Here is a 69,826-nt window from a genome sequence, read left to right on the forward strand (position 1 = left end):
ATGTACAGTAGATAAATTTCTAAGTGTTTAATCTTCGCGGGTTCGGGACAGTTATGGCTCAGTTTTTTAAATCTTTAGTCCGAGTTTCCATTGTTTCCATTTTCCTGAGTGCAGGAGTTCAAAGTGAATGTGTCGGGGTGGATGGATCTAGAATATTTTTTGGCCCTTCCGGGACAGTGGGAATTCCGGTCTTCCGGGGGGAGGGGGCAAATAAACTTTTGGGCCATTTTACCACCTCTGGGTGCCTTCCTCTCTGCACTTGTGCAGCACTAAAACCAACACACAGATGCGGGATCGAGAATGCTTTCTGGGAACAGCGGGAGAAAGGACAAACGGTTTTTTTGTGTAAGTTGATTTTTCCTAAGAGTTCTCAAAGTACAGTCTCTGGGGGGTGCTTCTTGATGGTACCCGGGGGTGTTGGTGCTCCAGTTTGGTCATTCAAGGGAACGCCCAGAATCTGAAGTTGGGAAATCCACTCACACAGTCCCCATTGATAAACAATGACTGAATGTCCATTTTCTTCCTCCTACAGTCATAATCGGGTTTCCCTTTGGGCTTGGTAATGTTCAGGGGGGCCGGTTGTTTTTTTCACCACTGGCCTGTTTACCTCGTCCTGGTATGTGGACTCATCTCCCCCCAGAGGTCAATCCCACCATGGTGGTATCATCAACAAACTCGATGATGGTGTTGCTGGAGCTGGTGGGGGTGTGGGCATGGGTGTATAGGGGTGGGGACTCAGCAAACAGCCCCGGGGGCAGCTGGTGCTGAGGCTTAGGCATAAAGGGGGGGGGGGCCACCCTCACCTTCTGTGGGCAAACAGAAAAAAGTCTCAAAACCCAAGAGACGTAAAAATATTTCCAGATCGCAGTTTTTGGGCACCAATCCCGTCGAGGAAAAAATGATGTTAAATGCCGAGCTAAAATCACAGGCCGTGGCTTAGCTCCCCTGCTCCAGGTGACATAGAACCGAGTGGAGAGCCCCCGGCAATGGCGTCCTCCCTGGACCTGTTGGCTCTATAGGCAAACTGTAAAAACGAAGCGGGTCGGAGGCTATGTGGTGTGCCGGACCATGCTTCTCAGAGCACTTCGTAATGATGAGGTGTGAGTGCAACAGATCGGCGGTAGTCATTCAGACAGCTGAGGTGTTCTTCTTTGGGTTGGGGAGATTTGATTTGTGGAGGTCCTTTCAGGCAGGATGGAAAAAAGCCTGAGAGAGGACTGGTTAAAGATCTTGTGAAGACCCTGCCAGTTGTACCCGCACGTCCCTCAGCACCTGGCCCGAAACACCATTAGGACCCATAGCTTGCCTTCCTCGTGTTTACGGCCCTCAATGTGCCCTCAACCTCATGCTCCTCCACCACCATGAGGATTTGCCTGTGTCGGCGGTGGATTTGTGTTTTGTTGCGATCCCTGTTGGCTCCAACTCGAAGCAGGCGAAGAAGTGTTCGCTCCTCCGCCAGTAGGTGTCACCGTCGCTGGCCAAGAGGCTTGCTTGGGTCCTGCCTGGGTTGTTACTCTGGAAGTAGTCCTCAATCCTCATCCTCTGGGCCAGCCTTGCCTCTCTGAACCCCTCTCTTCAGATCAGCTCTGGCAACCACTGATAGCACACATGAGCAGGCGCAGCCACATTTTTTGTCATCCCCAGGGCTTTGTTGTCAAGTTCAAGTCAAGTCAATGTAATCTTTATTTATATAGCGCTTTAAACAAAAAAGATTGCGTCAAAGCATCCTGAACAACAATTAATTAGGAAACAGTGTCAATAATGCAAAAATGACAGTTAAAGGCAGTTCATCATTGAATTCAGTGATGTCATCATGCAGTCAGTTCAGTTTTAAATAGTAATCTGTCGCAATATATTTGCAATCAAGTCAACGATATCGCTGTAAATGAAGTGTCCCCAACTAAGCAAGCCAGGAGGCGACAGCGGCAAGGAACCCAAAACTCCATTAGTGAGCAGAATGGAGAAAAAAAACCTTGGGAGAAAACCAGGCTCAGTTGGGGGGCCAGTTCTCCTATGACCAGACGAAACAGCAGTTCAATTCCAGGCTGCAGAAAACGTCAGATTGTGCAGAAGAATCATCATGTTTCTGTGGTCTTGTCCTGGTGGTCGTCTAAGGACAAGCGTCTTTACAGGGGATCTGTATTCTGGGCACTCTGGTCCTGGTCTCCGCTGTCTTTCAGGGCTGTAGAGGTAATGTTTGGTGCTGATCCACCATCTGGGCTGGATAGGCATACTGGATCCGGGTGGACTGCAGTACGTACCCTCTGACTTGGATACAGAACTGGAATCGGTGGCTACGCTGACCTTGGACATAAGAGAGAAAACAGACTAATGCTGAGTGGTAGATTGCCATTCTTCGAACGATTTGTGTAGGCAAGTACATTGGGTGTTATGGGAAGTTTGTTCCCGGTTCGTTTACCTAATTAATGCAGCCTAAAAATCCTTTAACGGATTTGGATAGTAGAAGTGTATTAGTATGGTATTGTGTAAGACAGGTTTAACGAGAAGATGGGATCTTTAATCTAGATTTAAACTGCAAGAGGTTGTGTCATGCCTCCGAAAACAAGGTTAGGCTAGGTTATGTCCAGAGTTTGGGGCGTAAATAGGAGAAAGGATCTGCCACCCGCAGTTTGACTTTGATATTTAGGTATTATCAAATTGCCAGAGTTTTGAGAACAGAGCGGACATGGAGGACTATAATGTAACAAGAGCTCGTGTTGCAAATACTGAGGTGCTAAACCATTCAGGGCTTTATAAGTAATAAGCAAGATTTTAAAACTATACGTTGTTTGATCGGGAGCCAGTGCTTCAAGTGTTGACAGGACCGGGCTAATATGATTCATACTTCCTGGTTCTAGTACGAACTCTAGGCTGCTGATTTTGGATAACTGGAGTTTGTTTGCTAAGTGTGCCAGAAACAACCACACATAGAGCATTACAATTTAGTCTAACCTGAGGTTCATAAACACGCTATGGATTAACATTTCTGCATTTGACATTGAGAGACATAGGCCGTAATTTAGATATATTTTTTGAGATGGAAAAATGCAGTTTACAAATGCTTAGAAAACATGGCTTTCTAAGAAAGGTTGCTAATCAATAGCCCACACCTAGGTTCCTAACTGATGACAAAAGAATTGGACAGAGCAGCCATCAAGGCTTAGTACAGCGTTCTAGGTCAAAACAGCGTTCTAGGTCAGTGTTGGGATATACCAGGATGGATATGTCGACAGTGACAGTATCTGTCTCCCAGGAATGCTTATGTGTACCGCTCCAGGTTCTGGTGTTCAAAAACCTCCCAGTCTGTTGACTCAAAGCAGTCCTGCAGCTGTTGGGAAGCACCTTCAGGCCAGGTTTTTACAGTTTTGGTTATGTAGGAGCTCTTTTTACTCAGGGAGTATATGCTGGAATTCTAAGTTCAGGACATATGGTCTGTCAGGCCCAGATGATTGTAATGGTTTGCCCCTAAAGCCCATCCTGATGTTAGAATAAACCTGTGTCCAGTATATTTGCTCCCCTGGTGGCACACTTATCATGCATGGTGGAGTTTCAGGGAGCACTGCCTTTAGATTAGCTGGTTAAAGTCCTCTGTGATTATGTGAACAGCCTCAGGATACATGCGCTGTGGGTGCTAATAGTGTCATGTAAATACCAAGGGCCGAGCTAGCATTAGCATCTGGTGCGTAGATATACAGCTGTTAACATGACGACAGTATGTTCTCTGGCTAGATATATGGGCCTGGCATTTAACAGTCACCATACTCCAGATCTGGGAGCAGTGATGCTTACTATCTTGGTATTAGTAACCCATTTGTTGTTTAGGTAAATGCATAAGCCCCACTCCTCTGTTCTTACTTTAGTCTGGGTTTTCTGTCATGCAGTCTGTGGTTCATGTCATACAGTGCGGCCGGCTAGTTCTCGATAGCACCCCGTGTCTGGAATGGCTGAATTGAGCCAGGTTTCGTGACGAGCAGAGACAGCTGTTCTTCACATGGTGTTTGTAGCCACTAGTAGTCTCAGTTCATCCATTTTATTAGCGAGGGATCTTGCATTCGTAAGAAAATGCTCGGGAAGCGGCGGCTTGTGTGACTGCTTCCTTAGCCTGGCTTGCACACCAGACCCTGCAGCCTCGCTTCTGCTTTCCTCTGCCGGTGTGCTCCTACGACTCCTTTCTGCGTGGATGATTGTCCACGGAGAGTCTGGGCTTCTGGCTATATCTGCCGGGATGTCATGGGAGTGAAGAAACTCAGCTGTAATAGTCGCTGAGCAGTACTATTCGTAGCAGATGTTGTGCCGGCTGTAAATGTTTATTCTCCCAGCAAGATGTTAAGATGTTATACAGGGTTTGGAACGACATGAGGCGTGAGTAAATTATGTCAGAATTTCAATTTTTGGGTGAACTATCCCTTAAACAGCCTCACTGAAGCATTCTGCACTGATTGTAATCAAACTAGAGAAGCAGCAGAAATGCTAAAATAAAGATAATTACAATAAATAATAACTATTTTAGAGCCTGCGTTTGATATAAAGGGTTTGGTTTTTTGCTAGAAGGCACAAATGACAAAAACTATATTTTATTAAAAAAACAAATATAAAAAGCCTGTTATGATCAATCAGGTCAAAGGCTACACTCAGATGCAAGCAGCACCAAAATAATATTATGGTCCTTTACCTACAGCCAAAAAAATCTAAAGCCCAGCGAAAACTTTTTTTTCTTAGAGAATTTTTAATTAAAAATGAGAGTAATAGTAAAACAAACATTAACTGAGAGATTGGTCTATAGCAGTCAGTTCAACCTTTTCTAGCTTGTGGCCACAAATCCAACTCAATATGTTTCCACACGGCCCATGTATAATATGTTGGTTGCTGTTGTGTTGCTGTTTATAGAGACACTGATCACCAGCCAGGTACGTAAAACTGACTTTATTGGGAATTTCCCCCCCCCCCCCATACCTAGCAGCATGGCTCACTCAGTAGCGATTCTTTGCCAATCAGATATCACAACATCCTCCCCCTTTCCCAAACAATGACAGAATTGAAACCCCCCTAGTAGTGTAAAAACTATTCTGGCATACAAAAAACCACATATGGTAACCATATTCCTATTTTTTTTCAGACCTTAAAAGGGGTCATAGGATTGCCCCCCAGTTTTCCACAAGTTGATATGATTCGTGTTTTTCTTAATGAAAAAGTCTGTAACATAGTTTTGGTAAAAAATTTCTCCAATGGTAGTGTATAACAAAAACTTTTTTTTTACCTGTTCAAAAAACAGCCCTCTTTTCAGATCATGCCTGTTTTCTAGCATTTTCCTTTTAATTTGTTTTAATGAGCTCTGCTGATTCCCCTGCCCCCCCCTTTCTTCTGAGCTGCTTTCTGAAGGACTGTTTACTTTAGCCGCCATTCATCGTGAAATTGGCTAATTAGCCCATCGGCACATTAGTAGGAATGGCGATTTGCAAAGATTCATTACACAACTATTTATACTCACTTCTTCTGTAGATGAGACTGGATCATGAATGATTGGCGCGAACACAGACACATTTATTGTAGCTCGGGGGCGCATTCCTCCCTTCAGAAACAAATGTATCCACTTTGTGAGTTCAGCGGGCTCATTATGTTGGGGAGAAAAGAGTGGGGATAGAGTTTCATTTTTTTATTTTAATTCATTTATTTTACTTTACATGAAAATTCATGTTTCATGATCCCTGTGACTTTTTCTGTTTAACTCCCCATTGTAAAGAGACGCAGGGAATTGTTTTCATTTTGAGTTGGTTTGCTAATTAAAAAACAATGTTTATGCTTCATTTACATAGCCCCCCCCCTTACTTATATTGGTACCAGCCCATATATGGTAGGTTTCATTTTGAAATTGGAGTGTCTTTCTTTTCAAAAAATACCATAAACTTTTGGTTGTTGTTAATGATTCATCATAAAAACAGTTAAAATTAAGCTAAAATCTAAGCCTTTTCATCCCACACACCACAATTTTCCACCTAACAATTGCAAAATAGTTTTCTGAAGAATGTGTATTTTTTATATATTTTTCACAAAACAGTCCAAGTCATATATTACAGGACAGCTCTCATTCTCAGGAATTTGGACTATGTAGATTAATTTTTCATCATGTGACAATCACAGATCGAATGATCTTCAAATACCGAAAATCCACGATGTGAAATTTGTACTCCCTGAGAGCAAATTTTTCGTTATGGGTCTCATTCCTACTCGTACCACTGCTTAAGTCAGCTGCAAACAGCCACAAAAATATCCTATATACTCTATATTATGTTTTAGATTAGGATCTCTTCTTTCAAGCAAGACCCATTTTCAGTTTCCCCCACTGCATCCTTGCACAATCAGTGAGATTTATATATAGCGTGTTTGATTCGCAACAGGAAAAACAAAACACTTTTTTTGCCAAAACAATGGCGCTCTCCAAAATTCCATAAGCGCTCCTGGCCAGCAGCTCTTATGTTGTTACAAATCTGTTGCCTGCACTGTGGACTGCAATAGGTCAGATTACATGTAAAGAAGATGTTTTTATTTGTCCAAAATGTGAACTAATCGAGTATAATCAATGTAAATCTAGCCATGTTATGAATCCCAAGTTATTCCTACTATTTATTTTAATCATGTATTTGCCTGTGTGTGTAAAATGCCTGCATGAGAATGTGAATGTGCAGACAGTGCAGGGGTACAGTATATGGTGGATGGTGCGTAGCACACTCTAGTTGGACATTAGAAAAAATACTATGATGAGACCTCCTTGATGCAGACATTACAAAATATGCTATATGGGTAAAGTTTCATATTCTGTTTTGACATTATAAGGAATATTATGATTAGGCTATCTCGTTTCTCTTAAAATAAAATTCTACCATTCTAAAAGCAGGCTGAAGAACCGGAGCGGCAACCTCCCGCTCTTCTCTCGTGAAGACCAATAAGGAAGTGACTAAAAACTGCCAATTCATCCGACTGGCCGCTTGAGGCTGGCTGCAGAAGGGAGTCCCAGTCCCATAGAAAACTCCCCATGTTAAAATGCCCCACACTTTACAGCAGCAAAAAACATGTTAATGTTAACAGCCTGGTTCAAAAATGATTTTTTCGGTCATATATAGCTAATTTTGTGCCCTTCATGACAACTGTGAGGGGGGTGAATTTTTTTTTATAAACTTATCCCGTTTTAAATTTATATTAAGCCTTAAAGCTTTCTCGCATAATATAATTTTCTTCTTTTCCGTGGGTCTCCACTTGCAGTGACAGGTGGAGTTGCCCGCTGGCTGACAATGCCCGTCCCGTGCTAGGGGTGCGTGGGGTTTTCAGCAACCAGCTCCCGCCTTTTTGCCCATTCTCGATTTTCCCGGGAGAGTCGCGCGGTGGGGAACGCCGCTGCCAAGATGGCGACCGCCCGACACTCTGCAACCACTTTGAGCCTTCAAAAAACCGCTATTGAGGAGTCCTATGGGTGACGTCACGGACACTAACAGTCCCATAATTTTTTTTACAGTCTATGCTGAAGACACAGCCAAAAAAGGTACAATATGTAGGTGATAAACAGAACCATAATTTCTTATTATGATGAAATGTAGGTAAAAATAGTTGATAAACGAAACCATAATTTATGAAATGTATTTTTGAACATGGGCACGCTCTCCCCTTTGTGGAAGCCACTGTATAAAAATAGAGAACCGACACAGAACCCCTCGACAGACCTGGTTTTCTCGGCAGAACTTTCTCGGTTTTATTGTCTCTTCTGAAAATAAAATCTAAATTCTGGCATCAAAAACCCCAAGGACTTCGAGAAGTGATTCTTCATAGACATGGCAGAAGCCACCACAGGGGGAAGGCTTTTTTTTTTTTTTTTTTGTTTCTTAAAGTAATTTTTCAGTATGACGGAAAAAAAAATGGCACTAATAATGAGCAAAACTCCCCCAAAGAAGACCGCTGCTCATGCCGAAAAGGCACGGTGAATGGCTGCGGTGTTTCAAATGGGTTATTTCCAATGATTTCATATGTGGCAACTTTGAGGCACCACTCATGCGCGATCAAACAGTTGAAAACAGAAAATTACTAAATTTTTGGTCCGCAACAGTAAAGGTATATTCCAAAAATGCAAAGTTTTAACAGTTTTGAAAAATCAAGATTTTAATAAGAAATTATTTCTAAATGCTGGACCGTGTGCTCTCCTTTCACTCTGCTCCTAAAGGATTATTTATTTTTTTAAACCAAGAATGAACCAAAATGAAAACATTTAGCTTTTATGTTTATATATATATATATATATATATATATATATAAAACTACTGTTTCAATAACACACAATGCAGTAAGAGCCTTTGTGTAAAAGGTCTTTCTTTTAATTTTTTTTGTTGCCATAGACTGTAGCCTAAGTCTATTCCACATTTTTTTGAAATTAACTCACTGGTAAATTTTCTAATGGTTTTTAAGGATGTTACAATGTGTATACTAAGCAATGTTATTGTTGTGTTTACTTCATTTTATCTTCAGTTTACAAAAACCAACATTTTACAATTTCAGTCAGTTTGCAAAATCCGTCCCTTGTGCCACCTGGCGGTAGTTTTCGCGCGAATTGATTTTGCAGTGAATGCTGTGGCCCTGCGGCAGCAGTATGGGGACTTCTTTGTTCTCTCTGGCTTTGACTGAATTTTGCCTTGTAATTTAGGCAATTTACATTTAATCTAATGTTTATTTTTGTTAGGTCACAAAAAGTCAGAGTCAAAAAGGACGTTGGTCGAAGAAGAGGTTGGGGCAGTTTTGAAAAGCATATGATGCAATTTCATACGCAGCTGTCGAGTTCCTAGGAAGACAAACTGTTTCTCACATCCGCCTGTTGGCTGAACCTGAGGAACTGAAAAACAGAGACTGGTCTATGGAGTCAATATAATGGCACATATATATGCAAGTTTTGCAAAAAAAAAAAAAAAAAAGTTTTTGTTTTAGTAAAAAAATAATAAAAAAAAGAGTTTTGCAACCAAAATAAAATATTGCAAGATAAAAAATAAGGTCTTGAGCAAAAAAAAAAAAGTTTTGCAAATAGAAATAAAGTAATTGCAAAAATTAAGATATATTCACTGCGAAAATAAAAAATGACAGTTGTAAAAGAAGATTTTTATGAACTTTTTTTGATTCTATTTTTATCTCTGCAACACTATTTTCCATGCTAACTCCTGGCTAATTCATTTGCAACGCTCACCATTTTTTTTGCGTTTTCAGTCAAGCATGAGCTGCGCGATACCGTTTTCCCCTTTTGCGCTTCACTTTTCTTTGTTAGGTGATGTGTGTGTTATTTTCACTTCATGGCCTTAAGAACTCAAAGAAACCTGGGGCGTGTGTTCAGTGGGCCTCGGGGCACGCCGCCCCCTCCCCGTGAAGCCACGTCATTAGCTGGAGACGTAGATTCGCAAAACAGGTTCGAAAGTCAACATGGCAGAGCGCAGGCCCTTCGGGTGGATTCCAGGTATGTAAAGTTGATTGTTTCCTTTTATTTCACTAACATTAAAAATGTGTGTTGTTTTTGTTAACTACATGCGATTACTATTAGTTGAGTGTTTGTAAAATAACTTCATTTTGTGAGCTGATGTGCGGGTTTTTTGTCCCATAACGAGGCAGGTAATATATTCTATACGGTAATAAAGACTATTTTCCATTAGCACTGGATTATAAATATACTTTATTATTTAGAAAATACACAAAGATGGCTTGAAGAACACAACTTAACTGTACATTGTCATGTCGTATGTTTATTGTATATTGTTGGATATTTAAATAAATAGCCAGATCGCCAACAGATTCAATCACCCACGCCACGCAATCTCGTTCATAAATGACAGGATTTGTCACTGGTGGGAGAGGGGGGTGTCTATGGGTATAAATTTTGGGGTCTAGAGCCGAGTGTGATTTTAATCTTTTTGTCCCTTAAGTCTCAGGCATTTTGCCAAGGAGTTCAGATGAAATGTGATAGTAAATGTTGATCGTTTTAGTTGGCCACTGTCGCCATTTACAGTACGCGATTTTGACTGGCATCTCTCTCCGCACACGCATACACTCACGCACTCACGCACCACGTGACTTAATCCTAAACTATTTTAAAGCCCTTGAGCGTGACAGCTATTTTAAAAAAATTTAAACGGTCAGAAAACAACGGTCAGTGTAGCACAGTGTGGACGACAGATCAAGACAATGGCGACACAAAAAAAGAATCAAACTACTATTCTTTCTTTTTGGCAGAACACGAAGAGAAAGGTACCTTTAGCTTTTTTTTATACTATTAAAAAACAAAACAAAAAAAACAAACACGCATATTCAAATAATAATATATTCTACAAACCATCTGAAGACTTTATGACTTTGATCTCAATATAATCAAAGTAAAACTTGCGACTTGACTTAGACTTTGACAACAATGACTTGATTTGGACTTGCAGCCCTGTGACTTGGCAAGTCTTTTTATTATTATTATTATTATTATTATTTTTTAAGAGTTCTGATCAGTTTTTGGCACAGAGCCAGAGAGGGACTAGCTAAAGGAGCTCTTGTTAGTGTTTTCATCCACATGATGTTTAGGATATTTAAAGTTTTAGACATTTTAAAATAGACAATCACTATAAACAACTTATAATAATAATAACAATAATAAGAAAAAGAAACACCTATGTAGGCTATATGTGAAACAGCAGTAGCTAGCTGAGAAACGTCTAAGAGTGATGCCGTTTTTCTCCAAATATTACCATGATTAAAAATGTGATATTGATTTTTTACAACAGTTCAATAAACAATAAGTTAAATAACAGACATATAATAAACACATTTTAAACACCATATTTCCTATTTTTGCATCAAAAATAATTCCAAATACAGCAACAGCACAGTTTTGCGTCTCTGAGCAACATGGAGGTGTTTAGTTCCTGAATGAATCAACCGTTTAAATGATTCAGTCCAGCGGCAATGACTCACTTATTAACAGGAACTTGGTGCCACCTACTGGCGATTTTAATTTCACATTTAAAGTATATTTTATAATTTAAATAATTTCAAATATCAGTATTCAACGTTTTATGTTTAATATATCAAAAACATTATTTTATGCATTTGTATTTATAGGTTAAATGCATTCATGTCTTGCATTAAACAGTGTGTAAATACATCTAAATGCCATTTCAGATGCAGCTTCTGTGTTGATTTCATTTACTTGGTAACAGCCCAAATGTCTTATTATTCTAATTCACTGGTTAAATCTAAGAATTTGACTCAAAATATAACAATGGACTTTTAGAAAAAAAAATGGCTTTATAAAGGTAAAATTTCCCATAAAATGTAATCAATTTAAACTTATTGGAAAAGATTCATTTCTATCAGTGTGAACTGACCACCACACAGAATATAAAGAATATTAAAAACTTTAGGAGTCAGCTGTCCACGGCAGTCCTTAAGCCCATTCACTGATGGTTTATTATTTTTATTTAACTTTGTATATATTATAACTATTGTTGTATATTTACTGTTCCTCTTCATTTATATATCTCTTTGCCCTGTAATTAACGTTCTGTATCAAAGATTATGCCATAGTACAAAGATTATTTTAATGTCAAATTGCTATGTTCTGTTCTTTTAATATGGAACCAGCACTGTTTTGTTCCATTATTCTCAATAATTTCAAAAAGTTGAATCTTAAATGTTATTATTCAGATAATAACTTTAGAATTTAACACAGTTGATAAAAGTAGGCTAACAAATTTTGAGTCTGAAGTGAGGTCCAGTGTCTTTGATTATGAAAACCTCTGACATATATTATCCTTTTGAATATTGTTCGTAATAAAATTCTATACCCAAGACACACAGACACCTTAAATTAAATAGGCCTAAAGATAGATCTAAATAAAATATAAACTGTTAAAGCACTAAGGAATTACAGACTGAACATGACTTTCTATTATTCAACTAATGCAGTATATAAGTTAAAAAATAGAGCAAATGTATTTAAAAATCTCAAAAAAAAAATTGTTAGATTAGTCATATTTAGTGCAAATAAATTAAGAAAATCAAGTGTAATGTCAAAGTTTAACCACTAGATGTCTGTAGTACTCTGTGTACTTATGTCTCTATGCTGAAAACCTTTCAAACATAGTTACTTTTATTTGGTTTTGCATTTGGATATATATTTTAGATATGATCAAAGACTACATAAATACATACACATAAATAAACAAATATATACATACATACAGAGTATATTTTTAATGATTATTTCTTTATTAACTTTATTTCATACTTTCCAGATAGCAGTGGCAGCAGTGGCATAGATGGCATTAGAGATGAGCTGCAACAAGATCAGTTAGAATTGGACACTGGTACAGTGTGTGTGTGTGTGTGTGTGTGTGTGTGTGTGTGTGTGTGTGTGTGTGTGTGAGTGGTGTGTGTGTGTGTGTGTGCGCGTGTGTGTATGTGTAAAGTTTTGTTTATTTTAATGTATTAAAGTAGGACTATCTTAAACTATGCATAATATAGCATTTTTGTTGTCAGAAATTAGCTGTTTACATATGAATGCATTATTCTGTGTATTTTACTTTTGTATTGCAGATGAGTTAGAGAGAGCAAGCAAGCAGCTAGGCATAGAAGGCAGTGAGAAAGACGATGATTTAGGGACTTTGCAATCAGGACCAAAGCAAGTTAATCTCAAAAATTATCCAGTCACCAGATTTGGTCTCCAAAAAAGATCCTTTCAGCAGAGATGGTTTGATTCTTTTGAATGGCTGGAGTACTCTGTTAACAGAGATGAAACATTTTGCTATGCTTGCAGAATACATGGAAAGCATCCAGCACGAAATAATAAAGATTCTCTGATCAGCACTGGAGGCTTTTCAAACTGGAAATGAGCTCTGGATAGTTTCAGAGAGCATGAAGCAAGTTTAGGGCACAAGGCTTCAGTGCTTGCTTGGAAGAATTATAAAGCCAGTTTAATAGAAGGCAGTGTTGTTGAGAAAATGAACGTGGCACAAATTGGTGACATTGTTGAGAGACGCGAATATTTGCGCAGAATTGTTTGCTGGTGACCAGCTTTCTAGGGAAGCAAGGTATTTCTTTTCGTGGACATGAAGAAGCAGAGTCTAGTGGAAATCAGGGAAACTTTTTCGAGTTAATGAAACTCCTGGAGCAATTTGATCCTTTCCTTCAAAGCTACAAACCACCTTCAAATGCTACTTATCTCTGCCCATCTTCGCAAAATGATATGATTGAGTGCTGTGCAGAAGAAATAACTGCCTGCATAGTTGAAGAGGTAAAAAAAGCAAAAATGTTTGCAGTTATGGCCGATGAAGCAAGGGATGGCCATGTTGAGCAGCTTGCTGTATGTGTACGTTATGTCACAGCTAAAGGCACAGTAAAAGAGCACTTCATTGAACTGTCCAGCCTCAACAGTTTCAAAGCAGAGTCAATCACCGATGCAATTGAATGCATGATAAGATCGAGAGGTTTGAATGATGTCCTCTGTGTGGCTCAAACCTATGATGGGGCTTCAGTAATGAAAGGTGAAGTTGGTGGAGTTCAAGCTCGTTTCCGTGAGAAGCACCCTGAAGCAGATTACGTGCATTGTTATGCCCATGAACTGAATTTGGTACTTTGTCACACTTGTAGGGCTGTACCAGAGGCAGATGACTTTTTTGAAACATCAGGGAATGTGTATTCCTTTCTTTAGTGCATCAATGGTCAATCATCAAGCATTTCATGACACACAGAAACAACTAGGTTTAGAGAACAGTGAATTTGTCCAGCTCTCTAGAACTAGGTGGGAATGCCAGCTCAACTCAGTAAAAGCTGTGCTTGAAAATCTGACTGCTTTGTTAAGATGCCTGGAAAAAGTTGCTACACCCATAGCAATTGGGCTGCTGTCAAAACTGTCCAAGTTTTCAAGTGTGTACATGCTTGTAATGTTCAAGAGTTTGCTATCTGCTACAGAGGGGCTCCATAAGTATCTCCAGAAAGAATCTGTGGACCTGGCACAAGCTACACTCTACAAAGATGCTGTTCTTGAAAAACTGACCTTAATGCGAAGCAGTGAAGAAACAGCAGAACAGCTCTACAAAGAGACAAAAATAATTTGCGTACGTGCATTGCACGCAGAGATCCTGTCTGGTCCCCGCCGTAAGCAGAGGCGGATGGATGATTACACAGTGGATTCCACTTTGGGCACTAGGGCTCCGTGTGATACTGGCAACCAACTTAAACATCATCTTTTGTATCCATGTCTTGACCGCATGATAAGTGAGGTGAGCAACAGATTTTCTGGTGTTGGGGTAAAGCTCATGAAGGTCATTCAAGCTTGCAATCCAGCAGCTGATGACTTTCTCAGTGAGGAATCTTTAAACCTCATTGCAACACATTACAAAATCCAACTTTGTAAAGAGGAAATTCTGGTAGCGAAACAGTTCCTGGCAAAAAAGAAGAAAGAGGGTGCTGTCTATGACATGGCCAGTGCTTACAGACTTCTTGATCCCGACATGTTTCCTACCCTGAGCTTGGTTTTTCAAGCAGCGCTTACAATACCTGTCAGCAGTTCCAGCTGTGAGCGGTCATTTAGTGCATTGCATCGTCTACATACATGGCTTAGGCGAACAATGGGCCAGAAGAGACTCAATCATTTGGCTATTCTATCAGTTGAAAAAGGAATTCTCAGCACTATAAATAGTAGCATGGTAATTGACCATTTTGCTCAAGTCAAGTCTCGGAGATACACTCTGATGATTCCACCCTCCAAGAAATAGGCTAGAGAACACAGAAAGATAGATTGAAGAATCATAAAGAAGGATAAAAATGTCACCAAGAGCATGAAGTAGACAAGATACAAGCAGCTAGGACAGATGAGTTATGAGAAATGAGAGAACAATAAGAGAAGGGAGGAGAGGCTGTAAAAAAAGAAAAAAAAGAATGAGACAGTAATACTAGCATAAATGAAGAAACGAAAATAAGAGGTCGAAGTATAATATAGATGATTGTGAAAAATGTGTAATTAAAAATATTAAAAAAAAAAAGTCCTGCATGGCACTGTTTCACACACAAGCTGTAAAAGAGAAAATATTGTGTGGAGTAGCCTATCTGTGTGTGAGAGAAAAAGTAATTAATTTAATGAACACCTTTTTAGTAACGAGACTGTGAAATGATGGGAGGAGTCAGAAAAAAGACTGAATGAAATTGTATAAAGTTGCATACTATATTTGTTAATTTGTGTTTATTATTATACTATATTACATAAAAAAGTTCATCCCAAAACACGTATTTCTTGCTTTTCCCCCCCCCCCCCTAATTAGCCCCTGAATGTTTCGGCCTCGGCCCCAGATGTTTTTGAAATCCTAGAAACGCCTCTGGATTCAGCTATATATATATATATATATATATATATATATATATATATATATATATATATTATATATATATATATATATATTAATTAAACCATTATGCCAACAGGTGGAGACAAGTGACTTAAGCAGAGATTAGTTCAAAAAACATTGATTCAGGAAGGAAAAACAAGTGAAGTCTTTATGAGCAAGTCATGAGGTTATCAATCATTTGTTTAATTTTTTTAATCAATTCGTTGAATATTGTATTCTATAAAATAGACTGCAGCAATTTTTTTTGTAGAAACTCCAGTAAATTTACCTTTTGTTTAGGTTGTCTTTTTTCAGAATTATGGTGGAAGGATAGTGATATTTATTTTAAAAATAAAATATTGATACAATATAGTTTAATATAAATATTAAAAATAATACTTATTTCTAAAGAAATTTGTGAACTATATTAGCTCAAGAATGTTTTTAGTTTTGAGTTTTGTTCAACACACTGTTTGATACTTAGATAAGTAACTAACGATTTCTAAATCAGTGAATCTGCAAATATTGTTTTGAAGTCTGATGTTGCAAATTGTAATTTGTGGCCCTTCGCATTTTATGTAGTTTAAATGTGGCCCGCTTGGCCTCTGAATGAGTACCCCTGACTTTAAGCTGGTCTTTTTCATATTCTATGTGTACTCAAAAAATATCATGCAAAGTCTTATGAAATGAATACAAAACACTAAATAACTAATTGAAGAAACTGTTATTTTGTAGGTCAGTGGGGCACAATGATGACACCAGGGTTGAATTGGGGCGCGTTTGGTGATGGGAGAGACTGCTCTCCAAACTGCAGTATGCAGTGAGTCGGCAGCCACTAGACTTGGATTACTGGCAATTTATTTGCAGTCATGACCACCACGTAGGTTGAAATAAAAGGTGTTGATTGTTTGTCAGATGTGGTTTGTTATAAGTTTATTTGAGGCTTTTTATTTGTGATTGGTTTTTTAATGTTAAGTTTTTTTGCAAGCGCATCAAAGCACATTTTCGCAAATAGACGTCAGTTTTGCCTCGCTGATGTGTTTCATTTGACGGCTGCAGTCAGGGAAAATGAAAGAAAAACACTATGGTTAAAATATTTTAATATTCACAGATGAAAGTTTGGTACTTATGAAGTTATGTGTGTTTCTTAGAACAAATTCAAGCAGGATAAATGTCAAGCCTGTGCCTGTGTTTATATTTTCTCTAAGCTACACAGTATTACACCATATTTTAGATTTGACACATTTAATAGGTGTGCAGTATTATTTTTATAATATGAATTATGTGTTATATTATTCAAAATAAATTGTGGTTTACTTTGCATCAGAGCATTAAAAGTGGTAGCCTATTTTAGTGAGCTAGCCTACATGGATTTATATGCAAAATGTCAATATTTTCATATATTAGGCCTATATTTTAATTTTTATATTTTAAAATTCCTTTAATAAAACAACATGCATTTTTGTTATTCATTACCTGTCCTTTATTTTGACAGACAACTTCTTGGGAAAATATATTTGTCTTTACACTGATTAAGAAATTGTTGCGTGTTTTATAAATTATTTTTCTTTATTTTCGTAAAACGTGAGGCACTGTATAATTTCGTTCCCATTATTTAGGCCTAATTAAAACAAGAAACGAATAAATTAAACCTGCACGATTTAGCTAAATCATTGAAATTCTAAAGAATGGAAGGATTAATAAAACGTCCTCAAGATTAAACTCAAGTTCTCTCATTATAATCACCAAAGTGCAAATGATGTAAAAAAAGAGCTTCATTAATAGACAACTTCAGTGATTTTAAAGGGAGCCGCCGTTACTTGCTTATATAGAATTTAAGTTAAAAAATAAATATATAAAAATTGCAGCCGCATTTAAATGCAGGTGTGTAAAATGTCAGTGCAAGATTTGTGCGGCGCGCGCGAGTGATGCATGCGCAGCATTTATTCTTATTTGTTTTTTATCTTCATTACAAATCTTGTTTGGTTTTATTTTGGATAATTGCATGTAAAAAATAATTTACGTTTTAATGCATATGCAAAATGTGAATAATTATTCATATTTAAGTGTTTGTGCGAAAATTATTAATGCGCATGCAGGACAGGGAGGATCCCTCTAGATCACTTGAATTTTTTCCTGATAATGAATTAACTTAAAATTGTGGTGTCTCACATACATGAGAAATATATCAGCAGAAAGCTTGAAATGTCTTTTAAACGAATCAATTCAGAATGAAAGCATTATGTAATCTGTGAAGGTTGTATTTCTCTTTAAAGGCGCATTCATGTGGAGAGAGTCAGCACTGTTAATTTCATCTTGCAGCCGACAAGAAAACATTTGTTTATTAATAAATAATTAAAATGTCTCCTTTTTTACAATTATTAGGCTACTTCTGCCTGTGCTTTGGGGCAAACTTAATGCATGTGCTTGAGCGCGGAATATATTTATGCTCATTATGGATTATAGATGTAAATGTAATATAAACCTGCGATTAGTTGAATAATGACAAATGAACGACTAGTAACTAGAAAAATCTTACATGGGAGGCAGATCTATTAAATACCCTCTAGACATCTCTGTTAAAATTTTTAAAGCATTTTATAACGTTTGCATAAATTCTTCTTTCAGAACGGTCTGTAATGGAGAGATGCCTTAACACTGATTTTTCCTCTGAAACACAAAAACGAAAATTGAAATAAAATTATTATTTTTTTTTTTTTGAGAATGGCCAACCCTTCTCTGCAGATATTGTTGCTTCTGGTTTGTGCATTGTAAATAGGCTACAAAAAAAAAAAAAAAATAATAATAATAATAATAATAATGTCTCCAAAAACTCCAAAATGTTTTTTTGTCATGTCCAGGGGCGGACTGGCCATCAGGAGCATCGGGACATTTCCCGGTGGCCTGATGGTCATTCTGGCCTGCCGGCTGCCGCTATGCAGTTGATCAGGCTGACGTGCAATAGGCTGGGATGCAACTGCGAATTAATTGACGGATTTATGAATCTACGAATCAGGCGATCGAGGAGTGAAAATGACACCACCACATGACCCAACATCAGCGAAGCACTGCCTAATTGGCTATATCCAGAGGCTTTATCTTAGAAAATCGTGCAAAAAATGGAGCGTAAAAGCAAAGGGAGCGGGAACGTATAAAAAAGAGAAAAGCCCTGGCCACAGACGCATTAAGTTGATGCAAAATCCCAGCCATGTTCACCAGTAAGGGAGCAGGTCGGTCAGCATTATATTTACATTATATTTACTAGGGGTGGGACGGTTTCACTGAAAAAATCGAACTGTTCGGTTCTCCACACGCACGGTTCGGCACGCGCTGGAAACGCTGTTCAACTTAAATCTGACAAAGCATCTGTAATATGGTTTACTATAAATAACACGTAAAACAAACAGGGTTCAGTTAATATATGTTTCTGTTGATGGATGAACATTCTGGCTTCCCAGACATTACAACAACAGCGATGAAAAAAAAAACCCCGTGGCCAAACCATTCACTCTTGTTCAATACGAATATGAACACTGGATCAGTGCATTCTTTTAAAGTGACAGTCTTTATATTAATAGAACAGCAACAACAAAGAAATCACTCACTGCTCTTGATTGAAAAGCTTTTGTAACTTTAATAAAGATTTATCTTTAATTTGTAGTCCAAAATGCAATGCTGTTTTACATTGGATTTCTTTATTCAATTTATGTACCTAAAAACTATGCTATACCTACCTAAAAAACCCTGAAAGTCAGTTTATTTTATTTGTAGCTTTACTCTATTGTATTTATTTTGTGCTATTGCTTGTAGTTAGAATATTCTTAATAATATGATAAATATATATTTTTTGAAAGTATCGTTTTTTTCCATAAACATAGCACATACAACGGTAGCGAAACAGTGACTCTCAAACTGTGAAAACAACCCTAACCGTGAAAAAGTTGAACTGTTCCACCCCTTATATTTACGTAATAATTTGGCAGACGGACGCTTTTATCTAAAGAGACTTACAATAGATACAAACTATTCTAAAAAAAATTACAAATATATATTTAAAAGAGCATCTTTATGACAAACTAGCACACTGTTTTACATATGGGGACACAGTATTTTTTTTTGTGCCAAATTTGACCAGAAATTTTGATTTTCCATTTCTAGCCTACAATATGTAGCCTAGTTTACAACGTTTATTTATTTATTTTGAAGGTGACGAAGGAAGCAACAGTAGCACTAGTGCTCCAAGTGCTCCTGCTGTTAAACAACAGGGGATGAACAGTTCAGCTTATGAGTCAGAGCAGGAACCTTCAGGTAAAGTTTAAGCTATAAGCAAAACTAAACATGCTGGCTATACTCTTAGAACAATATGTGCTTTTATGATTTATAAGATCATCAGTAGTAGGACTGTGATCATGGGGACATACAATTGATGGCTGCACAATTAATACAGATTATTGAAAGTGCTTATTTCATATAGCAGAGAAACTAGATGTGCAGAGTGAGAGAGAGAGGGGATTCAGGGAAAGATGATATAGATGGTGGATTCCTAGTGAGTTTTTGAGGGTTTATTTATTTATCCATTCATATTATGTATGGTAGTCTACCTGTTACATCAACTAACAGGTGTTAGCCTACAAGTTTAGCAGTCTGGTGGACACATGAATTGGGTGGTGGTGACTGCACCAACAGACGTGGCCTGGGGTGGAGTCAAATTCCCGGCCTGATTTACTGTCCCAGTCCGCCACTGGTCATGTCTGTAACGCATGTGTATTCCCCAAATCTAAAAAAGCCTATAAAACATCATAGACGGATCATACTGATGTCTGGACTCTGTTTTGGGATTTAGAAAAAAACATAAAGAGATGGTTCAATATATTGGTTATGAAAAGGCTACATTCTGTGAGAATTTATATTTCATAGTCTTAAAAAAAATATTGTTTAGACGAAACAAAATAAAATTAACGCAACAGTTTGCGAATTTATTTAATTTTTTTTTTGAGTTAAGGCAACTTTCTCTGAAGTTATAATAACTAATAAACTATATTGCGCTATACATTAGTCAACATTTGAAGTGGATCAAAACCTTTCTTCAAAGTTGCCCTAAAACCAAAATGACGAGTCCTATCTAAACCTGTTCTGCAAGTTTGATACCCTCATAAGACACTGTCCATATGAAAGACCAAGAGATTCACACATTTATATCAACCCCCACAAGCTATACAGAGCTACCCCCCAGCCCCCTCCAGCTGAGCTGAATTTCTCATGTTACTGGGTTGAAACATGCCTGCACTCACAGCAGCCCTACTCTTTTTATTCATTATTTTTCCCGCAGCCCATATTATTGTTTTCACAAGACCATAATAATAACAAATTATCAATTGATTATTAATCATTATTTTACGAAAATCATTGTTATTTGTGAACGTAGCGTTTGCGGAAGGCTTTAAGACCAAGCGGAGTCCCCCATCAGCTGCTCCCGCTTCACAGTGCGCGGGACTCGTGCTAACTGCACCCAGCTTCAAAGTCCACAAATTTTGATTTAACTAAATCATTTGAGCGAATATAACTTTACTGATCATGAGCCCAACATTAAGCAAGGCAGGAAAACATTCAGTCTACCTGGAGGAAGACGTATTTCATTGTAAGTTAATGCTGTTAAATAGAGAGTTAAATAGAGGGAGAGAGAGAGAGAGAGACGAAGAGAAAAAAACCCATGTTGGCTATTCCTAAACTTGGAGCTCATTATATTGAAGTACAAATACAAACACCAGAAGCAAACTCTCAGTGTTCTTTCATTGAAAAGTATGCATTTTGTTTTATTCACAGACTATATGGTTGAAATAATATTTTTGTTCAAAACTTTAAGTGCCATTGTTTTAAAAAAAATGCTTTATTGGCTAACGACTTCATAGACCTTCAGTTGTTATGCTTTAAAATCCCATAACATTTGTAATTTCACAGTATTTTCACCTCCTAAATCACTAACCTTTAAAGTCACGATTCTATAATGGTCAAATTTACTCAGGCCGATGGCACTTTTAATTACATTATTTTTTATTTATTTATTTATTTTTTATTTATTTATTTATTTTTAAATTGTAGCCTACATAAATAGGTGAAGCAAAACAAATATGAATAATATTTGGATCATCCCATCCCAATATTTTTCCCTTATTTTCTTAAAGAATAAACACTTATTTTCTTAAAGAATAAACATGATAACATATTATTAATTCATAGAAATAATTTAAGCAATTAAAACCTGATAACATATTATTAATTCATAGAAATAATTTAAGCATTTAAAACCTTTTTTTAAAAACTTGAACTTCAATACTATTAAACTGACTTTAAAATCTCAAGGAGTTTAGAGTTAAAAAGGGTAAAATGTCAGTGCATGTTAAATAGTCTAAATGAACTTGTTGTTAACAATATAATTAGAACTAACAATATAATTCGATTTTTTTTTTAAATGAACAATTCCTGTATAAAATGGGACAGCAACCTTTATATCAAACATTTTGAAATCGTCTACAGCTGAGCAATGCGCGAGGCAGGTTGAGCGTGCGATGTGAATGTGCTGCACAAAGTCATTTTCAGATGCAATGAAAAAAAAAAAAATTTTTTAAAAACCCTGGATAGCCTAGATTAGGCCCAGACTCTGTTCCTAAGTATATAATAATTATAATTACCCCACAGTAACAAATTTTAACCGATTAATCGCCTATTTTCGTTTGCTGCATGTTATTTTATTTATTTATTTATTTTTTAAAACAGGCTAAAAATAAATTAAGTTTGTGAGAGGAAAAAAGATATATAAGTCATGTATAAGTTGCATTTTATTACATTCAGAAATAATAAGGCTGGCCTAATAATGTTATAATGTGCCAACAGGATATTTTTAGTTCTCTTCACTTTACAACAAATCCTTTAAATTTAACAAATTTATCAGAACAGAACAATAATTACAAATGTATAATTCTAATGGATAAATAAAATTGCAGTATATAATAATATAGGCTTTAACTATAACAAACAAAAAAAAATAAATGAATAATAATTTTAAAGCGAACCATAAGGTAAGGTTTGGCTCTCATTCGGGATAAATCCAAGCTTATCTATTATTCATTAGGTAAAATAGGCTTTGTAGTTCACGCGTGTTTCAGTATCGACGAAAAAAAAAAAAAAATCATAATTAACAAAAATATGCCAAAGTGGACCGCTGCTCGCGCTGGATGGCACGGTGAACGGCTACTGTTTCCAATGAATGTGCGCGAGGCACCAGCGCGATCAAACAGCTGAAACAGAAAATTTTTGGTCACACAGTAAAGGCATAATTCAAAAATGGAAAGTGTTAGCAGTTTGAAAAATCAAGAATAATAACAGATTTAATCATAATTATTGCTAAATGCTGGACCGTTCTCATTTCTATCTGCAAATGGAACCTGAAGGATTTTTTTTTTTAAAACCAAGAATGAACCGAAATGAAAACATTAAGCTTTTTATCCCGTATATATAGGCCTTATTTAATAACTGTTTAATAACAATAGCAAGCATAAGATCCTTTGTGTAAAAGGTCTTCTTTTAATTTTTGATGAGTAGACTGTAGCCTAAGACTATCCTACATTTTGAAATTAACTCACTGTACATTTTTTAAATGGTTTTTTAAAGATGGTACAATGTTATATCATAATGTTATTGTTGTTTTACCTCCTCCTTTTATCTCATTTTACAATTACATTCAGTTCGCAATCCGTCCCTTTGCGCCACCTGGCGGTAGTTTCGCGAATGAATTTAACACGCGACTGACTTGCAGTTAACGCTGCGGCCGTGCGGCAGCGGTACGCGCGGCGGTATTACTCATTTTGGTTGTCTACCATCTGTATATTTTGGTATTAGTTATTTTTGTTTTTTGTTGTCTGTATTTTTTTTATTTTTTATTTTTAATTTTTAATGATGATTTGTATTTTGTTTGTGGTTTTAGGGTATTGGTTTTAAAATAGGGTTTTCTTTCAAAATTTGCTCCCTTTGTACACTTATACTTTCTGAAATATTATTATTACTATGAACCTTAACAAAAGCTTCTACTAACTCATCTGCCTTTTCTTCATTAGTCACAATATACCTACCTTCTTTTTTTAAATCTGGAATACTTTTATTCATTTGCTTCCCACCCATTTTCCTAATCATATTCCATGTCACTTATATCTATATTTACACCCATTTCATTACAAAAACTGTCTCCAATAATTTCTTTTAGTTACAATAATTTCCTTATTACTTTTCTTACTTCTGCCTGAGTTCTCTTATAATTTATAAAATCATCAAAAGAATGTGATTTTTTAACTTTTCTTAAAGCCCTGTTTCTGATTTTAATTGCTTCACTACATTTTTCTGTCCACCATAGTACAGCCTTTTTCATTCTCGCCCCTTTACTTTTCCCTATTATCTTGTGTGATGAACTACAAAGAATCATATTTATTTTATTATATACATCCTCTACATCTTCAAAGTTAAATTCTGTACTTGTCATTTTACCTTCACACACTTCTTTGAACTTAATCTAATCTGCATCTTTAAACCTCCATCTAGCGATTTTCTCCACTTGACTTACTTCCACATCTATCCCTATTCTACATTTATAGGATAATGATCACTTCCTAAAGTACTTTGATCTAAAACTTCCCAATCACATTGCCTGGCCAAGTTATTAGATACAATTGTTAAATCTATAACTGAATTACTTCTTCTGACAACATCTAATCTTGTTATAGTCCAATCATTTAAGCACACCAGTTTCATTACAATCTAGAATTTCTTCTATTACATACTCACTTTGATCATTATTTGCACATCCCCACAAGGTACTGTGTGCTTTAAAGTCGGCCACACCACACTGTCTATCCTAACATTTTCAACTAGACCGCCCCCCCCAATCTTTATGGACTTAATCCCTAGAGCCGCCTTTTGTTGTTTACTATCTTTGCAGAAAGGGATAATTTTTCCATCTCTCAACATTTTAGCACTTTCAGTATTTCCAACCATTTCCCTCAATGATTTAGTCAGTCCTTCAAAGGATTCAAACTTACTTGCTTCCTCAGACATAAACTTCACCAATACCTTGTACTCCCTCCTTTACTTTCCTCACCTGATGGCACTCTCTCTCTCTAACTTTCTGTTCCTGAAGTTTGGCTCCAATCGTTCCTTCTTTTCCTCTTTTCTGTTAAAGTCCACTTACTACTTTTGTTTCTTTCATCTTCCCCGCCATCTAATTCATCCTCCATTTCCAGATCAATTCCACTTCCGCGTATCTCGGCTTCAGTCACAACCCAGTGTTACCTTTAGGAAACCTTTTATCCAAAAGAGTATAACATAATTTTAGATACTTCATTATGTGGTCTTAAAATTCTATTTATTAAATGTATTGCTTTCAAATAATTAATAATTGCATTAAAGACTTTATACTGTGCTGGAGCATTCTCTAGTTCAGGTCTACTATAGGTACTGGAAATAACCACGGAGGTATTATGGGAATTTCCACTGTAAGACTTACATCTATTCTTGTCAATCTAATATCCTCAGCCTCTTTTTCACAGTCCATCCAAAACATGTATTATTTGAGTAATGTTCTCAACACTTCATCAATATCTCTTTAGCTGGATGGTTTTCAGTGTGTCTTTTTAAAGAGGTCCTATATATAAAGTCAATTTTAGCCTGCGAATTTCCATTGGTGTCTCTGCCATTTCCACCTGAATTGCTGATACTGGAGAGGTCTTAAAAGCACCACAACATACTCGTAAGGCTTGTGCTTGAATAATGTCTATCTTTTTCAATAACGTCGTTGAAGCAGATCTATACACTATGCACCCATAATCTATTGTTGATCTTATCAACGCACAGTATATACTCCTTAATGAATGCCGGCTTGCACCCCATTCTATCCCTGCTAAACATCTTAATATGTTTATTCCTTTTTTGCATTAATCAATTAAATATTTTGTATTTGTATTGTCAGTTTTGTATCCATCCATACTCCTAAAAATCTGATATTTGACACTTGTTCCAATACTTGTCTATAAAATTGAATTCTGACTATGGGAGTTACTTTCTTTTTTGAGAAACAAATGACTTTTGTTTTTGACACTGACAGTCGAAAACCACATTTCCTTGCCCAACTTTGTACTATATCTACTGCCGATGCATGCCTTTTACTACATATGAAACATTATGTCCTTTCTTCCATAACGTTCCATCGTCAGCATACAAAGATTTTCCTATTCCCAGTCCAATTTCACAGAATATATCATTAAAGGGGTCATATGATGCTTTTTTAAAGATCATTGTTTTGTGTATTTGGTGTAACAGAATGTTTACATGCTTTAATGTTCAAAAACACATTATTTTCCAAATACTGTACATTATTGTAGGTCCTCTATGCCCCGCCTCTCTCAAACGCGTCATTTTCTACAAAGTCCCCTCCTTCTGACAATCACAGTCTGCTCTGATTGGCCAGCTAACCCAGTGCATTGTGATTGGCCGAACACTGCAAGGACTCATCCTTTCCATAATCGCCAGCTTCATCTTTCAAAATAAATGTAAATACAGTTAATAATGTCCTTAGTTTTACCATCAGTTCAAGCTGAAAGGGAAACAGTGGTGTGACAGACAGTCATGAAGCTCGTATGTGTTTGCAGTACACAAGCCACAGACGGATAAGACAGCTGACTCCACTATGTGACCCTCTCTCTCTCTCTCTCTCTCTCTCTCTCTCTCTCTCTCTCGTGAACGCATACATGGGCATTTGCTGAGTGAGTGTGAATCAGAGCAAGACTGTGGAGTCCTTTCCCATTTCAAAGGTCTGTTTACTTAAGTGTTGTTTCTTTCACTGGGTTTATTTAAGCTTTTTATGGTGTATGGTCACAAAGTACTGAAAATATTGTGGCGGAGGGGTGTGTAGCCAATGGCTGCCATGGCGAATGCGGAGACGGAGAGTTATGAGCAACTCACCCGGCAGCATGGAATAAAAGTGCCGGTTGGAGTTGAGTGCTTGGTTGAAGAATGTGTGTTAGTGGTAGGAGAGGTAGTTAGTCACAGTAGTATTCTCGAATAGGCGTCTCGAATGAACGGGGCTGTTGTGTTATTTTTGGACAAAGTTGATGTTAATCAAGCGAGTGTTGCTTTCTAATGTGCCCCCATTTATTAGTGATGAAGCACTGAAACGCGAATTATCTCGTCATGGACAGTTGGTTTCTGCAATTAAGAAGATACCCCTAGGCTGCAAATCTCCATTGTTGAAGCACGTTGTGTCTTTCCGTAGACAAGTGCATATTATTTTGAGGAGTGATATCGATGAACTGAATATTACTTTAGAATTCAAAGTTGATAGTTTTGATTATCTGATCTTTGTAACAACTGAGAGCATGAGATGCTTTGGATGCCGGAAGGCGGGCATTTGGTACGCGCTTGTCCAGAAAGAAACGCGTCACAGGTTTCAGAGGGTGAAAGTGGGTCTAATGAAGGTCAGAGTGTGGAAAAAGAAAGCGAAGTTGGTGGGGTTTCGGATTTGAGTGTGGACAAAGATCTAAGAAGTGGAGTAAAGAGTAGTGAGAAACGAATTTAAAAAAAAGATGAGACAATGGATATTGTTTTTGATGAGTTGGAGGGTGAAATACTTAAAGAGGATGAAGAGGTTTTTAAAGTGCCGGCAGTGAAGAGGAAGTCGAATCTTTGTGAGATGGAAAATACATCAAAGAAAAAGGCACATGATGAGATTGTTACTGAAAGTTCTGGGGAAGTTTCGAGTGTAAGTGAAGTGTCTGGCTCAGAAAGTGAGCGAGATTGTTCTGAAGTGGAAGTTGAAGGAAATATGAGTAAAGATTATAGTGGTTACAGTTTGGAAAGAATGAAACAGTTTCTGCAGCATACAAAAGGAATGAGGAATGTGGAGATTATAGATTTTTTTCCTGATCTTTCGTTATTCATTGACTCATTATTCATTGAGAAAAGGTGGGCAAAAATTCTTATGAAGCAGAAAGGTGAAGTATTGTCAGGTGACCCTGAGGTGTATCGTTTAAAAAAGATTGTACAGAAGGTGCGTCCTCAGACAATGCATAATGATATGTCACAAGAATAATGGAGTAATGTGGATTTGGTTTTTTGTGCTTTTTTCATCCCTCATAATGAGTAATTTTAAAATATCTTCCCTGAATGTAAATGGGGCGAGGGATGTAAGCAAAAGAGCCCAAGTTTATGAGTTAATGAAACTAAAAAACATAGATGTTATGTTTTTGCAAGAGACTCACAGCACAAAGGAAAATGAAGTTGAATGGATGAAGGAGTGGGAAGGAAAGATTGTTTTGAGTCATTAGACTGCTTTTAGTGCTGGGGTGGCTGTTTTGTTCTCAAAGACCTGCCTACCAATATCATATGATGTTCTTGAAGTAATACAAGGCCGTCTAATTAAGATAATAGCAAAGTTTGAAAATGTTACTATGGAACTGATAAATGTCTATGTTCCTGTAAAGTCAATGGAAAGAATGTTGTTTCTTGAAACTTTATGTGGTAGTCTGAAACAATGTAATATGGAAAGTTTTCTAGTACTGGGTGGGGATTTTAATTGTACAAGCAATGATTTAGATAGAAATCACATTGTACCTCATATGGCATCAAAAAAACAAATTATTAAATATGATTAAAACTTTGCAACTTTGTGATGTGTGGAGAAATTTTCATTGTAACAAAAGGCAATATACATGGGCTCATGTGAAAGAAAATTATATCTCTTTAGCAAGACTGAATCTGTTTTATAGTTTTAAATATCAGAAACAATGTTTTAAGTCTTGTTTTATTTGTCCTGTTGATTTCTCTGATCACTCAATGGTAGTAGCATGTGTTTTTATTAATTCTGTTAAAATTAAGAGTGCCTATTGGCATTTTAATAGTGCTTTACTTGAAGATGCCCATTTTTGTTAATGTTTTTCTGTTTTTTGGTTGGGGTGGAAATCTAAAAAGTCTTCTTTTACATCAATACAGCAGTGGTGGGATATTGGGAAGGTGCAGATACAAAAACTCTGTAATCAGTACACTTTTAATGTGACTAGGGACATGGTTCAATCCATAAGAAGTCTAGAGATGGATATCGTGGAACTTCAGACTTTAAGTGGAGCCACTGCAAATCAAAATCAATTGCGGGCTCTTAAAGGAAAAAAATCAATATTAGCAGATCTATTAGGTACAAGGTCTCAGGGGGCATTGGTTAGATCCAGATTTCAGAGTCTTTTTGAAAGGGATGCCCCATCAAAAGAGAAAAATGGCCAAAGAAAAAGTATTCAGTGTCTAACGTCAGAAGATGGAAAAGTTCTTACTGAGGTTTCTGACATTCGTTAAAGGGCTGTTCGTTTTTATAAGGAGCTGTATACCCGCAGTTTTGTGGATGGCCATTTAATGGCTGAATTTGTGGCAGATCAGCTTCCAAAAGTGAATGAGGATTCATATGCAAAACTGGTATGTCCTTTGCAAAGCGTAAAAAATTTCATCTATTGTTAGAGTATGAAAAATGGTAAAGCACCAGGTTTAGATGGGTTGCCTGCTGAATTTTATAAAGCATTTGAATTTTATAAGGCGTAATGGCATTTGTTAGGAGAAGATCTACTTGCAGTTTTAAGTAACTGCCACTAAGCTGCAGAAGAGCTGTTTTAACCTTGCTCCCTATGAAAGGTGATCTCAAAGATATAAAAAAAACTGGAGATTAGTTTCTTTATCATGCACTGATTATAAGATGTTATCAAAAGCTTTGGCAAACAGACTGAAGGAGGTAATTGGACAGGTTATACATTTAGATCAATCTTATTGTGTACCTAATAGATCAATAGTGTATAATATATCCTTGATTCGGGATGTGTTGGAAGTCTCAAGACTGTTGGGGAAAAAATGTGGTCTAATTTCCCTAGATCAAGAAAAGGCGTTTGATCGGGTGGATCATCAGTTTTTATGGTATATTTTTGAAACTTTTGGTTTTCCACCTGCATTCACTGCCTTTGTTAAAGTGCTTTATGAGGATATTGAAAGTGTACTGAAAATCAATGGTGGTTTGAGTAGCCCTTTTAAAATAGAAATGGGGATTAGACAAGGATGCGCCTTGTCAGGTATCCTTTACTCCAGTGGTTTTCAAACTGTGGGTCGCGACCCACTTGTGGATCACATAGTGAGAAAAGGTGGGTCACACAAAGGCACTTAGCTGCAGCTAAATTTACGTTACGATGAGTGAAACAAAACCAGTCCGATTAATGACCAAACGACTCTTAAGTGACGATTCTTTTAAGGAATCATTTAAAAAAAAAAACACACACACACACACACACACACATACATAAGAATCAGACGTCTGAATCAACATAGCATTCATTGAATGACTCACTGAATAAATCGTCTGATTCATTTGAGTTGAACTGTCACGTGTCTACATCAGTACAAATACAGCATTCAATGACCACGCACTCTGCATAGCGTATGTAAAAAAATGGAACAGTTTTTAAAACTAAAGACCTGTGAGAAGTCGTCAGAAACAACAAAATCTAAAAAGGAGCCACACAGAAAATATGACCAGTCCTACCTTGATCTTGGTTTTATTGCCTGCGGAGGTCCAGACGGTGAGGAAGTCCCTCAATGTCTTTTATGCTTAGAAAGGTTGGCCAGAGCTAGCATGAAACCCTCAAAACTTAAACGGCACCTCACAACAAAACACTCTGCATACGCCAACAAGGGGCGATCATATTTTCTTCTAAAAAAAAAAAAGAGTATCTTCATCAGCAAAAACTGATTAAAGGTACAGCCAGCATCCCTGAAAAAGCAATGCGAGCTTCATTTTTAGCTGCATATAGAATCGCAAAATCTGCATAGACATCGTTGAGAAAATGCTGGGTAAAGAAGCTGCAGGAAAGATCGCTAAAGTTAACACAGTACACTTTCTGACGAACACACAAGTGACAAAATCCGGAACAATGTTGCATTTGCGTACTTGAAAGCACAAATGTGTCCTCTGAGTTACTGGCGATACAGACATCGTTGAGGACTTCTTATTTTGTGAGAAAATCCGGAGCATTTTTGACTGCTTAAATGATTCATAACGTCCGAGGGCTTGCTGTGTGGGCCTCTACGGAACTGGACGCAATGAAGCAGAAAATGTCTTGTTGCAAAATGTGCACACTGTTTTTTACATGGCTTATGTGCAGAGTTACGTGTTGACTCAAACTGACATCGTTGAGGCACTTCTCACGACTTTTGTGCTAGAAACTGAATGGGCTGAAACATCAGAACGACAGGCTTCAGATACGGGGTAAGGTAAGGGTCGTTTCGTTTTGAGCTGCGAGAAGAGGTCTGCAGTTTTTGCCTATCTGCCGGACAATGGTGCGCGAAGCTCATATGCCGGAATGTACTGAATGAAAGCACGCAAGGTCCATCATCATCCATCTTGACCTATATGGACAAGATCACAGCTTTCACCAGCAAGCTGAAATTGTGGAGATCCCGAGTGGAAAAAGGAGTGTGGGACATGTTTCCATCACTGTGTGGAGTGTGCGCCAATGACGGTGAACGCATCCGAGACACTGTACATTCTCACCTCGGCGCACTCATTCAGAAATTCCACGAGTATTTTCCTGATATTAGAGGTAAGATATATATTTTTGGTTCTATTATTATTATTATTATTTTATACATGTTAAACACTCTTATCAGTTGACTTCATTGTAATAGTAATTTTATTTTTTTCTATCAAATCAATCATCTGTAGATATGACAGAATGGGACTGTATACGGGATCCTTTTTGTAGTGAGGCAAGAGAGCACTGTGTCCTAACAGGAAGAGCAGAGGAGGAGCTGATAGATGTGGCTTCAGACAGGAGCCTTCAACTGCTTTTCAGAGAGTCAAAGAGTCTTGGACAGTTCTGGGTGTTTGTTGCCAAGGAATACCCCACATTAGGAGCTGCTGCACTCAAAGTTTTGGTACCCTTTTCTACCACTTACCTATGTGAGAATGGATTTTCAATCAATTATATATTTCATTCATATGAAAATAAATTAAATTAATAGGAAAATAAAAACTGTTCTCTACTTATACTAAATGAAGATGTGTTTTTCCCCATATTTCCATTTAAACATTTTATGGTGGGTCTTGAGATTGATTATACTTGACTAGGTTGGTCCTAGAATGAAAAAGTTTGGGAACCCCTGCTTTACTCAATGGCAATAGAACCTATGCTAAATAAAATTAGGACTCATTTAGATGGTTTTAGATATGAGAGTACTTTTCCACCTATAAAACTATCAGCTTATGCAGATGTATTGGTTTAAACAGTGGACAGGATGGTATTGATAAACTGATTGATATTGTTAATATTAATGCAAAAATTTCATCTGCAAAAGTAAATTGGGCTAAAATCAACATATAGGGTTGGAAAATGGAATGAAGGAGAACTGGTTTTACCGGGTGAAATGGTTAGGTCACAAAGAGGTCTTAAATATCTTGGAATTTTTTTGGGTGATGAAATAATAATGCAAAGAAACTGGTAAAATGTTCTGGAAAATGTAGATGGAAGATTAGGAAGGTGGAAATGGATTTTACCTAAAATGTCTTTTAGGGGGAGAGCATTAATTATAAATAATCTAGTAGCCTCCTCATTATGGCACAGGTTATCAGTTTTAGAGTCTCTGATATGGGTTCTTGGAAAAATACAGGTCAAGATGATACATTTCTTTTAGGATAGATTGCATTGGTTACCACAAAATGTTCTTTATCTTCCAAAGGAAGAAGGTGGACAAGGGGTTGTTGATCTTATAAGTAGGAAAGTATCTTTTAGGCTACAGTTTGTTCAAAAGTTTTTTTATATTTTTTAAATATGTCATGGTTTGGACCAGCCTGTTGCCTTTTAAGTAAGGTTGGAGGGTTTTAGAAAAAAAATTTTTGGACAGATTGTAAGAGTTTTCATTTGAAGTCTATTTCTTCCTTTTATGAGAGTGATGACATGAGGGCAAGTGTATGATTTTTTGTGTGAACTATTCCTTGAATTGGTGCTCTGCATTTAACCCATCCAAGGGCACACACACAGCAGTGAGAAGTGAACACATCGTGAACACACACACCCGGAGCAGTTGGCAGCTATATATCCAGCGCCCGGGGAGCAACTGGGGGTTCAGTGCCTTGCTCAAGGGCACTTCAGCCATGGGTATTGAGGGTGGAAGAGAGCACTGTTCATTCACTCCTCACCCACCTACAACTCCTGCCAGCACCGAGACTCGAACCTGCGACCTTCGAGTTACAAGTCCAAATCTCTAACCATTAGGCCACAACTGCCATCAGAAGAGCATGGTGTATGGTACAGGTAAAAAGATCATTGTCATGTTAGTCTCTGTATTGGTTTTTGGAAGAACCTTTGATTAATGGTGCTCGACTGGAGTTTTGTGGACATAAAACTTTATGGTTGATGCAAACATTAACAAAAGCCAAAGTTGTTAAAATGAAGGATTTAATAGAAGTGGCTGGTATCGCGTTGGACAATGCTGATGCACTTGTGCAGAGACTTGGAATTAAATCAACAAGGACTGCCCATCTTTTGTTAAAGAAGTGGCGAGAAAAGTTGAGTGAAGTAGAGTGGAACTTTGTGTCGAGTCAAGCGCTTCCTGATAAAACGGATCTTTTTCCTTGTATGGTGATCTCTAAAAGTGTAATTGAAAATTAAAATGTTTTAATGACCTCAGAGAATTTAAAAGACTTAAGTTTTGATACAATGGGTGGAAAGAGTTTATATAAAGTTTGTGTGAAGGTGATAAATAAAGAGAAACTAAAACGAATGGATATACCATGGAGAGACCATTTAAGTGCTGATATTGGATTTTTTTGGGGTCTTTTTGGGGATCTTGTTTGGATTAAAAATGTGGGTGATCTTCAATGGCGAATTTTACATGGGATTGTTGCTGTAAATGCTTTTATCTCAGTGTTGAATCCAAATGTGCAAGATTGCTGTCCTTTTTGTGATCAAAGAGAAACCATATTTAATTTTTTTATACATTGTGTGAGATTAAGACCTTTGTTTGTTTTATTGGAGATTATATTTACTAATGTTAATGAAATGTTTACAATGATTGTGTTTATTTTTGGTTTTAAATATTGTAAAAGGATAAAGAGGAAAGGACGGTTGTTAAATTTTATTTTGGGTCAAGCCAAAATGGCAGTTTATATTAGTAGGAAAATAAAATGGCAGTTTATATTAGTAGGAAAATTGCTCATATTTATTCAAGGGACTCATAAAAGCTAGAGTAAAACATGATTTTATTTTCTACTCTCATATGAAGAAATTGAAAAAGCGGTTTGGAGTGTAGAAAATGTTTTGTGCTGGATTGAAAATGATGCATTGCAATTTGTTGGAGAATTTGAGTAACTCTGTGAATTTTGTAAGTTATACCTGACGGATTGACACACAGTGTGTATCCCTGAAGTTTTATTCTGTACAAAACTGTAATAAATATGTGGTTAAAAATCTCTCTCTCTCTCTCTCTCTCTCACACACACACACACACACACACACACACACACACACACACACAGAGATTAATTTGTGCCAGAACATCCGAAATCCGATCCGACACACATTTTTCCAGCTCCCCCTCCTCAGTCGCCAATGAAAGACATTTGTGCTGATCTATAGCGTACACGTGATATATTTAATGAAAAAGCTTCTATTATGAGCAGGCCTGACGCACAATAAAGAACTTCAGCGTGCAAAAGACGAGTCCCCGGTCCCCCTTAGGCTGCTGTCACAAGACCATATGCACAGATCCAATACTGATACAAGCGAAATAAATCTCTAAATAAATCTCAATATGGCTTTATATGCGCACGCCACGCTTTGGCTGTGAGCACACAGAACACCGCCTCTGGAGTGAGCGAGTGTCGAATGGCTTAAAAAGATGTGCAAATGATACATTTATATGACGATGCAACAATGACCCGATTAGGCAAGTGACAGTTCTGTCAACTGTCCCGGAATGCGAGTGAAAGTCTTGTATTACAGTGTGGAGCAGCTCTTGTAGTGCAGACGAGATGCGCCGATGAGAAGCCGCTTAGAGAGTGAAAGAGAGAAGAGGCGGTACAGCTGAATCACTCACGGTGTTTTCAAATGACAGATTTAATCTGATGGTTTATCTGGATTTATTTACTCATTTGGCCTAATATATTGAGTAAATGTTTGCAGGAATTGCCTTTATTATAAACATGAAAGCTGCGGGAATGAGTAAAACTATAGTGGCGCCTGCAGGTGTATGGCTGTACTGTGCGTACCATGAGCTGTCAGACTGACCTGAGATTTGCCCCACAAACATTTCAGCAGTTATTACACGTGTCCCGTATTTCTGTCGACTGAACCAGCCTTGCCATTAATTATAAATTTATGTTTCTCCTTTAGTAGCCAGATCTCATGAAAATGCGTATCAGCAGCACAATTTTCTGCACGCCAAAGTCAATTTCTGCTATAAATATTACACCAAACAGAAACAGAAAATCTTGCTATATGCACTTTCATGAGATCAGGTCAGCCTACAACAGTTAGGCCTAATTTGTATTATTCATTTATTTTTTTACAATAAAAACAAAACATTGTGCCTTTGAAAAATAAAGAAAACAAATAGGGTGCGCTTTCCTTCTTGGTTTCCTTGAACTTGTGGCACGGTCACAAAAATGAAACAGAACTCTGTGTAGACTTGTCGTGCAGTTTTTTTTATTTGGTTTTGTTAATTTGTTCGTTTTTTAAGTGAAATATAAATATTTAGGAATGTTTATTCTATTCCTTTTATATATGCTGTTTTATTCTGTTTTTCTCCATACACAGATGCAATGCGTGTGCGTGATGTGACGATGTGTGAATAGTTCTGATGTTTGTGCTGCTATATTTTAAGTTTAAGTTCTAAGTTTTAATTTATTTAAATCTAATTTAACTTTCTAATTTTGTTGGTTAACGGTTAATGATCGGCTAACGAGCATCAGTTGTCAGTCAGGAAAATTAACCGAAACCGCTCGGACACCATGATGGAGAGGTAACTTTAAGAAAATTAAGATGAGTCAACAATAAGTGGCCATTTGCACCAGCAGATTTAATGTTTTTCTTTTCTTATCTTATCTTTTCTTTTCTTATTTTTTTAAATCGTGAATATCTACTTTAGAGCCCTGCATTTCATCCCGGACCCGATGGGCTCCGGCTTATATTTATGCAGTGCCGGACTTTGTGCTACAGTGACTGTCAAGACCGGCTCGACGGTGTTTAGTGTTCAGCAGCAGCAAGCGCAAGTGCCTTCGGTGCAGCTGGAAGAGATCCGCATTCAAACACACGCGATCGGCTAAAGCTTGCCGCAAAGCCCCAGCAAAAGTTACCATAAATGTGTCGGGGGGGAAATAGTGAGGAAATATTTTAATTATTTATTTATAAACTAGTCAATGTCACAAAGATGAATTTGCTGATCCTGACTCGCCATCTCCTCATTGGACGCACCTTTAGAACGAAATGCATCTTTACGGATTACATAATGAAAGAGTCTTTGTTTTTCGATTAGAATGATTTCATTTTAAAGTAGTAATTTAAAGCTTTCTATAGATATATTTATCATGTCTGTGAGGCATATATTCGCTGAGTTTCGGTTAATTTTTGTGAAGCGCTCCTGCTCAAGATGAGAAGGCAGAAAGTGCATCCTGTTTGTTTTCTTTATTTTATAAAAGCACAACATTTTGTTGATATTGTGAGTGCACACAAATAAAAGTAGACCTTTTAAATTTCCGAATGATGATGTATTACTCTAACCTTTATGAGCAAAAATGACCTAAATTATATGCATTAAAATGACAACGTATTTTAAGTTGTTTCTACTGTTAGAAAAAAAGTTACCGCGGTGGTGCCTCCATGTCCTGAAGAGCACTTAGCTTCCACTCTCTGCACAAACGCTTGGATATACACCTAACAGCACACATTTATCTAGGTTAAATGTTTAAACTAGCATTGTGATATTGAACTGTTTTATATCTATAGATTTTATTTTAGGCAAGTCTAAATAATGTGATTGCATAAATGCTCCATTACCTCTTCCTCCTCTAATCACATAATTTACAAATTAAGCACTGCTCTCGCGCGCACACATACACACACACACAACGCACAAAACTCTGCATTTGAACAGTCAATAGCAAATACTTAAACTAATAACAAAACATACTTATAGTAGCTGATTCAGAACCATCAGATTGTTGTAGCAAAGTCAGAATTACTTAAACTAATAGGTTCACGAAACGGTCATTCATAAAATGCGTTACTGTTCTGTTGTAAGTAATCTTAAAGATTCCTAAATGCATCTACTTTCGGAAGGCCAAAAAAAGTGCTTTTGCTTTGCCTAGATACACACAGCATCTCCCTGACATGACTGCTTCAGCACTAACTGCTGTTACTGAAACAATGCCTTCTTTCTTTGCGTGAACATTTGAGCGGCATTACACAAATATTTCCACATAGTGACGTAGAGATGTGGAGGCGTGTTAGAACGAGCCTTTTCAGGGGGGCGTGACAGAGTCTTAACTTTGATAAAGAATATCTCTTTGGATTTGAGACTTTAGTCTTTGCAACTTTACAGATCTTCTTCATGCATCAAGAGTTTGTAACACTCCAAAGAGAAAGGAAAAACTGAAATCGCATCATATGACCCCTTTAATAATTATATTGAAAAATATTGGGCTAATCACACTCCCTTGAGGAGTTCTGTTTTGTATTAAATAGCATTTTGAAAAAAAAAAGAGCCAACTCTTACTTCTATAGTTGGGTCAAATAAAAAAAACTCATTATCCAATTATACATTCTTCCTTTAATGCCTAATCTGTCTAGTTTAATTAAAAGACTCCTTTCCAAGCATGTCGTATGCCTTTTCGATGACTAAGAAAACTCCCACTACTACCACTTTATTTATTTGTGCCTTCCTGATATCGTCTTCCAAACATAAAACTGCATCCATAGTATTTCGTCCTTTCCTAAAACTACTTTGATATTGAGATATTGAGAGTGTTACATTGAGATATTAGTCCTTTACTCTCTAGCACATGATTCAGCCTATTCATGACCATACGTTCCATTAATTTACATATATTTGATGTTAGGGCAATCGGCCGATAGCTAGATGCTTGTGCGTGATCGTTACCTGGCTTTGCAACAGGGATAATTATTCCATGCTTCCAAAAAGAAGGAAGTCTCCCTAATTCCCTATCTTATTAAAAAGGTATAAAATAATACTTAATGATGCATCTGATAAATGCTTAATCATTTATGATGGACCTATTTGTACTTTAATATCTGGATTCTTTTTTTTTATTAAAAGTTCTCTGGATCTTCTCATTTCATCAGAAATATTTCTGTTGCTGTGCACTTTGACAAAAGATAGTGCCAACACTTCTGCTTTTTCAGTATCCGTTATTATTGGTTTTTCTTCACTTATTAAACTTGGTATATTGTTATATTTTTGTATTCCTCCCATCAGCCTAATCACACCCCATATTTCACAAACTTCTGTTTTTCCTCCAATATTATCACATAATTTCCTCCAATAATCTCTTTTATGTGCATGGATAACTTTGTGACCCTCCTAAGCATTCTGTTCCTAATTCTAATAGCATCGCTGCATTTGTCTGTCCACCAAGCTACTGTTTTTTTTTCCTTTTATTCCCTCTTTTTTTCCAATTACTTCTTTTGCTGTACTGTATAATATTTTAACTAACTGTTCACTATATTCCTCTGCATTATCATGTATTTCTTCCATTTCTATCATTCTTATTTCACACATCTCTTTGAATTTCTCCCAGTTAGCAGTTTTAAACTTCCTCTAAGAATTTTGTTTATCTCTATCTGTTCCACTTCTTTTTTTTAATTTATTTTGTATTAAGGATTTTCAAATAATACAAACAATAACAATCAGACAAACACACAAACAAACAACAAAAAAACCCAGGCGCTGAGAATCAAATAACACATCCCTGAAAATATTAATCTTTACTATCTTAATTCAAACAAAAACATGACAGGAAAGGAAGAGCAAAAGCTCTCTTAAAATAAAAGTTCAGCATTTTTGTAAAAAAAAAAAAAAAAAAAAAAAAAAAAAAAGAGTGGAGGGGTTCCCAAAGTCTCCAGAATTTGTCTGACTTGTGATTGAGATCATAAGTTAATTTCTCCATAGGAAGAAAGGCAGACAGCTGGGATATCCACATAGTAACAGTTGGAACCTGGGGTGTAGATGTCAGGACACAGACGAGAGACAGAGGTAAGTGAATCCACGTACAGTTCTTTATTTGCAAGATAGTGCAGGCAGGGTAAGCAGACAGTGATTTCAGGTGCCGATTCGGTGCAGATCACTCAGTGCGGGGTTAAAGGCAGGTGAGTACGTCCCTTGCAGATATGTCAAAACCCCAGTCACAGTTCGCTGATACTTGTTTCCTTCACCTTCAGACACGGAAGTTATCAAACCAGCTCGGAGAACATACAGAAGACTCAGAAGATCGCTGGATTTCAGACCACGGGGTAATGCTCAGGAATCCTGGGGGCAGTAGCACAATGACACAGTGGTTAGTGTTACAAAGGTGGGTATATGTTACGTTACGTTACGTTTCGTTTCAAGATTTGCGGGGCTTCAGTCGATCAGGAGACAACACTTTAGGATCCGTTCCTGTTGGAGGCTGGACACTGAACTGGGGCTGTGGTGAGTGTTTTATACTGTTCCTGTGATGAGGTTGCTGATGGTGAACAGGTGCGGGTGATTAGTATTCAGGTGAACGTGATCATTGTGAGATGGATGGAGCCGTGCTTGACTGGTCCCTGACAGTAGACCACTTCAGTAGAATACATTTTTTAGCTAAAAATGAGAGGATTGTAAACAAAGGCTTAAAATCAGAGTCAAAAAGATCTTTAGGAGTGTCATTCAACAAATAAAGTGAAGGAGATGAAATAAAACGTTTCCCTGTTATCTCCTGGGTTGCAGAATGAACCCCTTTCCAGAATGATTGAATGTGATCACAGGACCAGAATACATGAAAAAATGTGCCCTTATAATGTCTTGCATTTAAAACAAAGATTTGAACAACCTGGGAACATTTTATGAAGACAAACAGGTGTAAAATAAATTCTATTAAAAAATTTGAAATTTTGTTCATGTAAATAAATTGAAGTACATTTTGGAAAACACTGTTATAAATCCTGGTCCTATCTGCAGAATTAAATGATACTCCTAGGTCCCGTTCCCATAGTGGTTTCAAAGAATCATAAACTGAAGAGTCAGAATACACCAATAAAGCATAACATTTGGAGATAATCCCTTTATAAGATTTAACTGAAATTATGGTTTCTTTCAGTTCTGATAAATTTAAACGAAAGTTGTTCTGCCTTAAAAGAGACTCTATGAAATGCTGAATTTGAAGGTATTTGAAGAAATCTTCAGAGAAAATGTTAAACTCTGCCCTGATTTATTCAAATGACTTCAAAGATTCAGAAATGAACAGACTTGAAAAGTCAGACAAACCCTTAAAACTCCACTCCAACAGACCAATACTCCTAATCTGAATGGGAAAATCAGGATTCAAAGCAAGAGGGGAACGCATAGAGATAATTTGAGGAATTTTCAAATGTTTTTTCACATCATTCTAAACCATTAGTGTATTATAAACAATTACATTATCAGAGAGAGAGTTAATCTGGTCTATATTATTAATAAACCAGAGGGATTCTAGTCTTCTAGGATAGCAAAATAAAGATTCAAAGTCAATCCACAGAGCATCCTGCCTGTTCATAACCCAGCTTGTTATCGTTTTGAGTTGGGCAGCCCAGTAATAAAGCTGAAAATTGGGCAGCGAAAGACCCCCTAGATCCTTTGGTTTACAAAGTTTAGATAGACCAACTCTCTGTTACTTATTATTCCAGATATAACTAGATATGTGAGAATTCAAAGATTTAAAGAAAGATGTATTTAAATAGCATGGTAGGTTTTGAAATAGATAATTTAACCAGGGAATAATATTCATTTTAATAACATTAATTCTCCCTAGAAGGGAAGTTGGCAAGGAGGTCCACTTTTCCAAATCTTTCTTAATTTTTTCAATTAAAGGAAAATAATTTGTCTCAAACAAATTGTCCAGGTCAGAAGTAAGAAAAATACCCAAATATTTAAGACCCCTATCTGAAACCTGGAAAGGAGATTGTATAGGAAGATTGCAGGTGTGATTTAAAGGCATAGAAACAGATTTTCCTAAATTAACTTTATAACCCGACACAGTACTGAATGAAGCTAAGGAGCTCAGAACTGCTGGAATAGATGTCTGTAGGTTCTCCAAATACAAGAGAACATCATCTGCAAACAAAGAGATGACATGTTTTTTCCCATTGACTATGATCCCGGTTACATCGGGGTTAGTCCTGATAGATTCTGCCAAAGGTTCAATAAATATAATATAAATAAAAGCTGCATGATCTGATAAAACAATAGAGTCAATAAGACAAGACCGCATGCAAAAATTGTTTAGGGAGGAAAAAATAGAATATAAATTATGGGGATGTGAATAAAATGTATAATCTCTTGCTTTAGGATTTAATTGGCGCCATACATCTATCAAACCAGTATCTGAGCATAAATTATTCAGTAAATTAGATGATTTGGGGTTCGATACATTTGCAGATGAGGATTTGTCTAAAGAAGCATTCATTATACAATTGAAGTCTCCAGCCAGAAAACCTAAGCCTTTACAGTAATAATTAAACAATAAAATCATCTGAGATATGAAGTTGGGAGAGTTGAAATTTGGTGCATAAACATTAAGAATTGTTTTATGTTGTTCAAAAATTGAGCCTGCGATCATAATAAATCTCCCTTCAGGATCTGATTCTTTATGTTCTAAGATAAAAGGTAGATTCTTATTTATAAGAATGGCAAGACCTCTTTTGTTCTGTGAGTAGGAGGAAAAGTAAACTTGACCTACCCAGTCTCTCCCAAGCTTCACATGTTCAGTATCAGATAGTTTTGTTTCCTGAAGCAGTACTATGTCGGGTTTTTGTTTTTTTTCAAATGAGTTAGAATTTTTTTCCTTTTTATTACATGCCCAATTCCTTGGACATTCCAAGTAACGAGTTTAAGTGAACCAACCATAAACAACGCAACAGAACATAAGTATATGATAAGAAAAAAAAAACAAGGGAAGAGAAAATAAAAAAGACAGATTTTTTGGCAAAATAAGACTGCAAAGAGTTGACCTGATTGAACAAACACATGAAACATCGTAAACCAGATTACAGCGCTTACCCACCCCTATTCTGTCCCCAAACGACAGAAAAAAACCACCCCTAATGAAGTCACAGAGCATAATAGATATAAACTAGTCCTAACTCAACTGAGAGACCACGATAACAGCTCAATCGCTAGAGACATCAACCAAACCTTGGGTTAAATAATAAACTTAAATGTGAGTCCCCTTGAGAGAAAAAAAAAGTATAATAATAATTTATATATATGGGGAGCTGTATTTAAAGCTAATCAAGCCTCATGTATATATACACTGTAATGCTGCATTCACACCAAACGCGAATAGTTGGTATGATTATTAGGTTGTTAGTATGATTACTAACAAGTAATTTGTATATTGCTAGCATGTTTTTTTATTGGTTGGCAAGTTGATATTATGACTTCCTAGAATAAAATGCCTTACAAACATTCTGCCAACTTAAAAACCACTAAAACAACATTGGGCCAACGTTGGGCCAAACATGTCATTGGACAGCCAGCAGACCTAACAAATTTAAAAATGTAGCCTATTTTAACCATCTGCCAACTTCATAAATAGTAAATCTGCAAACTTATAAATAAATAGGCTTTACCTGCCTTACACTCAAATTTTAAGATTGTGACATGGCCTATTCATTGTTGAATTGCATTAAGAGATGGCACAACAGACAAACTGAATTGGTTATAAAAATGAATTTATTGGTAACAAAATTAACTTATTGCAGTTTAATGAGAAAATGTGCAGATTCTCTTCCGTATTCTGCAGTTTTTTTTTGAAGATTATTGGTTGTTTTTTGTTGTTATGATGATGGAGGGGGAGGGGGGGGGGAGGTAGGTGGATGCTTATTTATGTAAAAAAACAACATACAAACAACTTTTCAGAACATTTAAGATGTGTCGTTCTATTTTAACTACACAACCCAAAACAGAAAAAAAAAAATCTGCACAAAATTTTCATCTTGTTGGGGTAGCAAATTTTTTATACATCTTAATGCAGTGTACACCTAGTAAAGATGAAATACACCTCTGTTTAGTGGTGGGGTTAGACAGAGGAAGAAAAAACAATCATTGGAAGACACTTACATTCACTTTACAGCTGCTGGGAATATGCTTGAGGCTTCTGCTTTTCTGTGTTAAAGAAAAAATATAGTAATTATCAAAATGTAAATTACTTAAAACTTATATATTAATATATATAATAATTTCTAACATATTTGATCAGGCATAAAAGGGCTTGTGTACCTTTTTCTGTTGCTCTTTTTTTTCTTCCTCCATTTCGGTCTCCACTATACTTCAGCCAGGTTTTTATTTTTTCCTCGGCTTCCACCACTTTTGCTCCTTGTTTTTTGGCTGCATCTGTCAGCATGAAAATTAAAGAAAATTAAACAGAGAAAGGGTTAGCAGATAGATCATATCTGAGGTGTATATTTTGTAGAGTTCTGTATGATTAATGGATTAATTGGCATTCTTTCATTGACTTGCATTGTATTTTATTCAATGACACATTATGTGAGACTGTAAGGGGTTGTTTCCTCTTTTGCTATTTCAAAGTTATGTCTAAGTTTTGAATGTTTGAATGTTTTTTTTAAAACATATCACCTATAACAACTCTTGCTAGCAAGAGTGTAGAAAATGGGCTCTTCTGTCCTCTCCCTTGCCAATTAAAATTGTTGGCCAACTCATTGGTTATTATTTCCCTCATGATTCTGTGGACAATGTCTTTGGCAGATGTTCCACCCCAAGCTGGTAAGATATCTTGTCTATGAAAAAAAATCATGTGTTAAGCAGCAGTAAATCTAGATCTCTCTCTACGTATGTTAGTATTCTTTTAAGTGAAGTAACAGAACATCATTAGAATTTACTAAAGAACGTTGTGTGTCTCTGGTTGACATCCTATCCTCCAGATCTTTTATGCCTGTCATGCTCCTTAATGGAAACTGAAACTCCTCATTTACAACTTCAGCTGCATTCTCTCTTCGCATAATGGCCTGAAGGAGGAGCGTATTCTGCCTGACTTGACCCTTTATCTCTTCCAGCATCTGGTAGAGCCGGAGTTCTCTTTCTGAATCAGACAAACATACGATGCAACAATTGAACATATAAAGAGAGAGTCTGCATCTCTTCTTTAGTTGTCTTTATCATAACATAACTTTTCCAGCCTTTTGTTGAATCTATCCCAGCTTTTTTTTTTAGACGTATTGCTGGCATTAAATTCAAAATGTGCTTACAATTCCCATAAAATAGTAAAATTTGACATTTTCAACATTTGATATGTTGTCTATGTGGTTTTTTTTCCAGCTAAATATGATTTTACAAGATTTGGAATTTTGTTTTTATTTTGCTTTTTACATAACGTCCCCAGTTTTTTTTTTAATTGTGGTTGTAAATCAAAGCTCATTGATATTAAGGCTAATTGTTAAAAGCAGGGCTAAAAAGAGACTAAAAAGGTAATTACTAAAAACTCCTGTAAAAAAAAAAAAAAAAAATAACTATTGTAAAAGGTTTGGAATAATTCTACGTACCATCTTGTCTTGGTTCAGGGACTGTCACAGCAGGTGCTGATGGTGCAAATGGTGGTATGGCTGGCAAGTTCAGTCTTTTGGCTCCATTACTGCAGAAGTTTTTTTTTTGGTCTTTCCATTGTCTCTGCATATGGAACATTAAGAGACAGAATCCGTACAATGTATAATACATTGCCAAACATCACAACATTTACTTCTGTCCAGAGTTTTGCTGCGATCTTGTACAACAGGAAAGTGACCAATGCTCAAAAGTTCCTTTCAACATATCGTCCCCTTGGAATTAAATATAGTTTACTACAACTCAATTTTGACAGAAATGTCAGATATAACCTTGTACTGTAATTTCCCAACTATTAGCTGCAGTTTATACATTTATTTTGCTAAATTTCTTCAGGTTAATACACGAGAGCGGTTAATATGGTATTAATGTTTTTTTTAACTTGCATAAAACACTTATACACAGGAAATTAATTTAATTTATTCTAAGGGGACCATATTCCCAAGTCTTGGATTTAAGGAATCTGTGGTGACCAGCTATGTTGGGAAATGATGCAATGACCACTGTATGTTTTCATCTGTACCTGTGTGGAGCCAGCTTGTTGAGGCCTGCACTGGAGGTCTTCCTGAGGCTGTATTAGATGTAAATCCATTTACATATTTTGATGATGGTCTGTTGGACACATTAAGAGTAATCAATTTTTTAAAAGCGCAGTGCAAAGAAGCAGTAGGCTATAAAAGGAGAACAGAGAACAGAGGAAACATAAACTCTTTTCCGTACACTGTCCTCATCTGTAGACTCCAAACTGTTGCCTTTACAAAACTTCACCAGCTTTCTTCTGGCTTTTTCATAGGAATCTAAACATAGAAACAAACAACATCACTAAGCCTATTATCTGAACATTTGAAAAGAATTGCTTGGCATAACTCACAAGGAGCATCTTTTAATTTTTGAATAGTTATTTCTCTATATTTCTCAATAATAATTAATAATTAATTCCTTAAAGACTTACCATACTCAGCCACCCATTCAGTTATATATTCGTTCCATTCTTCATCAGGAGTTTAATTTTTTTCAACCGCTTTTCTACATTTTGTACTGTTATATGGGGGCCAAAAGGAAATTTTTTTGTCGATGCTCAGCCAGTCACTTGGTATCACCTCTGTCTCATTCTTTTCAGTAAAAACAACTATAGAATACATCTATAAAAAACAAAAAACAAAAAAAAACAATATATCTAGTGTTACAAACTATATACATTTATTGAAGCTCTATTACTTACCCAGTGGAAATCTATCTAAACCAAAATATTTCCTAGTCTTATTGTTACTATTCTTTATGATTGGTAGGTTCTGTAAATTTGTCAGATGCAGAAGGATGGGGGGGGGGGGGGGGGGGGGGGGTGGGGGGGGGGGGGATTGGGGAAATCAAGCAGTATGCAGTAAAGGATATGCCACAAACCCATCCTTATACTGTAAAAGAAGGACTTTTGAAACAGTCTGTGTAGGAACAATAGTCAATGACTGCCCGGGTTGTTTCACAAAGGATATATCAAGAATTGATGAATCAATGGGATAGGTGAATAAAGATGACTTGTTTTGGAATTTAAGACAGACTAGATGCGATGCTTCCTTGTCTTTTAAAATGTTTTTCACTATATAAATATCTCCCTTGAACAGAATATAGTTGTCTCCCTCTGATAAACTAATTAAAGTTCCACCATTTACATATTTCTTATACTGTGTAAACTGCTGAGATGTCACATTGTATGGAAAAGGCCCATTCTTATGTTCCTGGTAAAAACCATCCTTGCACACCTTATTTTAGTTCTGACACTTGCTTTTTCTGACAATCTCCTGATGATCTGTTGAAGGGGCTGGGTAGGGGTCCTTATCAATTTTTTTAATGTGTAGAGGAAGTTCTCAAATGGGAAAGCTGTGAAATTATGCAGCACACCAAACTGCCTTGCATCATTGGCAAGATGTATCAGCCCGTGTATGTTATACACAACGTAATTACCATAAACAGACTGAAAATGCTCGACAAAGGTGATCAGTAACTTTTCAGCAAAATCACAGTACTGGAGAAACAGTGAGGGGCAGCATAATATTCGAATGGCTACATGCAGAAGCATAAAATTGTGGTATAGAACATTCGGCAGATGGTCTTTCAGTGCTACTGGACCAGTGTACAGGAGAAAAGTTCTGAACTCTGTTGCTTTCCACCTATCTACCTCAACAAGGGATCTCCCTTTCCGTGCAAACTCTCTGGGGAGTCTCATGGCAAAGGACATAAGCACTGCAGAAATTTGGCCTATCTGATGAGCACCTAAACGAGTTGGAAGTGGTCCCCTCATCCAAAACCCTATCAACTTTCTCACAACCCCAAGAAAAACCAGGTGCATAACATCTAATGGAAATTGGGAGACCATACCAATTCCAACCCTTGTCAACACACTGGTCCCTTTATGGTGAAACTCATCGTCTTTATTAATAAAAGACGTATCTGTCCGTAAACGTGAATCGACTTCAGGAAAAGTCATGCGATTTTCCGCCCATGTTCCCTCCTGTGTGCATTTTTCACAGCCGTGGTATGCATTGTGGGCTTTAATGTTTTTTACGAAAGCCCTTGCACTTGCATCGCAAACAAAATTTGAAATTTTAATGTCTACACATTTGCCAATTACATCCACACCCTCTAATTTAAGCTTTCCATATTCATTCACAAATGATTCTAGGAACAGACTGACATTCTCTGGTTTTTTAGATCCAAGATATAAAGCGATGACGAAAGGTTGCTTTGTTTTGTCTTCCTCTACCAATTCTAGAATGGGCCAGAACTGCTTATTGCTGCTTTTGAACAAAGGTAGTCCATCAATATTCACTTGTAAATGAATGGCCTTTGGGAGAGGGTCTGTCTGGTTTAACACATGCCTAATGCCTTTCTCAACTCCAAAATAATGCATGGTGCCACCAGCCATCTGCTGGACCTCATAATTAGTTGGAGTGCCTAAAAGAGTGCGGGCATCCTTTTGGGAGATATGGATGATATTTTCTCAGGATGCCCAACAGCCCATTTAGATGGCATTGTGGTATTTGGCTGTCTATTGCCCAGTCTCTGAGCTCCTCCCCAAGACACTCTGCAGACTCAACAAATTCGTCATCACTTGAGTCAGTTTCTGTCAGAGCATTTGACCAAAATCCATCAATCACGTTATCGTCAACATTAAACTCAGTCTCTAACTCGTCTGATTCATAGGACATAGGCCAATCAGATGCAGCATCTGACCACACATCATCAGCAGGGGCATTTTTTTCCAGGCATATGTTTACGTCGGCTGCGTCAGATTCAGCATTGACGTAAACCTCACTAAGAATATTGTAAGCCCTCCGCTTTGCCTGACGTTTAAGTGTTCTGTCTGAATAAATGTTGTTTGCAGACATAGTATGCTGCGAAACAAATAATTTACGTTAATTACAGTTACTACAGCTGATTTCGCGTCTGTTTAATCTAGATTATGAAAGCTACAATGTTAGAATCTAGCAGGCTGACGGCTGGCTAAATTATACATTTACATCAGATTGCTAACGTGAAGCCATAACAATTAAATTAAATTAAATTAAATTAAATTAAATTTATGCATTTAGCAGACGCTTTTATCCAAAACGACTTAAAGTGCATTCAGGCTATCAATTTTTACCTATCATGTGTTCCCGGGGCATCGAACCCCCAACCTTGCGCTTCGTAACGCAATGCTCTACCACATGAGCTACTGGAGAACAATATAACAATGCCTCACTAGATAATAGATTGATTAAATATTAAAACAATATATTGAATCGAGCAGATTACCTTGGACTGGCTGAGTTAACGGCTGAAGTGAAGTCTAGAAGAAGGCCAACGGTTAGAAGATAACGGAAAATAACGGTAATTCTAAATCATGCGCTCACTGTTCTCTTGGAAGAATGAGCTCGCGCCTCAGCGTGAGAGTGCGCGCGCGTGAGCTCGCGCCTCAGCGTGTCAAGCGGACTAGCGCAACAGTCCGTCCCTCACCGAGATGTAGAGGTTATCGATTTTTACTGTTTTTATTTTATGTAACCGTCTCTTGTAATACGATGCCCTGTCATTTCTTTGTAATCTTTAATAAATACATTGTTCTGATTTCACACATTTGATTCATTGTATTGCTTGGAAACAACGTCATAAAAAGGAGCCAGACACTCTTTCCCCCATGTTTACTGGGAAGAATGGTAAAACATAAAATGCTGCATATATTTGAGAGAAGTGGGGGCCCTTGCAGCTGACCATATCAACGTTGGCCCAACGTTGTATTTCTGTCTGATAGGTTGGGCCAACGTAACCAACCCATATTGACGTTGGCCCAACGTCTGTTTGCTACCTGGGGAGCGTCTGGCGCGAATGATTTCAATGTTAAGTCAATGTAAAGACGCGTTTACGCGCGTCTGGAGGTCTCGCGGCACGAATGAGGTGTTTAGCGCGGCGCGGTTGACGAGTATGAAAAATTATTGTCACAAAAAAGGTTTGTATAAAAGTGATACACTTTATTGCTGACGTGAGAGACATGCTGATTGTTTATTTTTTTTGTGAGTATTAGAGTATGATTCCCGAGTTGAAAAATTTGAACTTTGGCGTCAATTCGCGCCACGTTAACCAATCAGGAGCCCGCTCAGGAGTCACTCATTCAACATGGAGGAACGACTGATGTTGTCAGTGAGCAGTCAACCGGAGCTATATGACAAAAGTTTATATTTCTATAGAGACAGGAATAAAAAGGACCTATATTAATAGATTAATTGAGTAAAGGCCAAAGATAAAATTTACCCCAAACGAATTATATTTTATCTTGAACCACTGAAGAAACATCAGAGCCAGCGGCACATGTCAGAAGGTCTAGCCGAGGTGAGGCTGCTCTAGGCGGATACGTGATCACTGAGTTCCCGCTGATCGCATGGAGCTCGTCTCCGAAATCGGCGAAACACATTTTATAGATGCTGTCTTTATAAATAAACCGCATATTTGAGTTTAAAACAACTACATTCTCGCCTGAAATACTTTTAAAACTACATTTCATGACACGATAACAGTAATATTTTGAAAATTATCCGAATAAAAATGGTGGTTGAAAATGCTGCGTCAACTCAGCTGGCAGAAGCCCCCCAAGACGCGAATTCGCATCTGTTGTGAAGTTAATTTCACGTGCGAATGATCTTAAAATGTTCAAGCGGCAAACTAGACGCGGTAGACGCGAATTTGATGCTCTATTCGCGTTTGGTGTGAACACAGCATAACACTTTAAAGCAAGTAACGGTAAGATAAGTTAAATAAAATAATAAGATTGATAAAATAAGTAAATGAATAAATAAAAATGACACTTTAAATAAGGTCAGCTCCTGTACACAGTCGTTCGGAACTGTAGAAAGTAATGGCAGCAGGGACTCATTGAAGGTCAAGTCTGTATTCCTCCGTTACAGACAAAAACAAATGAAAGGGCACCTCAATTAAGAGTTTCCAAAAAAGCGGCAGCTGACCCAGGGCTGTCGAAGAGTCGAATCTGCCTGTTATGAAGACAACGGAGCCGTGCTTGATGAGCAAAGCCACGGTACATATTGCGGCGGGCCATCGATTTCCCAACACAGTCAAACTCATGATGTTTGCGCAAAACCTCCGCCGACAGGTCAGAATAAAACCGTAATCTGGAGCCATTGTAGAGGATGTCGCGTTTCTTTAAAGCTGCCTTGAGTACCACTTCTTTCTGAGAGTATCGGAGAAACCGCACTAGGACACTTCTCGGAGGCTTGTTCACAACTGGGCTAGGAGCCAAAGCTTGATGAGCGCGTTCAAATCAGGTATGCTGACTAAAGTAGGTATAGAAGCTTGGAGAAAGTCCGTGAGTGGGGTAGAACCCTCCGCTTTCTCTGGGAGATTGACAATTTTTAGATTTTTCCGGCGGCCACAGTTCTCCAGATCATCGACTTTCAGCTGTAACATATCCACTGTCTTTTGCATAGCAGAAAACTGAGCGTCATGGTTGCTGTAACTGTCTTCGGTAGCAGAAATCCGAGTTTCGGCCTCATCCATTCGTCTTTCTAAATCGGTTGCCTGGTTAGATAAGTTTGAGAGAGAAAGCTCAACCGACGCAACAGCTGTTTTTATGTTGCCCAAAGCACTGTCAATCATATCCAGGCGCGCTTTGACAGATTTATCCATGTTATTAACACGCGAAGCCACAGATTTGATTTCTGCCAGAATCTGGTCCATGGTTGCCGTGCCTATTAACTCAGAGGCGCAAATTTATATGATGTGATTTTAATAATCATAAAAACAAAAATAAGAAAAATATATTAAATAAAAATATATTAATTATAATTGTATTATTTAAATTACAATTAAAAAATCCATAAAAAATATTATTGCAATATTTATACAATAAAAGTCAGTATTTATTAATAATATTAACTAAAATATGAATTTAATTTGATTATTGTAAGAAGATAACATTACTGTTACAATTGAAAATGACACTAGTAGCTGTTATAACTGAAATGATACTATTCTAATAGAATTAAAATACTGACTGTTTATTTTAGAGCAATTGTACCATTTTTATGTATTTATTAGTGTTATAACTGTATTATTAACTAAAATATTAGTTTTACTTTATTTTATATATACCACTTAAATCAATAAAAAAACTCTTGCTATTGCAGTTACCATATTGCACTGTAAAATAAAATGTCAGTATTTAATTATATTAATATTAATAATAATAATTATTATTATTATTATACATTTAAATAACCAAAATATTTTATATTGTAACTTTTTATTATTATTTAATTATAATAATATGTATTATTAATTATTCATTATAACAAATGAGAAACGAAATATGTTATGATTGCAATAATCCAATTGTACTGTAAAATAAAATATTATTTTTACTTTATGTTAAATATAAAAAAGTTAAATAAAATAAAAAGGGAGTCTTTATTAATAATAACCAAAATAGTATTTTTATTTTTTTTAAATATTTGTTTTATTGTTATTTAATTGTTATAATATTAATTGATTTTTGTACAGTTCGTGTAAAATAAAGTTATTTATTAAGTATTTTAATTTTGTTGTTATTATTTTTTTTTTTTTAATTTTTTTTATTTTAATATTTTAATATTTAGTTTTTGTTTTTTATTGAGTTTTTATTTTATTTTATACATCTTATAATTTGAGTTTTTTTTTTATTTTGTATTTTTTATAATAAATAGTTTCTTTTTATTTAATAAATATTGCAGTAATATTATTGTAATAATAAGTTTTTTATCGATTCATTTAATTGCTGTAATATATAATTGTAATATAAATAATACAATTATAATATATAGATATTTTTTGTTTTTTTTTTTTTATTTTTTTTATTTTTTATTTTATTTGTTTTTTTTTATGTTTTTTTTATTTTAAGTTTTATTATTTTATTATGATTATTATCATAACATTTCTTTATTTCTTATCATATTAATTATTGCAATGAGATTTTTTTTTGTTTTTTTTTTACTGGTATAAAATAAAAATAAATTACATTAATATTTATTATTTATTTATTATTATGAATAACAATACATGCATACACACTTTTTATTTAAGAGTACAATAGCATTATTGTAGTCATATTTCTTTGATTAGTTATAATAAAAATAATTTAAAAAACATTGTAGTTGCTATTATTATCAAATCAGCAGATTATACATATTTTATCACGTTTACATATTTTAGTAAATAAAAAACAGTAAATAAAATCACTGCTTGAAAGAGATCCCATAATAATTTAATACAGCTTTTCTGTAGTTACAGTATATTTTATTAAATGCTATGATTAATGTTTTATTTTATGCCAGAAACTCTCCTGAAGCTCATATCAGTCTTGTGAGGAATCGATTATATTCATGATACAAACATCAATTCAGATCTGATCTCAAGTTCATTTCTCAACATGTTTTATTATTTTCATGATACAAACATCAATTCAAATCTGATCTCAAGTTCATTTCTCAACATGTTTTATTATTTTTGAACTTTTCAATTTAAAGGAAATTTTGATAGTAATAATACAAATGATTAATATGACTACTACACTACAATAAAAACACAAATGAAGATAAAATGAAGATAAGAAAAAATACAGACACACTTTTTTCTCTATATCTCAATCACACACACACACACACACACACACACACACACACACACACACACACATTTTTTCCTGACACATTTTGACTGTTATTTCAGTGACAGAAGTTCAGCTGCAGTATTAATGTCTTGATGAGACTCTATAACATCTCACTGTTACTGATTCATCATGCAGCTCAAAGCATTATGGGTAGAATCTTTCGTCAGTTTCTTCTGATTCATCAACACAGTTTCACTAATGATCCAGTAAAATAAAACCCAAACCCATGATAGAGCGGCTGAGTGAATGTGGTCTGGACTGTGTGGATGAGGCTCATTGTGTGAGAGACGCTGTAGAAGGACAGAGTTCCTGCGCTGTGATCCACATACACTCCTATTCTACTGCTGATGGACTCTACATGGAGACGAGTCTTTATCTTATTGTGTATAAATGAGTATCTGTCAGGGGAGCAGTCCAAACACCAGGACTGATCATTATTTCCAAACACACACTCATCACCCGCTCCCTTTCTGTTGATGCTCTTATATGACACTGATATAGACAAATGTCCACTCCACTCAATCTCCCAGTAACAGCGTCCACACACACTCTCTCTACACAACACCTGACACACATCATCAAATCTGTCTGGATGATCAGGATACAGCTGTTTCTCTTTCACATGTGTCACCTTTCTGTTCTCCTCAGACAGACTGAGATCAGTGTGTGCTGTGTTTGCATCCAGTGTGAGAAAACAGGCATCTGAACACAAGAACAGAGACATTAATAACACAACAATCACTACAGCTGTGTGTGTGTGTGTGTGTGTGAGAGAGAGAGAGAGAGAGAGTGAGAGAGAGAGAGAGTGAGTGTGTGTGTGTGTGTGTGTGTGTGTGTGTGTGTGTGTGTGTGTGTGAGTGTGTGAGTGAGTGTTTAGACATACATTTCTGTAGTCCTGCTGTAATCCTGGATTCTCCTCCATGATCCACACTAGAAAACACACACAGAGTCACATTCAGTCAGTGAAGAAATTGCTGTTGCTATGCAGTTACTATAAAGGTCCTGGATTCTCCTCCATGATCCACGCTATGTGGTTTCTAAGGTACGTGATTTGGTTGCGGTTGATAACATGTTCAGGGTGGTTGCTAGGGTGTTGCTGTGCAGTTGCTAGAGTACATGGGGTGGTTGCTAGTAGGGCTGTGTATCACCAGTAAAGTCACAATACGATATGTATCACCTCAGCAGAATTCAGTAAACAGCTGTTTTTTAAACACTGCATACTGTAGGACCATTGCTGACAGTAGGTGGAGCACACAGTTGATCTCTGCAATTAGGAAGGGCCTCCAGAACTGTATAACAGTATCAGTAATGGTGTAGGTTTCATGTTTCATGCACTCTTGACCAGGTACAATATTCTGATTGTTTGCATCTTGTTTTCAAGCCCATAAATCATAATGTACTAGTTTTTATATATTTATATTGTAATGTTCTCATTCTAATATATGAATAAAATCTTTACATTGCTGGTAGGTGATCATTGCACAGATTTGTAATGTTCTCATTCTAATATATGAATAAAATCTTTACATTGCTGGTAGGTGATCATTGCACAGATCTTTGGAAGTGATGCAGGTGTTTTGTAGTTGGATGTAAAAGTGAACAATAAGAGTCTTAATTTTCTCCTGACATCAGAGCCATTGAGGAGGCGGAAACGCTCGCTGCTCGCTGGGAACAGATGTTTTTGACAAGGTAAACAGGGTGCTGTTTTACAAGACCATTGAGGAATTTTAACCAAAGTATGATTTCATGTAGGTATTATGTATGTAGTATGTAGTATTAAAGAATCATGCCAACTTGTGGAAAATGGGCATCCGATGTCCACTTTAAAGTTAGGGCTTTTCTGTTCCTTCATTTACAAGTTGTTAATGTTTGCAACATAAGTTATCATTTTGAATATGTTTGTTTCTACCTTTTATGGAAGCTGTAGGGAGGAGGCTGCTATTTTTATTGTGTTTTCATTGTTTGCTCTGGTTTTGTGGCCAGTTAGGGGGTTAAAGTACTGTTTTGTTGTTAATTTGTTTCGTCTGAGCAGCTTAGTTAAGACTTTACTCCTCAGGCTAGTGCTTTTTAAATTCTATATATTGTTGCACCCTCTAAAAATTTCTAGACTCATATAGATATACCCAGAGACATTGAAAAGTTTAAACAATAAAACCTAAAACCTCTTCCTGCTCGACATACTTGAATTTGTCCAGTGAGCAGTTTGGATCCTCCAGTTTTTCAGAGATCAACTTGACTCCTGAATCTCCAGGGTGATTATAGCTTAGATCCAGCTCTCTCAAGCATGAGGAGTTTGAAGTCAGTGCTGAAGACACATAACAACAGCCTTCATCTGTCACCATACAGCCAGACAACCTAAAAAAAAACATACAGCAACAGTCCACATCACATTAGTTTGTTTGTTCTGTATATCACATTATATACTGTATCCTTTTTGTGTATTGAACTAGGGCTGCAACCAACTAATCGATAAAATCGATTATTATTGATAATGAAAATCATCGACAATTCTCATTATCGATTAGTCGGGTCTGCCCACAGTGCATGTCCAATTTCAGCCAGTCGCATCAAATTACAGCACTGAATAATGCATTTCTATGGACAAAAATGCATCTAAAAATAGTGGAGGAAACAGAATGAGCTCCTGCAGGAAAAGTACATGATCCAGGCTGCCCAAAACATGAGAAATTTTTATTTTAAGCTTCAAGCTGATGCATAAGCATAATGGCTTGCCCTGTGTGTGCATCCTCAGTGCAAAAAACTTTCAGTTAACGGTCATATCCTTATCTGTAAATATCACAAGTTCACGCAAGCCTTTCCATTTTTGCATAAAGGCCCATCCTGACAGTCTGTGTTAAGTTGAAATCTTTACTGAAAGAGCACCGGCCCGGCAGGCACGTGCTGAAATATCTGTTGTTGAACATTAAACTTATGTTTAAAAGTCAACATGCGGTGCAAGTAATTTATGAGAGTACTAAAAACTGAAGAGACAGCAGCATGTAATTGTCTGAATATAAATGTCAGACGCTTTTACGGCATAAAGAAATGACAGTAAGTGGTCACTGAAGCCCCTTTCACACTGAGATTCCGGACAATACATGGGTAATGTGTCCCGGCCATTGTTTCCGGATCGTTAGATTTTGGTTCATTCACACTGATAGTGATTTCCCAGAATCTGTGCATGCGTTCACACACAACCCGTAAAGGTCCCGTAATGACACGTGACATCAGGATGTAACGTGTAATGTACGAGTCGAAAACACTAGGCACGTTAACTTTCACTTAAGCTGGTGAACGATCTCAGCTTCAGCGCGGATAGTGAGGCGCTAACTGATCTCTGCTTCATTACAGTTTGCACATATTTTTTCGTTGCAAATGTTGATCTGCCTTCAAAACACCTGGTAAAAGAGTCGCACGATAACGTGCGTCATCACTACGACACACCCTTTACGGCATTGCTTCTGGCTTTTGATCACGCAGAGCTCGTTCCGGGACTGAACCCGGCAATGTTACTAGGTCCCCAAACCGGGATCGATCCCGGAATCAATCCAGGGACGTGTTTGCATTTAAACAGAACGCGATCCGGCAATTTTCTGGGACCAACGTGCAGTGAAAGGGGCTTGACTGTGATCAAAGTGCATGTGTCGCATGTTCCTGCATAACTTCACTGTGATGTTATTCATCTTAATTATCTTTATTATTTACATTTCTGATCTAGAGATTTAAACTATATTGCTTACAGTGATTAACAAATTTATTAAAACAAATTTATGCAAGGTTTTTAACCAATTTTGTAAGGTTTGTGCCACTGCTGCTCTTAACTAACAGTATTGGCATCGGCGAATAATCGGCAGCTGTGACCCGTCATCTGTTTTGTAATATATCATGTCATTAGGGATTATCCTAATGACAAGCGTTACAATCGCCTGTTTGTAAAACAGACACTGGACCTCCGGTATGCGACAGCTTCTTTATATTATATCATGCTTAGCTGTTGTACCGCGGATGTGTTATGACATCCATTTGTGATATATATGAAATAAGAAATGTCGTCTGTTTTTTACGGTCACCTGTTTGTAATTCAGATGCTTGACCTCCGGTATGCAACGCGACATCTGTTTAAATCGGACTGAAGGGTACACACGTGCTCTTAGCCGGTGTCACGCTAGAGCAGAGGTTTTGGTCATCCTACACGGCTGTGAGAAAGAGATATTGGTTTAAGGACAATTTGAAAATAAGTAAAAGAATATCAATTTTAAGAGATGAAAATCATGTTTAATTATTCTTATGGACATTGACAGTGTTGTCAATGCATTTTTGATGATTAAAATAAAATTACAACACTAAAGGAGTCAATAAATGAGTAATATAAAAGAGAAAAAAAATATTGGCATAAAATGACACACACACACACACATTCTAATTGTTGTTTTTCTGATTTTCAGCAATATAAAAAAATAGGGTTACATAAAATACATAACGTTGTATACTGAATTGAAAATAAAGAAATAAAAACGTTTAGCTCGATGAATAAAAATAAATAAATCAATAAAAATAAGAAACTATGAGTTTAATGAAACAATTTTTCAGGGGTTGGTATGGATATTACGTCCTACACAATGCCGGTTGATAGTTTAAGCTGAATTCAAGCAGAACAGCAGACAGGCAGACTCGAGTTTTTACGTTTACTTTCGGAAAACTTTCTCTCTCTCTCTCTTTCCCTCTCTCTTACACACACACACACACACAGATGTTTGTATTCAAATCATTATATTGAAATGAAAATAAAGTATACAAATTTTAGCTTAATGAATAAACTTAGAGCTTAATAAAAAATTGTCTTATATTTTCAGAGAACCTCAAATGAGATTATAACAAATAGTTTTAGCTGAATTAGAAAAGCACAGAGCTTCTCACAGGGGTGACACGAGTGTGAAAACGGACGCCAGTGCTGTCACGACATCAGAAACTCAATCCCTGCTACATCCTGACCATAGCACTATGTTTCATGAGACGTCAGCGGCCTCTTACACAATGCCGGTTGATAATTTAACCTGAATTCAGAGTGTAGAGAGCTTCTCCTACTCGGTGAATGAGGAGAAGAGCAGACAGGCAGACTGAGAGAGGATCCCTGAGTTTTTACGTTTACTTTTGGAAAACTTCTCTCTCTCTCTCTCCCTCACACGCACACAGACAGACTATACCAGACTATAGGAACAAGGGTTCTCTCTCTCTCTCTCTCTCTCACTCACACGCACACGTGTACATTCAATCGTCCCAAGTCTTATTCTCTTCTTTTAAAGAATATGAAAATAAATAAATAAAATATAAAATTATATATGACAGCATGTTACTGAAGCAAAACATACATCTTAAGTATTCACCATTTAAGTTTATCGAACTTATAAAACACATCGTAATAACAAAGATGTTACTAAAGCAAAGCGAATCATTTATCATACATTTTAATCATGTATTCAACATTTACTTATGTTTATTGAGCTTATAAAACACATTTTAAACACATTTTAAACAAAAACTACTCATAAATGTTGCTTTCTCAAAGACATGTACATTCATGCTGCTCACATATTTTTGTAGCCCCGTTTGTGATGAATAAAGTATATTCAGACTTTAGCCATTAATACGTTTTAAGATACTGAAAAACACAAATGTCGGGACATGGCAAAATATCTCCAGTCCCCCAAAACCCACTCACACTCCAGGGGTTAAAGAATATGGAAATAAATAATTATATATGACATCATGCTACTAAATCAATTCATTAATTTTAAAAAAGTATTCAACATTTAAGTTTATCAAACTTATAAAACACGCCATTCTCTTGTTTTAAAAAGATGGTAATACATAAAATGTGATTATATATAACATACTATATAAAATAAACATTTCTGATGATAAACATAAAAAAAATGATGCCTTACATTTTTCAGACTGCTAAGAGATAGACAGAGTTACGCAAAGTACGATCATGTATGAAATGTCCCCAAAATAAAATAATAATATAAAAAAAAAATGTTTTAAGTTGAATCAAAAACAAAATCTCACAGGTCTTTGTTGGGGTATTCTCCTGTAGCCTGTGTGAAACTGAGGGGCTGCTTCACAGATCCCTCGCAGCAAGGGTGGTGTTCCAGATCGCATGATCCAAGTAAATGGAGGTACATTATTTCAAAGCATAACATTAATGTAAAGTTTAAATAAACAGTACCCCTACTACATCTGATGTGCGGTGATTCTTACATTTCAGCAAAATTATAATTTATATGTGTTACTACATCTGATGTGCGGTGATTCTTACATTTATGATAATTTATATTTTATATATTTTTTTTTTTTTTATTTATATGATTATATTATATTAGATATAATATTACGCATTAAACACTTTAGATTCTTTTAAGTTCTATACTTTTAGCATAATCTTCAAAGTTTTAATACCATCTCTCTCTCTCACACACACACACACACACAAAACACACACACACAAAATGAAACATGGTTGCCAAATGTCTATCTGTATGTTTAAAAATAAAACTAAAAATATTTATTTTGCTTTAAACGTATGCGGAGGAGCTTGTTTGTTTGTCACAGCACAGACGCAGCTGTGAAGTTTAGATGAAGTTAATGTATCTTTTAGAAAAATATTTTCAGAGAAAGACCCTCAATTGTATTCAGTCATTGAAGAATGTTCAGGCACATCCCTCTCTGGAACCGTGCATCCTAGAGATGTAATTTGAGAACTGTACCCTTCACTGTCATTAGGCATGTTATGCTTCATTTAAAAAACTGTGTGTAAACACAAATGGTGATTTCACATATGGACCAAATCTAACCATGAAATAGTAATTATTTGACTTTGGTATGGTCGGAAACCTTACACATATCTATGCTATTTTCAGACACAGAGCAGAAAAGACATTTTGCTGGGCCTCTGTTTAGCTGGTCCAAGATACCTCTATTTAAAAGCAAAAAGGAATAAAATGACCACCTGTACATCTAACGGCTGTAATTCTATTTTATATATTTTATGTTAAAAGTGTCTTTACTATTCATATCATCTATCATTTAAATATTTCAAAAACCATATTATATTCTTTATTTAAAACAATATATTTAACTGGCAGTATCCCCCAACGTGTGTTTTCCATCAGTTGTTTGGTCTTTGGCCTTTTCTCTTCTAGTGCTTTTTACGCAGTGCTTTTCATTTACTGTAAGATCGCTTTACACTAGTGTAATGAAAGTAACTTTTCTTAAAGTTTATTGCTGTATTTTACTGTATCTGCATCCTTCTATGTTATGTTGTATACTGTAAGAGTCATTGACTAGCAAAAGGATTCCTATTTCCCAAAAGGAGGTTTTCGTAACATTGTTTTGAATTGATCTCACTAGTGTTCTCTAGGCAGTGAAGTAGTTTGTGTATTTAGTAGGTTTGTGTATCATCTGCGGCCAAAGTTTGAGTCTGACAAAAGAGAACATGTTTTGACTAAACTGTTTGATTTTGACCTGGAAGTTTGAAGTTTGCACAAGTTGGTGTGTAGTTTTGAGGTTGTGTTTATAGATGTGAGAAAATGGTGAATTGTTTCATGAATTGTGGGGTTAGCAATCGATACAAAACTGTAATGCATTTTTAATGACACAGACCATTGTAAAACTCACACATGCAAGTCAAAAAGCATACAACACCACACATTACATACTCAGCACTTCACTGCACTCAAACACACATGCAAACAACACATCAAACATTGTGTAATATATACCACACACACATACACACACACACACAAACACACAACACACCACCACAAATATAAAAGCATGTTGATAATTACTGGTCAGTATTTTACTGGTATCTGTATTGTCACTTTTAAAAAAAAAACGTTTTTACAAATGCTACTTAAAGATTTTAAGTAGCATTTGTAAAAAATAAAGAAGTCATTTAATATTCACCCACATGTCTTCCACTCATTGTAATATATATATAATTTAAGTATTTGAGCATTACCTAGGTATTTTAAAATACCACAAAATTTAAAATTATCAATCTAAATGAGTTTAAATTTTATAATGGGGTAGCAAGGGACTTAATTTATTAGTATAATCTACTTAAAATATTGTGTTACACCAAACAATAAATTTGTTCATTGGGATATTCAAATATTATTAAGTATTGTCGACTAAAGATTTTAAGGTAACACTGCTTAAAATTCCATGTTAAATTTACTTAAGAAAAGGGATGCAAAAAAATGAGGGCGCTATATTTGTAAGCCAAATAGCATATTATTTGTGGTGTAACTGAATCCTTAAGAAAATTAACATATGAATGTGGAAATTCACCGATCGTGACCATTTGGGTATATTCTTATAATAAATTTCCTTTCTGTGATAAAGTAATCCCAGCGTTACAAGACTAAGAATGTGAGGACAAAATAAATGTAGATAATTTTATGTTTGTAGTTTATTTCGAATATATTTTAATTATCCCAAAACATCACTTAAATTCAACTTGTGAGTGCAGTTAAAACAGTTTATTAGAAACAATCAAAGCTGACATTCAAACTGAATTTTTGCATCATTACTCCAGTCACACAATCTGTCAGAACTCCTTTTAACAATCTTATCTTTCTACAAAAAAAACAAACATTTATTGTTATTATTATCATTATAATAATTATTGAATTATTATTACTTAATGTTGAAAAGAGCTGAGAATATTTTTTTCAGGTTTTTTTAGGGGGGATAAATTGAAAAAGAACAGCATTGTTTATTATATTTGTTACAGTTACATTTATTTGTTACATTTGTATATTATTTACATCAAGCTTTTTGAATGGTATAATATTGTATAGTGTTATTGAACCTTCATAATATTTCACTTGATTGATACATTTAAGTCAGGAATTATAGTTTGGAAACATAGTAAAATGTTTACACGTTATGTGAAAACTAGTACAAGTATATAAATCAAAAAAGAGGACTTACTCATTGTTTATGGATCTCTGCTGAATAAAGTGCTTCATTTCTTTTTTCTGAGGAAAATACCAAATCTCAAATCCTCAACCACATCACATCTTTTTGGGTGAATGAATTATGTCTTTTGCCCTCTCATCGCGAAGCAAACAGTAAAATAACAAAAAATTGAAGAACAATCTCACTGAGTTGTCTTCTGTTGTGTGGGGTATTCAAAAGCGCGCGCTTCAGTGCAACATTTGAATCTCAAAAAGCGCGCTCGGCGCGTGGTGTGTGGTCGCATTAGAAGATAATGAAGGGAGACGTGAAAAACGGAACGGTTGTTTTCATATGGATTACTTTATCACATAATATTTGTTTTCGGCAGACGCACTTGTTTAGTTTGAAAAAGTAGACAGGTCAGGCGTTTCTATAGATATATCTCTCATGTCTCTTCGTTGAGTATTCACTGAAGTTACAGTTCATTTTCATGACGCGTTTGTACTGAAGATCAGCGCAGACAAAGGCTGCAGGACAGCACACCTTGTTTGTTATCTTTTATTTTATAAGTGCAACAATGTTTTGTTGTTATTATGTCGGTATCACAAAAAAAGTAGACCCTTTACAGATTCGATTGATGTCTTGCGTCTTATCTGTACGATCAAAAACTGAAAGTGTAATTTAAGTTCTTTTCGGGGTTATCAGGAGAAAATACCCCAAAACGCGTATACGCGTTAATCGACTTCAGAGGGTTAATAAAGAATATGTAAAGCCCATCACTTTCTCATCATCTTATGGGCAATATTGAAGGGCTGTAATACGGTTTATAAGCAGGCCGTCATTTGTGGGTTTTGGTGTGGGCTGTATTTTAAAACTAACCAATAAAATAAAAGCCAGTGCATGTGATGGTCCAACAGCAGTTAAGCTTTGTAGGGATGGGCTAAAAATGAGTGGAGGGCAGTCAAAAGATTTAATGTCACTGCTTGTTAGGTGTTAAAGATTCCCTTTGAGGGGATTGTCTTTCATGGCAACAAATGGCTGTGGCATGGAAGTTTACAGTGAGCCACATACATCCAAAATGGTACGTAATCGGATGTATTCTGGACCTGTGCATTTGACATTCACTGGCCAGTAAATTTCTGGATATCGTCGAAAAATGAGTGGTGTAAAACAGGAGTTTACTGATCCAGAGATACAGCTCTTTTCATGTAGTGTTTGCAATCTGATAATCACACTAAGCCATATGACATTCTTACAAACCATTATTGTTAGCAAATTTATAAATAATTTACCAGCCATCTGGCAAGTAACTCCCTTTTCATATACTCACCAGAGCCGTGTTACCCCCTTACACGTACGATCACACCAGTGTGATTAGAACTTTCAAGGGTATTCACGTCATCAACTGCCGAATTTTAATCTAAATGGTAGCATTTGTGGTAGCATTTTGTTAATTATTTTTTGGGTAAACCATTTACCTTAGTATCTCCAGCTGACAGTTTGGTCTCTTCACCCCATCAGAAAGCATCGTTTCACTACTGAATCCTGCAGGTCATTGTTACTCAGGTCCAGCTATCTGAGACAGGGTGGCTTGATGATTGTAAAACTGATGACAAAACTCCAACAAGACTGAGCAGTGAGGTTACAGATGGAAAATCTAAACAAGAAGAACACAGTTAATTACAGAATTAACACCTTAACAGTGTGATTTTTTTAGTAATTAACCTTTATTTTGCATTGTTTTGCAAGTTAATTAAGTATTTCAAATTCAAACCTCAATTATCTCCAGCTTAGAGTTTGGACTCTTCAGTCCCTTCAGAAAGCAGCTTCACTCCTGAATGCCTGCAGGTTCATTGTTACTCAGGTCCAGCTCTCTCAGGCAGGTGCTTGATGATTGTAAAACTGATGACAAACTCTCACAAGACTGAGCAGTGAGGTTACAGATGGAAAATCTAAACAAGAAGAACACAGTAATTACATACAGAATAAATCTTAACACAGTGTGATTTTTTTAGTAATTTCATTATTTTGCATTGTTTTGCAAGTTAATCAAGTATTTCAAATTCAAACCTCAATATCTCCAGCTTAGAGTTTGGACTCTTCAGTCCTTCAGAAAACAGCTTCACCCCTGAATCCTGCAGGTCATTGTTACTCAGGTCCAGCACATTTAGATGGGAATTTGAGGATTGTAGAACTGAAGACAAACTCCCACAGGACTGAGCAGTGAGATTACATCCACATAACCTGTGTAAAGAACAAAACAAACAGCTATATTAATGTGACTTTATGAGTTTATATAGTATAATCTGCAGTGCATGTTTGTGTTAAATACAGTGTTATTAGACTTTATTGGTAACACTTTATAATAATTATACAATAAAGCACTTATAATTCATTTTAAAACTACTGTAGTTCATTAGTAGTTTATAAACTGTAGTTAATACATTAATAGACTATATACAAATACTGAGTTCATCATTCATTGTCACTGTAATTAACAAAGTGTTAATGTTAAATTAGCTCGTATGTAAAGAATCAGATAATGCTTCTTAACAACTTACTGGCCATAAATAGTATTCACTTTAGACTAGGTCATGGACAATCTGAAAATATCATTAAGTGCTTTAAACCAACATTTATTGGATATTAATTGCATTCATTTTCAGTTTTTATACTGTACAAACTGTATATTCTGTCGCCTAACTCTAATCTGAACTGATGTATTTTAACAACGTGATCTAATGGATATTAGTATATATTTCATATTGTAAACTTTGTCATTACATTTTTTATGTGGTTTAGGTTTGGGGATAGACTTTAGTTTCTATGTTGTTAAGACATTAAAGGTCACATATTGTACACCTTACTGGAGTTTTATTTTAGGTTTTGATGTCCTCAACCCTTTAGGCACCAGGGTTTTTTTGGAACTAATGCTGTATTTTGACATCATGGTCAATCACGCCTACTCGCATATGCCCTTTCGAAAAAAAAAAAGTGTCTTGTTAGAGCGAGTTTTCTGTGAGAGAGTAAACAAGATGATTTTCACATCATTTTGAAGCAAAAATTCTAGGCTACAAGGTCCACGTTTGACAGTCTTGTGAACAAATGTTCTGTATGTGTTTTATGACCTTATTTCAGTGACTTCAAAATTGTAGTTTTTCACTAAGCATGCTTAAACGTTGTTTTCTCAAAAACACAATCATGTACATACATGCTATTTACATATTATTGTAGCCCACTTTGTACTGAATACAGTGTTTTCAGACTTTAGCCATGTATATGTTTATAAGCAACTGAAAAAAAGCACCAAAAGTCAGGGGATTGTCAAACTTCTCCAGCCCCCAAAAAACCCTTTAGACCCTAGAGGGTTAATAATTGCTATCAGGATGTGAAGAGATCTTTCAACCAGCATTACAAATAAAATCTTTCTGAAGACAATCACCTATTGCACTTTTAATTAATGACAATTAAGAATTTTGCATGACTTCTAAAGTGAGAAACCATTTAACCCTAATAAAAACATTTATTAATGATCAATTACTTTAAAAGTTGGCCATCGCTTTACATTCTTTTGTAAGGATCAAAAACAGACACAAAACAGTTCATACCAAAATCATTAACTAATTTATTTTTATTAACATGGCTTGGACATGACAAAGAAAAGATGGCTGACAGAAAGAAACATCACACAACCACTGGAACTTTGTGTAAAAATACAACACACACACGTACAGTTTTTGAAATGTCATGAATTATTCTACCAAAGGCCCCATCACGGTGTTTCCTAGCAAGCCATTCATGCCACTCAATTACAGGTGTTCAGATAGCAAACTTTCAGTCCGGTTCCTCCTAAGCCTCCAGATCTGCTCATTCAGTATGCTGGATGTGTGCACCTTTTTGTTTGGGGTCTACATACCACCTGCTGTGGTTAACAGTATGATGCTCATACCCTAGAACCGACAGTATGCGGTAGGCACGCCACTCGTCACTGATGACAGAGGACCCAGGACTTACATGATGGGCGAACACGGGAGAACAGAACGTCTTTGAGATCCCTTTTCTCCACAAGCTCTAGAATCAGCCTCCCACATTTCATATGATTCTTTATTTCTGACACTCACCATCTTTTCCCATTTTCTAATACCCACTTCTTTCTCTTCCATCCTCCAGTCATTTCTTCCTCCCCATACAGCCAGATAAAAAAAAGAAAGATCTCAGAAAGAATCTGTATTCTGTTTGTAATTTGAGTTAATTTTTTTACTAAAGTTGATTGATGTTGTAACATTGGTTATGTTTGACACACTGGATATGTTAGTATTTATTAATTTTTGTTAATATTAGTTATTTGAACTAACAATGAACTACTGTATTTTTGTTAATTCACTGTGCATTAACTAATGTTAACAAGCACAACTTTTGATTTTAAATAATGCATTAGTAAACGTTAAAAATTACATGAACACTGAGATTAACTAAATAGTTAACTAATGTTAACCAATGAACTTTATTGTAAAGTTGTTACTTGATGCATCTTTATTAAATCCGTAATTATTATACAAATCAGATTAGATCATCTGTATAAAATAGAAGTTATTTAAAGATACAAATTCACAGCCACACCTTTCTTTTAAGCTTGAAAGTGGCTCTCATCAATCACAACAAAGCTCCTTTTTGCCAATCTACTGGACTGTTGGTTTTTTTGTCCCTTTTTTCTACAAATCTGGCCTTCATAGCTTCTTCTCGTCGTCCTTTATTGAGCAGCATTCAGCAGCTATAATTCATGCCTCCTTTAGCTTTCTGGCCATTTTTACACCTGCTGCTTGCTGCAATGTTGTCATCAATCATGTCGACCTGGACGCAGTAGTAGGCTCCCTGAGAAAACCTTTAGAGATAGGGAAAAAAAAAAAAGAAAAAAAAAAAGTTTTATTCCTTGTGTAAATCGTCATTTGGTGAAAAACAGAAACAATTCCTTACACATCATATTTTTTCCCAGTAGTAAAACGACTAACATAACAACAACTGATGCTTAAGACCCCAGATTTTGCATAAGTATAAAATAAAACAGAGAGTATTATTTTTTTTTTTTTTAATTAAGACTTTGTGAGACTACACCATGAGGGCAAAAGTAATATAAATGGCCAACATATCTTTATATTTATTTACTGTATTTTTACAGTAGTGCCCATTTGCATATGGACAATGAATTGCTAACATTTAGAGGCAGGAAAGAGTGTATCACTAGCCCTAATTCTTGGTAACACTTTTATAATATGGTTCATTTCGTTTATCGTTAGTTATACAAGAAGTAAAGTAATGAATAAAGTATTTGAAATAAAAAGCTTTGTTTTTGACTTTGATTGCGCACTAATTGGAACAAAATATACCATTGACATAACCCCTGTTTGGATTTTACTGCATTGTATTTTTTTAGAGCTTGCCCATTTGTATGGGCGACAATGCAACCTAGTTGTTGTTTAAACCCTATGAATATTTAAATTCAAAAAAATCACAACATTGTTCCCATTATGAAAAAAAGTTCATTAATCCAAATACACTTTCAGATTTCAGATTTTTATATAATGAAAATCTGGTAACGAACAAAAAGATGTGGTTATGTTAAGTTCAATGTCTTCCTGCTTGCTTTTCTGTGCATAGCCTACATCCCTAAGTAGCATTTCTCTCCGCGAACAAGATTGTAACGTATTCCCACCCGATGCTGATGCACAGATCATAATTATTATGTGTCTGACGGAAATTACATACAGTATTGCCCCTTTGTATCACAGCGCTTAGGCTGTAGCTACTGGGGTTTTCCTTATACATCCACACCCCAGGACCTTCCCCCAACAACCAAAACACTGCTTAAACTGCAATTAATACAGTGATAGATTGAAGTCTGTACAACCATATGTGTACAAATAATACATCATAATCTTATATAAATAACAGGCACATTAGTCGCACTAAGTGGCCATAAATGGCTAAAAAGACCAACTTTGCAAATAGATGAAACCAGTGAAATGCAAAACGAGCTAGAGCTACTGCATTGGCCATGAGTGTTTTTCTGTTATAATGGTGTTTCTTTGGCAGAAAAAACACTTAATGTGAAACTTTGCGTGTAGATTTAATCTCTGGGCTACATCCATACTATAAGTAATACTAAAATTTGGTGTTTTATTATCACGCTTCATAGGTGTAATTTGCGGGTGGGATGAAGGGAATGTACTTAATATTATGTGTAAACATTCCTACCATTTGATTGTAATCTATTTCAGAGGGCGATTCTGCGCACTTGGATTGTGTTGATTGCTTCTGAAATTCCTAACCTGACATGCTTCGGTGACTGTTACCTAGTGTTCCCACAGACCGAGCATTCCAATCCATCTGTGACACACCGTCTGCATAATAATGATACATCCACCCAATATGTTTGCTCTTTCTGATATACATCATCACTGATTAAGATCTTCGCGTTTGAAGACAAAAATACTTTTAGGAGGGAGGATGCGAAACCAGAACATCTGGCACACTTACCATAACGTTCCAGGCCCTAATCATGATCACACACTAAACTAAATATTGCGGATCTAGTTATTTATTCATTTCTTTAATTGTAAAATCATGAAATAATGGGAGTGTACTGGTTGGCAGGCATGATCAAGCACTGAACTTTGATTTACCAGTGTTCATCGTATGGTGTCAGGAATGACATTTAAAATTTTAGATATTTATTATAAGAAATATGATCCCATACAGTAGTTTCCCCCACCCACTATAAAAAAAATAAAATAGTTACATGAGCTTTAATTGTTTTATTAAATAGAACACATCTCTAAAGATGTGCGTCATACCTTATACCCCGAACATGAACACCTTTACCGCTGCCTACTGTAAGTCAATATGTTCACAATGCTATTTTGGACATTAGAAATGTGAGTACCAAGGTTTCACCGTATTACACCTTTAGAGACGATGCATAAATTTGTGATTATTGAACGTCACAGTCAAGGTTAACTTTATCGACAGTAGTTCACTTGGAAACAGAGTGCCTCATCTGCTTGCCTAGTCTCATAGGTACTAGTCTATCCCATCTTCATCAATAATGTTCTGAAGTTTGATATTTTATATCACTTGTAATTAGTCTGCGCTTAAGACAGGGTTTTGGTTGTTGGGGGAATCCTGGGGTGTGATGTATGAGGAAAACCCAGTATACAGCACAGAGCGCGATATAACAGCCAATTTACTGAGTGTTCTCAGAGGAAATATTTGATCTGTGCATCAGATCGGGTGGGAATAAATTATCTCTTGTTCCACGGTAGAGAAAAGTATGAATATTTAGGATATGCACAGGAAAGCAATCAGAAGACAGGGAATTAAACATGACCACAGCTTTTGTCTCTTACCAGATGCTTGCTATTTTCTGCCTCTGTTCTATGCTGTTTTCCCTGATATCATATACTACTCATTCCAGTAAGATGTGGGACAGCATAACCTAAACTCTATTAAAATCAGCAAAGCCGATTGGAGAGTAAGCCAGAGGAGTTTAAGATTTTTAATTTCACATGGTTATGAAGTGAAAATATATATGTAGTTCAACAGCACGTAACTTTATACCGTCCGGCCGTTGTCCGAGGGGGATTATTACCTAACCTGTAATGAATCACAATCCAATCACACAGTGATACTTTTGAATGGCTATTTTTTGCACTGTATTTCTTCCATGTCCACAAACCGTAAGCACAAAAAAAATCAATGAATTAATTCAGTTAATGTCAATATATTTAAAATTATGTTAACACCTTATAAATGCATTTGGAGAATTTTTCTTACCAAACATACTGAATCCATTCCATTTGTCTGCATCTTTAGATGCATCTCCCGCCGTTTGATAGAGTTGATAGTGCTAAAAAAAATGTGATGTGCGTTTATAGAAATCGAGGAGCTTGCACATTTGCTCTGAATGTGGTGGCGATACAGAGGAAACAAATAGAAGGAATGCCAGTCACTGATACATGTAAGCAGTTATATTTAATTAGGTGTCTTGTGGTTGTAGTCATGTAATTTATGGGTAATTTAGTATAGCAAACATCGTAATCTTATACTTTCTGTCTGAAACTTTTCAAGAAAGTTTCTGAAAGTTGTACTAAGCTTGGCAAAAAAATATAAATCGAGTTGTTTAATATAATTTAGTTTGATTTTCTGAATATTCGCTACAGTGGACCGATCCTTTACAACCATTTCTAAGCAATTCAGGCCAGAGTGAGATGTTACATAAGCTACAGTTGTGATTACTTTTGATTGGTACCCAAAACTTTAGATGAGTTTTTATTAATGAGCTTTTATTAATTACAACATAATATTGCTGATGAAAATGATG

The 69,826-nt window shown here is 36.2% G+C and overlaps 1 protein-coding gene and 2 long non-coding RNA genes across 3 annotated transcripts; all 3 read right to left on the reverse strand.

The window, feature by feature from the left end:
- Positions 1 to 42,814: 42,814 nt before the first annotated feature.
- Positions 42,815 to 44,912, reverse strand: LOC122140619. The gene is made up of 4 exons (XR_006157206.1): positions 44,818 to 44,912; positions 44,237 to 44,360; positions 42,957 to 43,070; positions 42,815 to 42,842 (listed from the first exon to the last, which is right to left on the reverse strand). It is a non-coding gene; the product is annotated as an uncharacterized LOC122140619 (long non-coding RNA).
- An 88-nt stretch (positions 44,913 to 45,000) lies between these two features.
- Positions 45,001 to 48,228, reverse strand: LOC122140620. The gene is made up of 3 exons (XR_006157207.1): positions 48,087 to 48,228; positions 45,247 to 45,436; positions 45,001 to 45,091 (listed from the first exon to the last, which is right to left on the reverse strand). It is a non-coding gene; the product is annotated as an uncharacterized LOC122140620 (long non-coding RNA).
- Positions 48,229 to 49,749: 1,521 nt separating this feature from the next.
- LOC122140951 (neoverrucotoxin subunit beta-like) lies at positions 49,750 to 56,726 on the reverse strand. Its single transcript, XM_042746517.1, has 5 exons — positions 56,550 to 56,726; positions 54,661 to 54,834; positions 53,363 to 53,409; positions 52,716 to 53,181; positions 49,750 to 50,065 (listed from the first exon to the last, which is right to left on the reverse strand). Exons 2-5 carry the CDS (start codon positions 54,819 to 54,821, stop codon positions 49,750 to 49,752), a joined length of 990 nt encoding a protein of 329 aa, XP_042602451.1. The 5' UTR covers positions 54,822 to 54,834; positions 56,550 to 56,726.
- Positions 56,727 to 69,826: the final 13,100 nt, after the last annotated feature.

This window comes from Cyprinus carpio, chromosome A4, assembly GCF_018340385.1.
Source record: "Cyprinus carpio isolate SPL01 chromosome A4, ASM1834038v1, whole genome shotgun sequence".
Lineage (NCBI taxonomy): Eukaryota > Metazoa > Chordata > Actinopteri > Cypriniformes > Cyprinidae > Cyprinus > Cyprinus carpio.

What these genes read in the sequence shown, in the direction of transcription:
- LOC122140951 (XM_042746517.1), bottom strand. Translation starts at nt 54,821, where the DNA reads ATGGTGACAGATGAAGGCTGTTGTTATGTGTCTTCAGCACTGACTTCA. An exon ending in TGCTCACTGGACAAATTCAA is followed by an intron (nt 53,410 to 54,660) that starts GTATGTCGAGCA and finishes TGTGTTTTCTAG; the next exon opens with TGTGGATCATGGAGGAGAAT. An exon ending in TACAGCAGGACTACAGAAAT is followed by an intron (nt 53,182 to 53,362) that starts GTATGTCTAAAC and finishes TCTTGTGTTCAG; the next exon opens with ATGCCTGTTTTCTCACACTG.